Genomic DNA, 60,122 nt, shown 5'->3' on the forward strand with positions numbered 1-60,122 from the left:
ATCGTAATTGGAGCACTACTAAAATTGGAGTCTTATATTTTAAAATGACAATGCTAGAAATATGCACACCGGATTTTTTTTTCTTTTAAATATTTTTTACACATCATTAACCATTAAAAAAATAAAATATAAATATAAATTCACTAATAGTCATTTTTTTAATTATTAAAAAAATTAATAAAATCAAATAAAATATATTAGTAGGCACATTTAATGAGTACATTCGTGTGTACTACGAGTGTACTCGCAGTAGTATCAATTTCCAATTTAAAAAGACAAGTCAATATTTCAACTAGAATAAATTATATTATAGTTCAAGAATTTATTTCAAATTCTTATTTATAATCTTTCTATAAACTCTATCGGAGACCATTACAACTGGAGCAATGCTATGTATAGTTTTTAAATGAAGATTGTATTGTAAGCTTAGTTAATTTTATCTTTAAATTTTTTTTTAAAATTATAATAATATCTTTATCAAAATGATAATTTTTTTCATTTAATAAAAGGCTTGCACATGCAGTCTCTATTTAGAGACTGCAAATAAAGTTTCTCTTACAACAAATACCGTTAAAAATTCAAACATATGAAATGGACAATCACGATCATATCTGTGCATTTGTCATCTGATCATATTTGTAATGGACGAAATATAAAACTCTATTATATGATGGTATAATTATAGAAGATAAATTTTAAAATTTAAATTTTATAAATCAAGTTATATTATGTGAATGGTGTATAATATATGATGTAGAGATCTTAAAATAACAATTTTCTTATTGACAACATGTAACAAAACATAAATTAAAAAAAAAACGAAATTCGTTAATTATATATGTATAGCATATAATTCCTTGTCAAAAGGTTGCTTGACCATAACATATTATATTTCCGATAATAATTAGTTCTATGATCTTGGCGTCCAAGAAAAAATAAATGAAGAAGAAAAGGCTGAGTGAGTGACGGCTGCATCATCAGCATGTGGTTTTATTTGTTGCCATATCATCACCTTCCACGTATTATTTCACTTGCTTGTGGATCATGTTCGACTGTACGTACATGGGGGTGCGGTGGCTTTCAAGGATGTGAAGGGGAAATTGCCTTTGTCATCATGATCATGATGCATGAGAGGCGCATATACATCATACATGATTCATGCAGATGGTAGCCGGCCGATCGATCGCGCGAGTACTGATTCTCGCCGGCCGTTAAATTAAAGTGTAATTAGCTAGCTGCTCTTTTCAAGATCATTCCCATTAATGGCTCCCGAAATTAGCTTTAGCCAAATTAAAGGGTAAATATTATATGTTGTGCATCATTCTTTTTTAACAATTTCATTATCGATCCGCTTTCAAAACACTAACACTAAATCATGATTCGGGTATAAATTTAAATTGGAAATTCGATCTAGACAGGACTACCGGAAAACGTGCCGGACCCAATCCAATTCCGATTCCATGGGGAAAAGAAATATAAATTAATATTATATATATATAAGTTTTATATATAATATATAATTATATATCATATATGAAATAATTTTATTTTATAATTTATTAAATTATAACATGAAATGTTAATCATAAATATGAACATTTGTAATTTGTTTGATCATATGTTATTAATATAATTATATATAAGATAATGTTATTATAATTTATAAAATAAAATTTTAATCTTAAAGATGAAAATTTAATTGTTAATATACTTTAAGAATAATATATATATATTAAATTATTAATAACATTTTATCATAAGAAGTAAGAATAAAAAAGAAAAAAAGAAAAAAAGAAAAAAAGAAAAATCACTCAAATATGATTACTAAATTTTGATAGCCTAATAAATTCTCAACATTATTACATTTTATGACCTAATATTAATAGTCTAATACTATATTACTATTAGTATTAGTACATAAATCACTATACTAAATAATCACATATAAAATAATGATATAGTGTAATACTAATACTAAATTACTATACTAATACTATCACTATAATAAATTACTATACTAATTCTATCACTATAATACTATCAATAATATAGTTATAACAATTAACAAATACTAATATAACAATTAACAAACTCACTATAGCTATAGTTATACTAATAGTCTAATATAGACTATAGTTATAATAATATAACTATACTAAATCACTGTAACTAATATTAATATATAGCTAATAACTATACTAATAGTCTAATATTAATACTATTATATACTCTACTACATTATATAGTTATAACTGATACTAATATATAGTTATTCTAATAATAATAGTCTAATATAAACTATAGTTATTATGACGCTCCCAGATTCTGCTTGGGATCGGACGGACATCCGAAGCGTTGGGACATGTAATACAAGGTTACCTGCTCCCGTTCATGATATGTTATATGCAATGTTCCTAACATGTATCTAGTATTATGCAATATTCGCAGTGGATAATTTTTTTTTCTTGAACAATACTATGCACTAAATTTATAATATCCCAAATAGTTAAAACATAATCCATGCATGCTTAACAAAATAAACATCCACGATTACAGCATGGGTCTCAGAAGACTGTAATCTCAAAACAACGGAGACTTGAGCTCCAAGATTACATTGTCAAAATACACTATTGGGCTAGTTCTTTGAGTAACTTGCGTAACTCGACTAACGATGCCAGAATATTATTCAAAGACCTAACTATGGAGGTTGCACGCTCCGTGTTGCGTCTACGGCATCTAGTCAACCTCCTCCAATATGCCAGTGTCTGCTCCTTGCTCTAATCCTGACATATCGCCTACCTTTCGGGAGAATGATAATTAGGACTACCACGGTGAGATTTGATACAAATATCAGCAAGTTAATAGAAAACTTCCACGCAGGTTAATGATGCATGCATGGTAGTAAAAGCATGAATGCACAATCAAAGTCATAAGTAAGTATAGCATAACTTGACATATACCATGGCATAAATGACATAATTTGAACTGAAATTGAAACTTAGTTTGACGTGACATGACATGCACGTGAACTTAAAACATAACATGAACTAGCAACATAACATGGACGTGAACTTGAGATATAACATGGACTTAAAACAAAGCATGAACGTGAATATACATAATTTGAATATGAACTTGAACATAACATGAACCTGAACATAACATAACATAACATAAATGTGAACTTGAAATATAACGTGAACGTGAACATGACATAACATGAACGTGAACTTGAATATAACATGAACGTGAACATAACCTGACATGAACGTGAACTTGAAACATAATATGGCTTGAAACATAGTATGAACGTGAACATACATAACATGAATGTGAACATAACTTGACATGATCGTGAACTTGAAACATAATATAGACTTGAAACATAGTATGAACGTGAACATACATGACATGAACATGAACTTGAATATAACCTGACATAAACATGAACTTGAATATAACCTGACATAAACATGAACTTGAAACATATTTTTGTCTCATGGAGTCTCAATGATAGAGTAGTCTTATCTCATGATGTTACTATGATTGCGTAATCTTATCTCATAGGGTTACTATGATTGAGTATTCTTATCTCATGGGGTTACCATGATAGCATATTCTTATCTCATGTGGTTACTATGATTGTGTATTCTTATCTCATAGGGTTACCATGATTGCATATTTTTATTTCATGGGGTTATTATGATTGAGTATTCTTATCTCATGGAGTTAGCATGATTTAACAATAACTATGAACTGAACAATAACTTAACTATACGAAGACATACATGAACATAAGTCGAAAGACATGACATACTTGACAGAAAATATTTTAGAGCTGGACATAACATGTAATAGACAACATTTCATAACTTGCCAAAACATGTAATAGTGAATATTACATGACATGGCATATATGTAACAGTAAACATCATGTGACATGACATACATGTAATAGATAGCATAATGTAACATGACATACTTACAACTTATAGCAATACGTGACATAATAGATGGTGTAACAAATAAACATGTACTGACATGGCATGATATGACATCTATAACAATATACGAACATTAATTGTAATTTCCTTATCCGTCACACATACATAGTAAACTGATATTAAGTTAAGACCTAACTTATCACTATCGTCGCGTTCTACGAGAATAAAGTACAAAATACGAGGAGTTGAAAATAGTGATTCTAAAAATTAGAAATTTAATCACTAACAATTAGAAGCATGAAAACAAGCTAACTTAGAGTATAATTATTATTTAACCCTCTACATGTGGGAAAATGATTATTTTACCATGAACTTAAGGATTTCACATCCTCTAACTCCAAAAATTTTTAAAATTTACATTCCTCATGTAAACTTTGTCCTAAACTCAAATATTAACTCAAAAAAATTTAAAACAAATGACAACTATGGAAAACATACTATGGCCGAAACATCCATAAAATTTTTCCATTGATTTTTGTCGCACTTCTTCTAATTTCAAAACTCATGATCAAACCAATTTTTTGCAACAAAAATCTTCCTATCCTAAGTTTAAAAACATACTTAAAAACATCCAACAAGAACTTACTAATCATAAACCCAAAACTTTTTAGTACAAAGATCCAAACTTTTTAACTAAAAATAAACCCTTGAATCACAAGTTTTGATCTTATTCAAAACATCTCCAAGAATTTCAAAAAAATCAAATCTTAATTCTAACATATTCATAACATCATCCTAAGATCAACCATGCTTTAAATGATCAAATAAAAGTCACCAAAAATCACAAAATAACACTTGAAGTTTTTGGTTTACACTTAGTCCAAAAATAGAAAATTTTCTCTCAACTAACTTTGATCAATCTCTTGATCTATGGCTTAAAGACATACGATCTTCAAACTATAATATCACATGGTTTAAAAATGTGTTCTAAAGAGGATTCAACCATCAAACTTAAAATCACATGGCTAAAATTCAATAATACATGGATCTAACCCAAAAAATCAAATTTTAGGCCTAACCGAAATCCTCTTACATAGAAAAATCATATCTTTAAAACTAATGCTAAATATCTTTAAAATAACATCCTAACATGTATATAAGAGGATTAGGACCATCACATAAAAATATCAAAGTGTTTGGAGTAAGATTAAACCACGAAATATTCAAATTTTCTCAAAACAAAATCTGTTTTTCCACTTCCAATTTTCAAGTTTCTAGATCTAAGAAAATCTGTCATAAAAAATTTTAGTCATGCAATAAAATCTCAATGAACATATATAAACACATGCTAAAAAATAAATTTTCGGACCAAGATATGTCTATTAACTTGGTAAAAAATTTCAAAACATAACATGCTCTTCAGTTTCACCCTTAGAATGACATTCTCATGGTTAAAAATACTTTTAACCAATCAAATGAGCTTGGAATGAGACTAAACGGAAACTAAACTCAAAGAAGAAAAACTTTTATGAAGGAGTCATCGTGCGAAAAAACTTACAAAGGGTCAAAAATCTCCACTCAAAAAGACCCAGAAATCTGTCAGAGATAACTCTTTTGTGTTTCTCTCTAAGAATGGGGTGAAGAAGTGATGAAAGAGAGTGAAATGTGTCTTGCCGACTTTAGACTTTTGGAGAGGGAAGTTATGGGATTAAATGACCCTTAATTGGAGGTGGCTATGTGACATAAAGTGAATAATAGTGAGGGGCAAAGACTGTCTGCAGCAGCTGTGAGGTATGGAGGTTAATGAGGTAGATTTCTCCTTCATATCAAGGCACTATTGGGTGCAACCAAGGGCAGTAGATGACCTGCCATGTGGGGGAGGAAAATTCTTCAAGAACCTTTGCCAAGGTGGCCAAATTCGTGGGACTTGATGGGCTTCAACCAATGGGCTTCAATTTGGTGTTTAAATGAGGTTTGGTTAGGGTTTGGGATGCTATCAAGCCCAAATATAATTTTTTTTGACCTAATCAAATTTTTAAGGTTTAAAAGGTTGGATAATGATATCATAATAAGGATTTGATTAATTAATAACATGTGGAAGTGATTTAGTCAAGTGATTAAACACAATGCTAGAAATCAGATTAAAAAGGGTTTGGAGGCAAACTTTAGGGTTTGGGAAACTGTTTAGGGTTTCAGTTTCAACCAAGCTTTTGGGGTTTCAATTGGATCCCAACCATTTAGGATTTCGCTAGGATTGAAACCCTCTTTGATCTGACACAATTTGGTTGATCATATGAAACAAAGTTTTACTTAGGTAGCATGATCTCACACCTTGATTTCTTTCATAAATCCATCTAATGGTGCTAAGTGTCTAATACTATACACTATGTGTGGCTAAGGTCTTGTCAAGTGTCCAAATAAAACTTCTCTAACCTAATTTGGACATTCCACACTGTGATTTTGAAAACACTACACGTGGTGCGCTTATTGAGGTTACTATTTACTCCAAGAAAAAGCATAATAAACTTAATATTGAAAAAATCCTAAATATTCATATTAACCTACAGTGAAAATCATTTGTTGAAATTCAACCCCGAAGTGCCCCTAAAAATAATTTCGCACTTTCAAATAAGCATTACGTCTGAAATTATAAAAATAAGTTATTACGCCATAAAATCCTAAATAATCAACTGAGTCTAATGACGTAGACTATAACACATTCTGACACTTCTAACTATCTCAAATAATTAAACTCATATTTCTAGCGTCATAGTGAATGATAACATTGACTATGTTGAAAAACTAAAACTTGTGCTATTGGTCTATTTGTAAAAACTTATGGGATTTGCACAAGATTTCTAAAGTCAATAGAAATTTCACCAGTAAATTTTTAGCAGGCTGTTACAGTTATAACTTTTACTTATACTAATATAGTTATATTAAATCACTATAACTAATACTAATATGTAGTTATTCTAATACTAATAGTCTAATATAGACTATAGTTATACTTATAATAATATAGTTATACTAAATCACTATAATTAACACTAATATATAGCTAATAGCTATACTAATAGTTTAATATTAATACTATTATCTAGTCTACTATATTATATAGCTATAACTAATACTAATATGTAGTTATTCTAATAATAATAGTCTAATATAGACTATAGTTATACTTATAATAATATAGTTATACTAAATCACTATAACTAACACTAATATATAGCTAATAGCTATACTAATAGTTTAATATTAATACTATTATCTAGTCTACTATATTATATAGCTATAACTAATACTAATATGTAGTTATTCTAATAATAATAGTCTAATATAGACTATAGTTATAACTTATACTTATACTAATATAGTTATATTAAATCACTATAACTAATACTAATATATAGTTATTCTGATACTAATAGTCTAATATAGACTATAGTTATAATAATATAGCTATACTAAATCACTATAACTAACACTAATATATAGCTAATAGCTATACTAATAGTCTAATATTAATACTATTATCTAGTCTACTATATTATATAGCTATAACTAATACTAATATGTAGTTATTCTTATAATAATAGTCTAATATAGACTATAGTTATAACTTATACTTATACTAATATAGTTATACTAAATCATTATAACTAATACTAATATATGGTTATTCTAATACTAACAGTCTAATATATTATATAGATATAATTAATATTAATATTTATTCTAATACTAATAGTCTAATATAGACTATAGTTATACTTATACTAAATTACTAATATAGTTATAGACTTATAGAATAAGAGTTTAGTCTAATTAGGCTATTAGTAATTTAGGAATAATTTTGATATGTTTTCCACACAAAAAAGTTAATAATTTTGATATTATAATTTATTGTTAAACGACGCCGTCGTAAACTTGCACCTCCAACCACCAGGCTCTAAGTCTCCCAAACCCTAAGACGATAAGACAATAACCTGACCCTCTCTTTCCTCACTCTCTCACTCTGCCTCTCACTCATTCACGGCTCCATCTCCCAAGTCTCACTCTCACTGTCTCTACATCACAACCTCCATCTCAGCCGCCTCTATCCTCTCACGGCCTCTTTGCATCTCTACTTTCACTCGCACCGACTCACGCAACTGGCAGCTCCTCTCTCACGTCGATGATAATTTTTCTTGAGGATCTTTATTTGTCTAACATCAATACTCAATAGTGAAGCTCTGTTTGTTTAATCTGCAAATTGCAATGATATGTTTTTTTTTTTTTTTTTTTCCTAATAACCATGTTAGCCTAAAGCTCAGTTTGTTTTGTTTGATTTAGCATATGAAGACTGAGATTCTGAGTTGAATGAAAGCTTTTTCAAGTGGCATTGCTCCATTGCATGTCATCCGTTTTAAATAGATTTATCATCTGCATATCATCTACTAAGTCAAAAATCCCATTATACTCTTGTATGTTCCAAAATGATTTTATCATCTGTATCTGCATATTGCAACATCTCATATTGTTTTAAAGTTTAAACTGTGCAGACTTAACAAAAATAAATAAAAATAAGGAATAATAACATGTAAGAAATTAATATTAATTAGTTAGTTGGACTCTTTTAGTATATGTAATAATGACATGTAAGAAATTAATTTGAGCCTATGCATGCAGATATGATCGGGTATATATGCTAACATTAATTAGTTAGTTGGACTGTTTTAGTATATGGTATCTATGGATCGGGTGAAGAAATTAATTGGAGCTTATAATACATATATATATATATATATATATTCTAGCATATATAAACCCACTATAGCAGATGAATGTTTATAGTTAACAGAATGGTTGCACTTGGTCTTTGGTTTAGTTATTAATTATATAGTTATATACTTGGTCTTTGTTTTTTGTTTTTTTGTTTTTTTTTAATAAACAAATTTTTAATAACAAAATTACCTTAAAAAAACTCGAAAAAGGAGATCAGATTGGACCAGAAAACGGTAAAATTGGAAGCACCGATTTAGAAGAATAACTAGTGCGTAATTGGTTTTGAAAAATATAAAACCGGTACATACCATTTCGATCCTAAATTTTGTCTAAAATTAGACCGGACCGGACCGGTTACACCCCTAATCATAATCATCTTCTTTTCATGATAAGTTTTGTCGATCTGGGAATTAGAGTCTCATCATTCAATTAAGGAAGAATATTCTATTTGCGAATCCAACCATCTGATGATCATGCGGAGGAAGAAGATCATGACATGATCATATTAATTAGATGGCCTACAACATGCATGGTTACTGTATCAAACTTCATCAACATTGTGATACCCAGTATTTTAGTGTATTTTTTTAATTGAATAGTTATTTTAATTAATTTAAATAATGGTTCTCTAATTTTTAAGTTGTGAAATTTATTTTTATGTTCTTTCTTGATATTAATTATTTTTTACATTTAAATTGCTCTTTGCTTTAATGAATAATTTTATTGTTGGACTTTAATTATTTTATTTTATTAATATTGAGTTGTAGTGTTTTTATTTGGCTCTTATTTATTTTTATTGTGCCTTTTTCTTTTGTTGGACTCTTTTATTTTTGGACTGGGTCTGTTTGAGTGTGTATTATTTTCTTTTGGGCCCAACCCATTTGGTCCCCAGCCCAACCCGTGAGCCTTCAACCCAGCCACTAAACCCCCTCCCCCCAAACGGCGTCGTTTGGTCCCCAACCCTTAGGGCTTCTTCATCTATCTTTTCTTCTCCTGCACCGTTGCTTCTCCACCTTCCCATTTCAGTTTTCATTCCCCTTTCTTCAATCTGTGCGGCTGCTGCTTCTCCTCTTCTCCTTCTTTTTATGTCATTTCTTTCCTCTGTTTTTCATTGGGATGCCGTCTGCTACGTTCCTTCTTCCTCTCCATCTTATTTTCGGTTCTTCCCCTCTGCAAGTCAACAAACGCCACCACTCGTTCCTCCATCTTCGACTGGTAATGCTTCCATTTCCATCTCTTTAATTTTTGGTTTCTCTTTTGCTGTAAAACCGTGCAAATCTCTTCTATTTTAGCATATATTTTTCATCTATTTTTCTCTCCATTTGCAAGTCTGTCCGTGAGCCTCCATTGTTGTACTTTCTCTTAAATTTTCCTTACTAATTTTGTGGCTCATGCTTGTGATTTATTCCCATTGCATTCATTTTTTGTTTGGTCTTTCATTGCTTTATTTTGCCCTTTTTGCCGTACCCTGTTTTGCCCATAAAAGCCGTGAGCTTCACTCGGTTTCTTGGTATTTTGGTGCTTGCCATGAGTGCATCTTCCAGCCATCGCATGTTGCCTCTCAATTTCCCTTGGGTAAGTCTCTGCTGCTACTCACATCTTGGTCTGTTTTTGTTTTGTGGTAGTTTTCTTAAGAAGGGAATATATATATATATATATATATGTGTGTGTGTGTGTGTGTGCGCGCGCGCGCGCGTGTGTATATATATATATTTGTGTATCTCTATTACCCTAATCATATGAGGTGTTATTATCCTTTTGCCTTCTTTGAAACGCATGAGTTGATATCATGTATATTGAATCTGAAAGCATGAGTTTTGTATTACGTGGGCTACAGTATATTTTGGGCGTAAACGTATGGGCTTAGACACTAAGTCAGCATACTGATGCTTTTAACAGATTAATTATAACTTGATCATGTTTTAGTTTTTCTATGTTAAATTCACTTTGTATAAGTTTTGTTTTAAATACAAATGAAATAAATATTTGAAATACATTATTAGTATTAATATTTTTTTAGAAGTACATAGCAGTGCAAGATTTTTTATTTTCAACTATTTAAAGAGAAACTAATTAGTCTATTTTTATTACATGAAATATTTGCTCTCCTACTTTAATCAGTTTTGTTTTAATGAGCCTTTAAACCAGAAATGTATTATTTATGGCATAATTGTTTGTACTACTAATATTATTATGCAATATTAGAAATATTATGAGTTTAATAGTTATGTAGATATTGATTGATGAATTTAGAAAGTGTTGATAATTAGAGTTAAGAGAATTTTAAGTATTTAGGAATTAAAATAGGTAATTTAGGTATAAATATAAGGTATCTGTTCATAAAAGATATATTTAAATTACATAAATTTTCCATAGGTGATGATTGATATGCGTTTGGCATTGTTGTGAGGAAATTGAGAGAAGCTAAGAAATACAGGTAAGCGGGGCTCCTATGCTAGACTTTACATAAAAATAAAATGGACTAAAGTCAATTTTGAAAATGTGCTAATGTGTTATGAAAAGAAATATTAAACGACCTCAGCTATTTGTTCTGCATTGCTCATGAGATTCTGTATAAGAATAAAAGATTTTCTAGCATGACTGATGTAGACATGAACTTATTTCGGCATCTGTTATTGAACTCAGAAAAAATATGAGCGAATATGAAAATTGATAATTTTTGCATGTGACGTGAAGATATTCTGAATCTGTTTTGGAAAATGTGAAATGATCTGAATTTCAATAATCTGTTTTGATATAATGTGGTATCTGAAAAACCTTTGGCATGACATTCTAATTATGTTTCGACTCTAATTCTGATTCTGATGTGTTTTTTATTCTGATTCTATTTTGACTCTGATTCTAATTCTGCTCTGTGTTTCTGATTCTGATTCTGTTCTAAGTCTGATTCTGATATGGTGATTCTGATTTTGTTTTGCTCTGATATGTGTTCCTGTCACTGGATATAATAGTGACCTCTGGCCCTGTCATGGAATACAATAGTGACCTCTGGCTCTATCGCGGGATACAATAGTGACCTCTGGCCCTGTCACAGGATACAATAGTGACCTCTGACCCACCACGGGATATAATAGTAGTTTTCTATTCTGTGTTCAATCGCCTTGATATTCTTGGTGATTTATGTTCTACTTGGCTCTCTGCAGAATGCACAACCCTACCACGAGAGTTAAATATGAAATTTTGTTATGATGTGATGTTTTAGTTGTGCTATGCCAAGGAAATTTTGAATAAGAATGTTTTTTGAAAGTTCGCTTTTATATTTTTTGTAACATATTTCGATTTTGCATTCTAAAAACAAGTTTTCTGATTCTGTATTCTGAGAGAAAATATTTTGTTCAGCACCTCAAAGTTTGATAAATGCTCATGTTTATATACTAGTATATGTTCTCTGCTTATTGAGTTGTTGATAGCTCACCTCCTTATCTCTAATATTTTCAGATGATTTTAGACATTTCAGCTGAGGATCAAGACTGTGAAGTATTGGGTGAGATGACTTAAGAACAATGAATTAAGAATAGAAAGTTTCGATTAGTATTGGCGATTATTGTTAAGAAATTTTATTATGTTTGATAACGTGGTATTTTGAAGAATTGATTATATTAAGGAAATTAGTTTGAATCAAAATTTCTTTATAATGTTGGAAATTTAGTTGAAATGTGAGTTTAAGTGACTTGTAGAAAAGTTGATATATTTTTTGCGTTACTGTATCGAGGATTTGATAAATGAGTTTGTGTGATTATTTAAATTGGAAGTGTTTACATTTGATTTAGAGCTTCTGGAAGTATATTAGCAGTGTTGGAGTTAGTTATCAAGTAACATGAGTTAACTTTCCGGACCCTCGGGGACGGGGCATTACAGACATCCATTGAGTACGTGCATTTAACTGCTCATCTATCTTGTGCCATCTCAAAGTTTAAGAAGATTTAAACATGAATCTGCTCTAGCTTAATGCCTTGAAAGATTACTCAATCGCTAACATTTTAAGCATGTTATTTTATAGGCCAGACAACGTAATGAAAGTTTAAACTCTAATAACTAGGATGATTTTATTGAAATGAAAGTTAGCGACTAGTAACTGGCATGCAGGAGATATGTGTTTCCTACTGGGTCAAATACCGGCTATTTCGATGCATTTCGATCAATACTGGCCAGTTTTTGGTGTAGTGGCCGGTTTTCAGTATACATGCCAAAATTTTGTATTATTATATTTTTAGTATATTTTCATAATTTTCACTTCAATTCTCACATTTGAAGACTATTATCTTAACTTTGTTTAATCTCATTTTCTCGAGAACTGAAAATCAAATCCCTACTCCACTTTTCGTGATGAAGATGATTAATTATTTTTTTTAATAGCTGACTTGAGAACTTAGAAGTATTATTGAGTTTTATAAATATGTATTTTAACTTTTTAAAACTTGCATTGATGTTATTTTGAAATTTAATTTATACATATATAATTAATTTATCTATATATATATTATCTCGTACGGTATTCGAAATGGTACCGGTATCGAAATATTTCGTTCCAGTACCTTAATTGAAACGATCACTGAAACGGTATTAAAAAATTTGATTGAAATTTTGAAACTTTTGGCTTCTCATGATAATTAAGATGTTGGCCTTAGAATCTCATCATGATCGGTACATTTAAAAGATATATACTTTATATATTGTTGCAAGAAATGATTGAAAGGCAAGTCGAAATACATTTTGGGATGTGAAGTTTTGTACAATTATGGACGATCAATCAATAGTGGAGTCCGAGAGAAATCTAGAACAAATCATGTGTTATTCAAGTGTTTCACTGCTACCGCCTCACGATCACCTTCAACCAAAGAGTAAGATGACTTGGGGGTTCGAGAGAACGTCTCCGATGCCTAAATCAGTGATCAAATAAACTCCTTAATACCAATGAATCAGATGCCTTTTACATACCTGGATTCTTCCCTTATATAGAGCCTTTGAACTGTTTTGTTATTAAGTGATAATGGACACATCTGTTATTTTAAATTCAAACCTGGAGATTAGGGGTTCATCTCATAGTAAATTTAAACATAATTGTTTTGATCCCATGCCACCTTCAGATGGTTATCCAATCGGTATTGGCGATGGGCTGGATCCTCTTAATACTGAGTTGGGCTTCAGGTAGTGAGGTAGGCTACGGGCTTGACTAATGGCCCAAGCCCATCTGGGATTAATCGATTAGAATATCCTCTCCAGTTACCCCGCGAAGTCTCATCATGTGTGGTGTGATGGGACTTAAAACCATATCGTTTTTCATCTACCCAAATCCAACTGTCAGGGTGTTGTTTCACTTTTTGAGACTTACTTGTCAATGCATCGTTTCGCATTCGTGCCTTTTTATACTTCAGCTGTTATCCTATTTAAGGCTCTCGGACTCTTACTTTTCCCTTCTCTCCCGAGTTCTTTTCCTTTTCGCATTTCATGCCATTCTTGGGTTCTTGTCATCCTTCTGGGTAGTCTCCTATTTTCTTGCGATCTCTTACTTCCTCTCCATGGCGTCTTCTTCCAAGGGCAAAGCCACGGCTTCTACTCACGGTCTTTCACCACCCTGCGATTCCTCCCCTCACGTCATTGTTGGTTCTGCAAACCCTAGTGGAGAAGGGGGCAAGAGAGACGTATTCTGGCATCCATATTCGTGGGCCATTGATGGTTCTCGAATGTTTCTTCTCGTGAACTTGAGATTTCAACATTCTTGATTATATTCATCTGAGGGCACCTACCCCAAACCAGAGGGCTCTTGATGTAAGAGGTATGGTTGTTTCCGTTTCCCTTTATCTTGCAATGTTTACATTGGGGCTTCGATTGCTTTTTGTGTGGCTAGTATGCAATGTGTTAGATGTCCTAGTGCTTGCTCCAGCCCAAGTGGTGCTCAATGCATGGAGAATCTTGATGGCTTGTTGTGTGTTGTGGCGAAGGATACTGGAACCCATGGGCGATGAGTATCCTGACTTAACAACTCGCGAATTCTTGTCGCTTCATGGGTTCAGGCGTTTGGAGGGGAACCTTTGTAGTTTTAGGTCTCGTAGTAAATTGGTCGAATTAGAGTGCAACTATTCCCATGCTAAACAATGGGGAAATAATTTTTTCTTCCTTTTTGGTACAGGTTGGAAATTTCCTACAGATGAAATTTCTAGTCGGGAATTTCCCCTTAAGGCTTGATGGTCCCCTGTTCCCGACGAGTATGATTTCGAGGTCCTTCTTTCCCCTCTTGAAAAGGCTCGTGTGCAGTTAGTAAAGGCTTGGGTTTGAAATCATCCCAAGTCGTGTTTTTCAGATGTAATTTTAACTCCTAATAACATCGAAAGGTTTCTGTTGGTGCCTAGTCGAGCCCATGTATTGGGCCATGAGTTTTTGGGTGCCCCCTCGTCGGCGGGTGATTTGAAGAGGAAGTCTTGACCTGGTGCTGGTGGGAACAAGGAGAGGAAATCCAAGAAAGCTCGAATTTCACCTCGTTCGGATGAGTCCATTTCCTCGAGACACGATTCCTCGCCTCCTCCTCAGGCGATTGATAGGGCCAAGTTAGTTGTTCCTCAAGAGCAACCGAGTAAACTGACCACCTTTGTGGCTCCACCAACGCTTTCTCTTGATGATGTGATGGCTTTGGCAATTGAAGATCTTGAAGCTGTGATTGCCGCTGAAGTTGTTGCTGCTGCTGTGACCGTCTCTGGGGGGTAATGGTGGAAACGTTGCTTAGTCCTCGGTTGTACAGACCAGTACTGTGCATCAGGAAGGCAGCAACATCCACTTGGAGGAGGTTGATGAGGTTGTCCTTTTGAATCTTGACTTGCTTATAGTGCCTTCATTCACGTCTGCAACTTTTCAATCCTTTAATGTCCCGGTGGGGTCTCCTTGGGTCGAACATGTTGAGGGTTTAACAACAGTATCTGGTTCGCCTCTTGCTTCCATAATTTCTAGTGGAGTTACTCCTGATTTGCCCTTCGTTTTTCTAGCAATCTCTCTTACCAGTGGGAGCAGGGTGTTGATTCCTTCTCCGCCATTTAGTATTTCTCCTATAGGTGATGGCGAACCATCTTTCATTTTTCCTGAGGAGAATCTTCTAATTAATCGTGCGTCTTCTTCCTGGGATGTTGATGCTGAAGTGTGTTCGGGTCTGCATGCTGGCGTACCTACCAGTATTCCTTATTTTGTTCCTCCCAAACCGACTGAGAGGGCTTCTACCCGAGGGGTTTTTGCTAATGTCTCTTGCTGAATTCCAGATCCAAAATGTTCTTCTGGCTCTCGCCCATCAAGCTCCTCACCATCCCTACGTGCTCGTCGTGAAGAGGCTTTTGATGCCGTTGTTCAACATCTCAGAAAAGTTTTTTCACCGATAATACCTTTGTGTTTATTCATCCCTTTTGTACGTATGATTATTATTCTAACATTTTTTTTTACAAGGAGTTGACTGCCTTGCTACCGACTTGGTGGAGGATCGATTACAACTAGAAGAGGAAAATAAATCTAAGCACTCTTTCATTGGTCAGGCTTATAGTGCTGTCCACACGGCTCATGCCGAAAAGATCAAATGGCCAACGAGTTGTCTCAACTCGAAGCTTGTTCCTGCATGGCTGATGATGATTTGGTTGTTCTCTGCGCCCAAGTTGATTTGCTTTGGAAAGAATTGGAGAGTTTTGCGGCGAACGCCAATCATTATCGTCAAAAACTGGTAGTGATTGGAAGGGAGCGAGATGATCTTGTTGTTTGCCTAAACCAGGCAAAGGTGATAGAGTAGGAGTGAGATGACTTGGCTGCTCGTCATAGCCAGGTAGAAGTGGTTGTGAAAGAGCAGAAGCAAGATGACTTGGCTTCTCACCTTAGCCAGGTAGAAGTGGATGAGAGCGGGATGATTTGGCCACCCAAATGGAAGCCTTCATCAAAGAACGAGATGAACTGGTTACTCGGGTGGAAATTGCCTTAAAAGAGTGAGATGACTTGGCTACCAGTCTTGATCAGGTAAAGGCAGAGCTTGAAGAGTTAACAAAAACCAAGTCCTATTATGCTCCTCGCCTGGTTTCTCTTGAAGATGAGTGGCGAGAGCTAAACATGAAGCTGAGCATAGCGGAAGGGGAAAAAGTCAAGGTCGAGAAGAAACTGACCGAGGTGAAGAGCCATTTTAAAGATAGCGACCGTCAGTACCTTCAATTGAACGTTGCTTTGGAGAACTCCCAATGACCTTACTCGGGTTCTTCCTCAACTGGTGGGGGCTCCCAATGGTTACGAGCTTGGGGTATAGGTTTCAAGCTCGGTATTAAGCAACTTCGTGAGCTTCTCCTCCCTAAACCAGAGATAAACGTGCGTACCTTGGACTGGAGATCCATTCGTGCTAGCAATGTTGCTCTCCATGTTTGCGACTCCATTGGTCAGTCTGAAGTGTCGGATGCTTTTCCTCCTCCTCGCCCATCCTAAGAATGATGTTTATACGCTTTTGATGTTTTGTAACCTGCAAGGGAACAATTTAGCTTTTATAACATTTTGTAGCCCATGAGGGAATGATTTGCTTTTTTGTGATATGTTTGGTTGGCATAATGTTACTTCTCTTCTTTTCTTCTTCTTGCTAGTAGTCTGTTCATGTCTCACATTTCAATCACCTTAGTCTTGGGCGAGGGATGTAATGGTTGCTACACGTTAACCGTGTAGCTTTAGATTTCAAGTTAGTGGGAAAGTTCCAACTCTCCCACCAATTTGTTATTGAAGAAACAAATCAACAAACTGCAAAAATTTACATATCTCTTCTTTAAATGTAGTACTTCCTTAGATGTTCTGCATTCCGAGGATGAGGTAGCTCACACCCTGTGGTGTCCTTGAGATGGTAAGCTCCTGGTCTGTGACTTGCTGCTACCACGTAAGGGTCTTCTCATCATAAGCCCAATTTCCCTTCCTTTCATGTGGTGACACCTGTTTCCTTCAAAATCATGTCGCCAATGTTGAAGGATTTAGGCCTTACTCTTTTATTGAAATATTGTTCTGCTTTCCTTTTAGAAGTTGCTACTCTAGCTTCGGCATCCATCCCTGTTTCCTCTAGCAAGTCCAAGTTTTCTTCTAATCTTGCCCCATTTGTTTCTGGGTCAAAACTTTCTCTCATGTGGCTCGGAAATCCAACTTCTACTGGTACTATGGCTTCACTTCCGTATGCCAAAGTGAAAGGTGTTTTGCCTGTTGAAGTTTTTGGTGTCATTTTGTAAGCCAGCATAATCTCCAGGAGTTCATCAGCCCACAATCCCTTCTTCTTGCCTTTCTTCTTTTTTAATATCCCAACAATGGTTTTGCTAGTTGCCTCAGCCTGTCCGTTCACCTAGGGGTGTCCTGGGAAGAATATTTGACTTTGATTCTTAACTCTGCACACCATTGGCGATAATGTTCAGAATCGAATTGCCTGCCGTTAACGGAGATGATGCACTGAGGTATTCCAAATCTACATACTACGACCTTCCACAGAAATTTTGTTACACTTTGGGCCCTTTTTGTTTCCATCACCTCAGCCCCCACCCACTTTGTAAAGTCATCGATAGCTACAATGATGAATTTGGTTCCCCCTTTGCTTGGGGCATAGGTCCTACCAGATTTATTCTCCATTGGACGAAAGGCCATGGTGAAGTTATAGATCTTAACTCCTCGGGAGGTGCACTTGGGACTGATGCGTGCAACTGGCATTGGACCTTTGCATCTTTAAGTGCATTTGGCCAATAATATCCCACCCTCACAATCTTCACAGCAAGCGACCGTCCTCCTAAATGATTCCAGCTTATTTCCTCATGTATTTCTCTCCTCACATATTTTGCCTCATTTCCTATTACACATCTCAGTAATGAGTTTGAAAAACCTCGTTTGTATAGTATCCCATCTATTATGGTAAACCTCCTTTCCTACTACACATTTCACTGGCTTCTGTTCCTTCTTCTCTTCTCTTATTAATGTTGCTGATATGGCATCCGGGGTTACTGCCAGATACAACGACAGAGGTTCCCCTTGTTTGGCGTAGCTGAGTAACGACGGGTGAGTCAGGTACTCTTTTAGCTCTATAAATGCCTTTTCGCACTTGGTATCCTAGCCTTGATCTTTTCTAAGCACCTGAAAGAAAGGAAGACATTTATCTGTTGATCAGTACACAAACCTGTTGAGGCTGCTATTCTTCTCGCCAATTTCTGTATTTTGTTTAAATTTGTAGGCAACTTTATCTCTATTATCTCTCTTAGCTTTTCAAGATTGGCCTCAATACCTTTTTCTGACACCATAAACTCAAGGAATTTTCCTGATTGTACTCCGAAAGCACACTTGGTCGGGTTGAGTTTCATTCGGTATTGTCGCAAAACTTGGAAGGCTTTCCTAAGGTCTTCTATGCAGAGTTTTGAATTTCATATCGTACCGGTAGGTATAGCTGAAATATATTGTTTTTGTGACTAGCTAGTACAGAGAAGGGTTGAGTTTTAAACCGATTAGAATTTTGGCCTTTTCTGCCTGTATCGGCCAATATATCAGTCTGTACTTGCCGATATTTTATATTCCAGCCCTTTGCTTCATTTTTTTCATTTTTTCTCATTTTTAGACCCTCGATTCAGACCAAATTATTTATAATTTATATATAATTTATTCATAGATAGACTATTCTGAACTGATATCTGAAACGGTACCGGTACCAAAATATCTCGTTTCAATACCTTGACCGAAACAGTCATCGGTACGGTATTCAAAACATTACTTCTATGTACGTGGCAAACTCCATGCTCTTCACCAACAGATCATCGACGTACACTTCCATGTTCCTCCAAGTCTAATTCTTAAATATCTTGTTTACTAACATCTGATATGTTGCCCCAACATTCTTTAAGCCAAAGGGCATCACTTTATAGCAATACAGTTCTCGGTCAGTTATGAAAGCGGTCTTCTTCTGGTCAGGTTCATTTATCCTGATCTGGTTGTATCTTGAATAGGCGTCCATAAAACTCAACATTTTATGTCTTGCTATTGCATCTACTATAAAATCTATCTGTAGGTGTGAAAAACCGTCCTTCAAGCAAGCTTTGTTGAGATTCCTTAAATCTACGCACATTCGTCATTTTCCGTTAGATTTCTTCAACAATACTACATTCAACAACCATCTGGATATTGTGCTTCTCTAATGAACCCAACTGCCAACAACCTATCCACCTCATCTGCGATTGCTACGTACTTCTCGGTGCTAAAATTTCTCTTTTTTTATTTTACTTGCGCGCCTTCGGGTCTACACTCAATTTGTGCTCGATGATCTCGTCACCTATTCCGGACATATTCTTGTGACTCCATGCTAACACGTCTTTATGCTCTAGGAGGAAGTCGGTCAATTGTTGCCTTTCCTCTTTCGTCAGTCCGGTTCTTATCTTCACATAACTCTCTGATTGACCAGACTCGAGAGTGATTAGCTCCAAAGGTTCATATGCTTCTCCCTGCGTCAAGGTGCCTTCATCCCTTGTTTCTGCTTCGGTCATCAATATTTGGGACGACGGTGGAAAGATCACACCCGCCTCCTCTCCTGATTCTACGACATTCACTTCTCCTTGTCTTTACCTGAGTTTTTATACGAAACATTCTCTAGTTAGGATCTGCTCGCCATGTACCTTATCCACTCCAGCCATTGTTAGAACTTCATTTTCAAATGATGTGTCGAGGTAATTGCCTTTAATGCATTCAATGACTGATAATTGCATTGTATGTTGATCGAGTTTTTACTATTAAGAACTTAGTCATAGTAGTGGTGTAATTTTTCACCCGCATTGTTACCACCAAAGCATCGTCGTGTGGATATACAACTCCTCTAGAATCCTCACCGCCAAACGATATTTTGGGAGATACTTGTACCCTGGGTTGTTTGATAGGTCTCTCTATATTGTAAACTTCTTCATACCTAACCCACCTTGTATATGCTTTTCTCCCCGAGGAGATTGGAACACCTCCAACATATCCACCGACGATTGTGTGTATCTCACCTAAAGGTGGGTTCCTTCAGTTCGTATCCACCCTCGATCTTCGATCACAAGGTTACTACGACCTCCTTCTTCTTCTTGGAGATTCTCATCGCCTAGGGCTCTCACTCTGCCAAGTTTTGTGCTTGGGTTTTTGGTCACTTGCACACCATGAGGGGGGTAGCGTTCTGGGCAACCAAGCACTCCAACTCGCCATTGTATCATCACCTAGGGCTATCACTTGTTTTATGATAGGTACAATACTTCCCAATTTGTCGCCCGTTGCCGTCATTATGCCTTTCCTCTTTTGCCTTATCTTGATTTTTGCACACTAGATTAGTGTACGTAACCGCCATTATGTCTTCTTAAATTACTATTGCGCCTCAGGTCTCATTGGTCCCTCCTCCCCTTTTGACCTCTCTCTCGGTTTTTCTTCTGACTTCCTCTCGGTTTGCATTCTCTCTTCCTTCTGATCGAGCAGTTAGGGCGATAAATGTATCTTTAGCATTGACGAAGTCGTCGACTCTGTCCATAAATTCTCATAACGTGGAAGGGGTCTTTCTAGCCAATTCGGCCATGAAATGACTCCTCGGCCAAATACCCCTGAGCAATGCTGCTAGCATAATCTTTTCATCTTGATCATCTATTGTCATTCTTTCTTTATTGAAACGCGTTAGATATGCTTTCAGGCTCTCATCTTCTTTCTACTTGACGGTCAACAAGTATGCGGCTGGTCTCCTGCGCCTTCTACTCGCCATGAACTGGGTTAAGAGTTGCCAGCCTAGTTCATCAAAGATGTCTATGGAGCTTGGCTGCAATGTCCTTAACCAACCTCTTGCTGCTCCCTTCAAGGTCAAAGGGAAGGCCCTACACAAAATTTCTCCTGGAAATCCATGGAGTGTCATATGAGCTTTAAAAGTTTTGAGAAGCTCCACAGGGTCTTTAGAACTGTCATATAGATCTATCAAGGGGACTTTGAATTTTGGAGGCAAAGGTACTGCCATGATTTCTGCAGAGAATGACAGATTTATGCTAGATAGCAACTGATCGACCGACGAAGACATCCCTATCTTCTTGGCCATTTTCTCGTATTTGTCCATCAAGCTTCGAAGGTAGTGATGTATTTTCTTCGTCTCCTCATCCTCTTGGGGGTCTTCCCTGGGCCAGTGTTGTGTGCCTCCATCTCCACTCTTTCTCCTTGGTCCTCTCCTGACAGACCGTTTTTCACTTTCAAACCTTCGTTCCCCTTTCACAATGCCTCAAACTCAGTATTGAGTTTTCTCACTACTTCTTCTATTTTTGCAAGTCTTCCTTCCATGTTTCTCGACGACACTTCTTGATCTCTAGTTGCCTGCGATCTAGTTATGGTGGGCATATGAAAAGCACGCTCGGTTGTAGGACAAAACAATTATCCCATAGACGACACCAAGTGTTATTGACGTATATCACTGTCACTGCCTCACGATCACCTGTAACCAAAGTGTAAGACGGCTTAAGGGTTTGAGAAAACGCCTCCGATGCCTAAGTCACTGATCAAATAAACTCCTTAATACCAATGAATCATATGTCTTTTACATACCTGGATTCTTCCTTTATATAGAGTCTTTGAACTGTTCTATTATTAAGTGATAATGGACACATTTGTTATTTTAAATTCAAACTTGGAGATGAGGGGTTCATCTCATCGTAAATTTAAACGATAACTGTTTTGATTCCATGCCACCTTCAGATGGTTATCCAATCGGTATTGACGATGGGGCTAGATCCTCTTAATACCGAGCTGGGCTTTAGGTAGTGAGGTAGGGTAAAAGTTTGACTAATGGCCTAGGCCCATCTGGGATTAACGGGTTAGAATATCCTCTCCATAATGTATATTGTTATAAGATGTGCGTGTTGGCCACAAAGAATGATCTATACGTTCAATTATGTTGCACCAACTCTCAAGAAGGCTAGAGATATGACAAGTTTTATCTCATCACAATCTTAATATTCAAAACATCCAAGACCGATTAAGGATGAATACTAATAATATGCGAAATGAGATGAATGCTCTACATGTAAAAGTTTTATTTAAGCTCAATGTCTCACACACCAATATCCTAATGGGTTTAAGATAGTTCAATTGTTATCACTTAATTGATGAGTCATAGTGAGATAAGAACAACTCTTTTTCTAATCACAGTGGGACATAAAGTCTCTAGATTTCTTGATGACCAGAAGTCTATAAATAGTATTGAGGGGTTAATGGCTCTTACCTACAACATCATTGTGCCTCTCATCAGGAGATATTTGTGAGGCTAAGTTGCCTGACGATCATTCTCTCATAGTCAGGTCAGATTCTTCATCGATCTGTAATGGACAAATGTACGTATTTTAACTGTTATTGTTTTATGATAGTGGATTATAGAATATCGAAGATCCGATTATTAATGTTCATGTTAGAATATTTAACACTGCAAACTTTAACAATCGTTAGCTCTGATTGCAATACGTAATTCCTATATATCTACCAACTTTTCTCCAAGTTAACTGTTTGTTTTTTATATCAGCTTGAATTCTTGTAAACTTAAGGACAACTTATGTGTTCATGTTCAAGCAATAAAAACTCCAATTTGATTGCAAGTGATAAACTTGATATCAATACAGGACTCAATCAAATGAGAAACTACAATAAGTTGGAGATACACGGTCGAGTTCTAATTTTCTTTTTGTCAATTTATAGCTTAATAAAAATGTTTACTAGTCCTGCTTGCTCAATTCATAAAAGTATTATTGGTAATAGAAACCCATATAATCAACGTGGGGATGCTTCATCAATAACTAATAATGCAATAGCATCATATGTGTAAGGGGATTCCTCCCCCCCTCCCCTAACCCCACCCCTTTAGACTCAACGGGCCTGAGAATAACAACTAAGAGAACTAGAACCGAAGGCCCAACCCAGAATGAATAAAGTCTTCAACCCAACCCATAGGAAGGCTCCTTTAGACGCAACCTGCATGAGGGAATGTGCTGCAGGGGATGAGACTCATTGACTTGGAAACCCCTGGAGTAGTGTCCAACTCTTGAGTGTTTGCCCGTATGGTGGGCGTAATGTACAGGAAACCCTCGATCCTCTGACAGGAGAGGCATCAACGGACCACCAAGGATACTAGCTGAGAGAGGAAAATTGAAAAATCATGCTGCATTAATAGCACCACTACCCGAGCTACAAGCCACATTAATGATGTCGTCGCATAGTTACGCCGCATTAAAGAACTCTGACAAAGGGAATAGTACAAAAGACACTGACTTCATGGGGGCAAAAACGATCTATCCCCCCAAACTTATAGTATAAATAGCAAGTTTCAGGTAAGAGAAAGTCTATCTGATTCATAGACTTTTTCACTTATTTACAAACTTCCAAGAGAATTTACTAACTTTGACATCAGAGACTCCCCAGCCCTAAGGCCGCCCTATCCTAGTTGTCTTCCCCTCATATCTTTTGTAGGCCCATTCATGAAGACCTGAGTTGTCGAAACCTGACCCAAAGGTATGCGAAACACGATGTTAAAAATGGCGCTATCTATGGGATCCTTGTAGATCTTACGTGTATTTCACATGCCTGTGACAATTCATTCCGGACAGCTCAGAAGAGATGCAGGAGAAGCCATGGAAGTAAGATTGAAAAACATGGAGGAATGGGTGACGAAATTAACCGACGAGGTGCAAACGCTTCGTAAAGAAAATGAGGAACTCAGAAAATCTCAATAGGCACAGGATGAGGAAGTAGAATCTAGCGATAGTGAGCATATGGGGTCCCGAAACACACGAGCTGGACCAAATAGGGAGGTGGAGCAGAAGAACATGTAGGACGAACTCCGTAGTCAGAAAAATATGGGGAGATAGTAAGGAAGGTGGGTACGTCACCATCAGTGGACCAACTACTCACAAACACTGGTCTACCCTACACGGAGGACGTGATGGTTGTGCCCTTACCACCAAAGTTCAGGGTCCAAGCCATGGAAATGTATGACGGAGGAAGGGACCATCTTGAGCACCTAGAAACTTTCAGGACTCATATGACACTGCATGGCTTCCCAAGCAAGGTGTCATTTAGAGCATTCCCGTTGACCCTAAAAGGACTGGCACGCATGGTTTGGGTCTCTGGCTCTTAGATTCGTAGACAATTTTGACAAACTAGCCAGATTGTTTCTGACTCAGTTCATGTTGAGTCGGAGGAGGCAGCGCCTAGCGGTGTACCTTCTCACCATCACATAGGGGAGGATGAAAGCCTAAAGTCCTACCTAGCCAGGTTTAACAAGGAGCACATGACCACTGATGACCAAAACGAAAAGATAACCTTGGCAGCTCTTCTAAGAGGGGTTTTATCGCTATCCCAACTTATGGTCAAACTGGCAAGGGTGACTCCCAGGACATTGGGGGAGTTCATGGATTAGACTGACAACTTCAAAAATGCCGAGAACACTCTCCGGGCCTTGATGGAGCCAAGAAGGAAAGAGTTGAAGTGAGCAAAGAAGAGGGTGAAAGCCCCGACTAAGACTAAAGCCCACGAGAAGTTGAAGAAGAGTTCACAAGATAAGAGGCGGGCGAAAGTCCTGACAAGGGGACTGGGACCTCGGTTCAACCAGCCTACATTCACCTTCTATGAGGCCGACACTTCCATCGCCCGAGGAAAGGATCACTGCTGTACAGCACGCCGCTACTACATGTACTACAGGTCCACCTCGCATAACACCGAGGATTGCTTCTCCCATCAAGGGATGAGGGAACATGTGGAGCAGACAAGGCAGCACTACCCCCTGGCACTGAAATTGCAGCAAGAAAGAAGGGGAATGTTGAGGGAAATGAGTAGAGACCAGGTTGACCGGCGCAGGAGGGAAGACAACCCCCAGCAGTGACCACCGGCGAGGGGCCGCATCAAGATTGTCCTAGCTCACCACCACGGGGGGACTTCCACTCAAAGAGATTCGAACCATAGCAAGAGGATTTGCGGGTGGGGGTGTTTCCTCCTCAAGCAAAAAAGCCCACGCCATGCGGGCTCGGTACCACGAGGTGTACTCGGCTGAGTACCATCCTGCCAAGCATCAAATGGGTGAGCCTACCCCGGTCATCTCCTTCACGGAGGCTGACAAGGAGGGGGTCTTGTACCCCCACGAAGACGCCCTAGTACTGACTATGTTGGTCGCCAACTTCACCACCCGTAGAATACTCATTGGCAATGGTAGTTCTACAAACATCCTGTTCTGGGAGGCCTTCACCAGAATGGGAATAGATGTTGTTTGGTTGTACATGGCCCCCATTCCATTGAAAAGCTTCTTCGGGAGAATGGTTCAACTCGTGGGAACCATCATGCTGTCAGTCCTCGTCGGCAGCAACCCCTGCACGACCATTGTCGTGGTCGACTTCCTAGTGGTGAGGACCTCGTCATCGTACAATGCCATCATTGGAAGGCCTACCCTCAACAACTTGCAGGCCGTCACATCAACCTACCAACTTAAGATGAAGTTCTTATCTCCCTAAAGAGTGGAAGAAATCTGAGACGAACAGGTCTTGGAGAGAATGCTACGTCTAACAGCCGAAGCAGAAGGATGGTGGGGTTATCTCAAATGGCACCTTTGGGAAAGAATAGGCCATGCGCCGCTTGGAGAGCCTTGGCAGGCCTTCGTTTGCAACTTGTCCTGCCGGGCTCGAGGGGGAGTGAGAGGGTGCATGGCCCCAAAAGACAGATCAAATAAAGCTCCCCGGCCGAAAACTCTATTTCTCCTTATTTGCAGTATGTCATTTCAAATTTGTAAATTCTTATTATTTAATGAAAAAATGAAAATTTCCAAGATAGTACAACATGCCTACTTCAAACTTTCATATTATCAACAAAATGCCGACAAGACAATCTATGATTAACAAAATCTACAACGACAAAGTCATCAACGAATTAATGTTTACCTTTCTTGGGATATCAGCGGGCAGGAGCGGGTCCAGTCCTAAACTATCTTAACAACGTACCTCTCGCGGGGTCAAAGGGAAGGGCTAGGCTGAAGGCCATTCTATCCCTTCCATGATGGAGAGTGGGTCTTGTCCCTTGACAACCCGAATAACTTATCCCGACCCCTATCGCAGTGAAGAACGGACTAGCCACATCATTGTCTAAATAAATTACCTCCCACACGGGAGGCCAAAGGGTTGCTTTGTACCTCTAGCAGCGGAGTGCAAGTCAGCCCTCGGTGACCCAAAGATAAAGGCTTACCTTCCTCGCGAGAGTCAACAGGCTGGTTCACGTCCAGTCACAAATTGTCCAAAAGACGTACCTCTCGTAGGACCAAAGGGGAGAACTAGGCCTAAGGTTGTTCTACCCCTCCCGCAATGGAGAGCGGGTCATACCCCCCGACGGCCTGAACAACTTACTCCAACCTCCGCTGCATCAAAGAGTGGGATCAGGGCCAGCCTGACCCAATACTTACCTTCCCTGCAATGGAGAGTGGGTCATGCCCCATGGCAGCCCAAACTGTTCACCGTAACAAAAAGTAGAATCAGCGCCAGCCTGACCCAACACTTACATTCATTGCGATATTAATGAGCGGGTATGGGTCCAGTCTCAAACTGCTTGAACAACGTACCCCCCGTGAAACCAAAAGGGAAAACTAGGTCAAAGACTATTCTACTGCTCCAGCGATGGAGAGCGAGTCATGCCCCCAGCGGCCCAAACAACTTACCCTGACTCCTATCCCAGTGAAGAGCGGACCAACTATATTGTTGTTTGAACTCACCACCCCTGCGGGATACCATAGGAAAAATTAGGCCTAGAGGTTGCCTTATCCCTCATGTGGTGGAGTGCGGGTTAGTCCTCAATTACCTAAAAGCAAAAGACTTTGTCTTCCTCGTAAGCATCAACAGGTGAGAGCGGGTCCAGTTGTAAACTGCCCTAAAAAATTACTTCCCTGCCTAAGGAGAGCGGGCCCTGCCTTTGGGCAGCCCTAATGCTTATCCTGACATCCGTTTCGAAAGAAGAGTGGGTTCAGCGTCAGTCTGTCCCAAAACCTTACATTTCCTTGTGATGTCAATGAGCGGGAGTGGGTTCAGCCTCAAACTACTCGAAAAAATTACCTCCCCGTAGGATAATAAGGGCGAGTCGAGCCAAAAGCTGCTTGAACCCTCTCGTAATGGAAAGCAGGCTCGGCCTTAGGCTACCCGAATACTTACCCTGACTCCCATCATAGTGAAAGAGCGGACCGGCCCCGCACATCTGAAGAACTTACCTCCTTGGGGAACCAAAGAGGCAGGTTTAACTTGAGGCATCCCGACCTCTCCCACATATAGTGCATGCCTAGTCTTTTGACTACCCGACATAAACAAAGTCTCCAAGGAGGAAAAGCACCACACAGAGAGCTACATGCTGTCAACGAGCAGGAGCGGGTCTAGTTGTAGATTGCTCCTAAACTTACCTCCCTGCAGGGTAACAAGGATGAGTCGAGCCATAGGCCACTCAGACCCTCCTGCGGAGTAGATCGGGCACGACCTTTAGGCTGCCTGAATATTTACCCTGACTCCCACTACAATAAAGAACAAATTGGCTCACAGCTGCTTGAAGAAATTACCTCCTCAGAGGTTAAAGAGGTAGGACGGCCTAAGGCGTCCTAACCCCTCCCTAGCGGAAAACAGTGCGAGTATATGGACCTCCTGAATAATGGAGTGAAAAGCACGGACATTAGCAACACGGATGTCGACAACAAGGGCAGCAATGACATGGCAAAAAACAACAAGCATAGTACGACGTAGGCTAGGGGCCCAGGTTTACGAGTTTAACTCCTGCCCTTTAGAGCAAAATAGTGATTAATGTCTTTATCTTCCGACCAGGAATCAAATACAGAATGCTAATGGAGAAAGACAAATACAATTCCACACTGCCCAGACAGCTTACCTTCCCGTAGACTAAGGAGGCAAGTCGAGCCCGTGGCCGTCTTGTTTTGATAAATATAGTCAATACAGCTACCAAAGTAGTACTTGAGAGTACACAATTGTTTTTCAGGAAAACAAAACATAATTAATTATTGTCGATCCCATGTAATTTGTCTTAATATCCTTTCAAGTTTCAATGGGAAAGAATTAACTTCAATGCATACATACATGCATGCAAGCGAGTCTCCAATTCCATACCATTTTTTTTCCTGATCTGTAAGTAATTAATGATCTCGATCGGTTTTACTTTTCCAATGAATTGGCAGTAGTACTGAGAGCAATAACAATATGAGAGGCTGGAGGCAGCTGGGTTTCAGTAATTTTAAGAATTTGATTAATATTGGTGGTGTTGTTGTTATGAAGATGATGATCAGCTGGAGAGGTGATAACAATATCAGTCAATGCAGACTGATCTAATTCTGGGGAGCTGCAGCAGCTTGCTACTTGTGTTTTCTTCCTGGTCTCTTCCCTTTTTCCCCACAAAACCGCGTATAACCCGCACACAATCAGCACAGATCCTAATATTCTGTCATTTTTTATAAAAAAAAAAAAAAATGCAAAATCAGACTAATTGAAAAAAAAAAGATATATGTCAAAGTAGTGAATAGAATTTAGCTAGGAATCTCTGTGCATGCAGATATATAGTAATATTAGGTTAAGATTCATTATATATATATATATATAAACTTACGTTCCAAGGTGCAACTTCTCGTCCAGGAGTAAAGACCCCATGATGGCAACTGCAACAAGCATCACAGGGTAGAAGATGGAGACATATAAAGGACCTCTCATGTTCACGCACCACGCAATCAAAGTCGCCACAAGTCCTGTTCCTACGATTCCCTGCACACCCAATTAAGTCAGAGTTTGTGCGTGCAAGCCTTGCACACACAGACAGCAGCTTGTATCTGCTAGCTAGCCTGGTATTCTCTTCTGTTTTTTCTTTTTGAATTCATAAGGATATATAGTACCGAGTAAGAGACTGTAAGAAGCCTGATATCCCAGCCCAACTTCCATTGGCTCCAATCACTCTCCGTGCATAAGGCAAAGACAGCAGATTGAATAGCTCCCATCACACACATCAGAGCTGCGGACGAGTAGGGACATGGATATCTCTCACTCATTTTAGTCTGTTTAAGAGAAATTTATCATCAGTAATTTATACTAAGTGGGAATGAGCAAAAGAGTCCTGAAATTTTTTTTGATAAAAAAAAAAAACAGCAATATTTTTTATATAGTCACCTGAATTATTAACCAGGAGGCAAACAAGAAACAACTTCCTAGAGCCAATATAGAACCCAAAAGAAGATTTTCGGATTCTGGGGATGCTGCCGAGTGTCCTCCGGTTTGATGTTGGCCGTGATGCAATAGATCAACATGAGTAGACCATATGTTAATTTCTGCCCCTCTGTAGAAGGTGAGGAGCATAGCCCCACCTATTCCCATTAATGTTCCCAACACTTTAGCCTTCCCTGCAATTGTCCCTAGACTCAGCCTCTCCAACCTATTCAAAAGTAAAGAATTATACCAAGTACAAGCTCTAATTAATCACCGGATTTTTTAGCAAGCTGCAAGTTAACATATTGACAAAAACTAATGCTTAAATTTGTTGTAGAAAACAAAAACCAAAGAGCTATTTAATTTATCTACCTACATTAAAGTTATTAAATTTTTGACAAGTTTACTCATGAGGTGCATGGATTTACTACAGACTGCAGAGAGAGAGAGAGAGAGAGAGAGAGGTATCCTACCCGAAAGAGACGGCCAGGATGAAGGTAACGGCAGGAACTAAGTTCATCATGGCTGATGCGAATGTTGCTGATGTCAAGGCTAAGCTTTCAATATATAAATTTTGAAATAATGATCCCCTGCAATTAGGGAACAAAATCGATCCCTTTATATGTATATGCATGCAGCTGAAAATCAAATAGATCCGAACCAATTGGTAAAATAAAATGCATGCAACTTACCCTAATAGCCCGCAAAGAAATGCTTGGAAGAGTACTATCCATGTCAACTTTGGCCTACTATTCCTGCCAATGGCATGTGTAAATTTAGATGTAAATTTAGATGCATACGCAGGTGGAATAATTAATTACTCAGATTTTGTACTATCTTCCTTTTTTTCTGTTTATATATGTGTGTGTGTGTGTGTGTGTGTGTGTGTGTTTGTGTTTGCATGTCTAATGGAATATCAAGTACTTCTGGATTTTTTTTTCTAAAACTTCCTGCATCGCCCTGCATTAATCTACGAGCTAGGATGGAATTTTATTATCACGTCGATGGATTGCAACAGAAAAGAACATTAATTAAAGAGAGTCAATTTATTCATACATGCATACATATATATATATATATATATAATATATACACATACCTTTCAAAAACGAAAGCGAGAGGGACAACAACAGCAGCAGCGAAAATGAGGCGATAGGTAACGATAACCCTCAAGCTCATTCCATCATTTGCGGCCAGTTTGTAGAACACATTCACCCCAGCAAAGCTAAGCTGAACCACGACCATTAACATGGCCGGCTTCAGCCCATGCAGTGCCTTACAAGCGCGTTCCACTGCCATAATTGACGTGCAGTTTTTCCAAACGAGCAACTAGCTGAGTCCTAGCAGAAGATCACGAATCTTTCTTCACCTGCTTTGTCGCTTGTTTATTAGTTTGGAGTTGGAAACTCGATCGGGCAGTTGAGTTTTAAGTAGAGAGAGAGAGAGAGAGAGAGAGAGAGAGAGAGAGAGAGAGCGGAAAGGGGAGGCAGGCCGGAGTTGAAGGGTGAGTTAAAGCTTCGTTCGGAAGTGCATGGGTATTTATATTTCGCTGTATCCAACGTTTCGCGTTGGTTCTATTTCCCATCGTCATCAACTACGTATACATAATAAGCTTTCAATTTTCCACTGACTCGTGCGGCGTGTAGTGCACATGATGAGAGACAGAGGCCTCGCGGGTCCAGTACAGCGACGTACATATTCATACAATTGACATGAATAATATTATATGTACTGGTGCGTTAGTGATCAGATCACTGAGATATATTTACTTGATGATCACTGAGCTTGCTGGGTTATTCATTGAATCTAGATCGTCTTTCTCTAAATGGTTCATTAAATTATTCTGAGGTAGTAAAAGAAAAGGCTCATTCTTCCACTGGATCCGAGGTCTGTGATCTGTGGGTGATCATGAAGCTGAATCAGATTCTAAAAATCGTAATTGGAGCACTACTGACATTGGAGTCTTCTATTTTAACATGATAGGTCAATATTTACACCAAATATGCGCATGAATGCAAATGGAATGTTTTATTTTTTTATTTTTTATTTTTTGCTTTTTTTTTAAATATCTTTAACCATTAAAAAAAATAAAATATAAATACAAATTCACTAATAATCACTTTCTTAACCATTAATAAAATAAAAAAAATAAAATAAAACATATGAGTGAACAATGCATTTAGAGTCATACTATCATTTTCTACTTTAAAAAGACAGGTCAATATTTCAACAGAAGTCCAATAAATTATATTAAAGCTTAAGAATTTATTCCAAATTCTCATTTATAATATTCTTTCTATATACTCAGCTCAGAGCATTTACAACAAAAACACCGTTAAAAATTCAAACATATGAAAATTTCATCTGTGCGTTTGTCATCTCATATTTGTAATTGACAGAATAACTCTATTATATGACGGCCTAATTTTATTTTATTTTAGAAAATAAATCTTAAAATTTAAATTTTACAAATCAAATTATTACTACAACAAATAGTAATTTTTAGGATAGAATTTTGTCTCACGAGTTATATTTGGTAGCAAATAGTGACATTTTGAGACAAATTATTTACACCGAAAGAAATTTTGTCGCAAAAAGTTAATTTTTATTATTCATTTACTTTTGCGACGAAAATGATATCGCCGCAAATAGTTTTCGCCAACAAACCTATCTTTCACAACGACATTAAGTTGTCGCTAAATATTTTGAGGATATCTAATTATTTGCGGTGACTACTAAATTATTAGCAACGAGATTCCATTGCCACAGAAGGCCATTGAAACAAAAATAGGGGGAAAATTCAAAACGTACTAAATAATTTCCCCTTTTTACTTTCTTCTCCCCTCGATACCTATATGCTATGAACCCCCCCCCCCCCACCCACCTCTCTCTCTCTCTCTCTCTCTCTCTCTCTCTCTCTCTCTCTCTCCAGCTCTTTTCTTTGTTCTCTCGCTACGCCTTTGCATCGTCGTAGTCCCTGTTGTTGTCAATAGCAGTTTCATCATGCCGGTAAGTCTCTGATCACCCATCGCACGGTAGTGGACTCTCTCTCTCTCTCTCTCTCTCTTTCTCTCTATCTCTCTATCTCTCTCTCTCTCAATCTCTCCCTCTGTTTTTCCCTTCTCTCAGCTGCCACCCACGCCATCAACCACCACGAACACGCCAGCCACAACCAACCACCACCATCACACAACACCACAACCAGACCCCTTTGCATTGAACACCACCCACAAGCCACAATCGCACGCCCCTTTCCTCACCAAAGATTCCATCTCCATCGTACTCAACCGCTGTCTGTCGCACAGAACCACCTAGTTGCGCCCAGCCCCAACGTCTCCTTCATCCACAAACCACGAAGCTGTGATCCCTCATGGAGATGCCCTTCTGTAACTCGGACCCACTAGTGGAAGCCACCACCAACCGATGTGTGCCACGCCATTTCAACCCCTCTCTTCCACTGATGAGAGGCACTTTGTTTCAATAGCAATATTTTCTCTCCTCGCCCACGCAGCCTCTGGTTCCACCTATAGCCAACCCCTAAATTTTGGTATAATTCCCATTTCCCTATCTCTTAGATTAATAATTACACTTGATTAAATGATATTGTATTTGAATGCTTGGACATAGGCAAGTTGTGTTATACTTGGTTGGAACTATATTGAGCCATGAATAAAGCTTATAAATTTTTCTGATTGTGTTTAGGATTGGTGTATAAATGATATGAACAAATTTATATATTGAATGTATTAGTTTCAATGAACTAAGAATAGTGATGTGAAGGTTGGAATATTTTCGAGCTATATGATTGTGTTGGTTTAGCTTATGTCAAGTGATAAAGGGGTATGGTGTGTATGTATGCTTGGTTGTGATTGTGGAGGTTTAGAAATTGTGAATCATGATTATAGTATCGATTTGAAATTTGTGAAGCTATTGATTATTTGGCTTTGTTGTACATTGAGTTTAAATGGATGATAAATTGAATATGCGTGTTGTAAAGATTTGAAATGGGCCTATTGATTGAATATAGTGAGTGTGAGGGTTGGGAAATAGAGTTGTAGGTAGAGCATGGAGATTTTGAGATATGGAGTTGTGTTAGTTTTTTGTGTGTGGAGTTTAAATGGACTATGGATTTAGTATGTGTATTTTGTGTTGTGTTACATATTGAATTTAATTGGATGATGGATTGAATATGTGTGTTCTATTCATTTTTTATAGGATTATTGATTGTTAATAGTATTTGTAAAGTGATGGGATTAAGTGTGTAGTTGTGTTGTGGTGTTGGATTTCATGGATCAAGGGAGGCCATGGTTGAGATTGTGAAGCTATGGGATTGTGTTAGTTTGTTGTATGTTGAGTTTAAGTGGTCTATAGATTTAGTAATAGTATGTTCATGGGTTTCAAGAGTAATTTCATATTTGTATCATAGTTATGTAATGGACAGATTCAATATTTACTCCTTGGTTACACTAGTTTTTGTTCAATGAGCATAGAAATATTTGTAATTACATAATTATGCTTGACTTTGTTAAATGCTACATAAATGCATTGTATTGAGATGTTTGGTGTTAATGTATGATGTTTGGATGGAGATGGATTGTGTTGAAGTGTTGGGATTAAATGATGGAGTTGTAGTGGAGTTAAAAAGCATGATAATGATGTTGGGTCTTAATTGGACAGATTTTGTACATATGTTTGCTTTTCCCATTCCTTTATCTTGAATGAATCCCGTCTACTTGAGTTATCTACCTGAGTTATGTTCCTATGGGCTTTCTAATAGGATCTTAGTACTTATGAAAATATAAGTGCAATTTGTTTTTTCCTATGAAGTGCATTTATGACAAGGGTTGTTTTTATTTTGATTTTGTATCAGTTATTGATTTTTTATTAAATTAGATATTTTTATTATCATGGGATTGCTTTGATTGGCTAGTAGTCTTGTGTTTCTTGACCAACTGACTATTGGGTTCTTAATGGTTTTTGTCATTTGGTTTCAAGCACATGATTTTCTAGTTAGAAGACTTTTTCAAAATACTTGCTGAAATGCCCTGGAATTCATTATTTATTGAGGCTAGAAATAAAGACATATACATAAAATTTGGTCGGGGATGTGGGAATCAAAAGGAAAGTACAGGAAAACCCAGAATTGGATTTTGAGGAGTTTGAGACTAGTAAAATATTTCCCATGCTACACAGGTCTTTTTTTGAGATAATACATGTATGATTAATGGAACTACCATGACTGCAGTAGGTATTTGGAGTTTGGGGAGTTCCAAACTATCCTTTGGCTTCATTTGGTTTGGTTGTTTTATTTTTAAGTCCTATGTTATTTGTAATTTGGTGCTGTTGGGTTGGCTTCTAATATTATTTTTGTCAATTTATAGCTTAATAAAAATGTTTGGTCCCGCTTGCTCAATTCATAAAAGTATTATTGGTAATAGAAACTCATGATATAATCAACGTGGCCCGGATGCTTCATCAACTAATAATGAGATATATAGTATCATATCATATGAATTAATACTTACTTTAAATTTATAAATGAAGTTATGGAAATTGTTGATATTCTTCTTTGCCAATGTTTACAACAAAATTTCAACACGTTTTGAATGTTAGGAATTTAATCAAGTTATTCAAAGGTTGAGAAAAAGTTGTTGGGATATTATATATATACATATATATATATAAAAAAGAGTGATGCCAATTTGTAAAAGTTATGACAGTGAAATCCATTATCAATAAGAAGTGATAATATATAGTAGTGCACCATTATAGGCTGGACATATTCAATGCCAAGGTGAACTCTTAATTGTTTTTATTCTTAAAGACTTACTAGTTATTTAAAATTGATAAGAATATGTAATGTTGCGGATAAATTTTATACACTACAAGAAATTTGGGTTTTTGAAGCCAAAATATTTTCTGGCGACTAATATTTAGCTACAAAAACTCATATATTAATTGTAGCCACGTTTTCATTCTGGAGAGAATGAAAAATCGCCATAATTTAAAGTTTTTGCAACGACATTTTTGTTGCCGCAAATAAATCTGATGCAAATGCAATCGGCTTGCAATGTTATTTTGTTACGTGGCGACATGGTGGTTGTCGAAAAATGAATTAAGAGTTTTTACGGTGACTAAAATTGCCGCAAATAATGCAGAACAAAACTGAGATGCTGACTGATATATTATATTTCTTTCGCGGCAAAAATAAAGTCTCCGCAAAAAGTCTTAGGTTAAATCTCGACGAGGAAACCCCAAAATCACTTGGCTTGTTGGCCATCTCCAGTACCCTCTCTCTCTCTCTCTCTCTCTCTCTCTCTCTATGAAATTATAAACTTGCCTCTTCTCACATCAACCAACGACCGCCTGCTGCCGCGCCGTAGTCTCCTTGCCTCTAAGGTGACTCTCTCTCTCTCTCTCTCTCTCTCTCTCACACACTCTCTCTATATCTATAACTGATCTCACTCAATCCCTCTCTCTTCCACCGTGGTGCCGCCGCAGACAAAAGTTTTCTGCCACCTCCTCTACTTGGTCTCCATCTAAGTAAGCTCTCTCCCTCTCTCTTTTCCCTCTTTGCCTATCTTTATTAATATATCCTTGATTACTTATAAAAAAAAATTATTATTTTTTCATGATGAAGTTCTAGGTGGTTAAAAATTAGGGTTTATGGGTTCTGTTACAAGAAGATGATAGCTTGATTAGAGTCCAAATTTGTCTCATACTCTCACACGAAGAGGATCCTCTGATTTTGGTTCTAAAATGGGTCTTGATCCTCTCTATATTGTAAATATGGTTCCCAATGGCTTGGAGATATCTCGATTAGTGTGGTTATAATGATGCTGAAGTAATTTTTTTAGTTGTTCTTATCTTAAAAGAAATCTTGCTCTTGCGTCATAATTATTGGAACTTTAGTTTTTCTTGGTGAACTGAATGATAGATATATATATATATATATATATATCTTGATGGTAGTAGAAGCTCAATATTTTGAAGATGCCATCAGTGATGTTAGTATAACCTTTCCTCACTTGGTCTTCTTAATGGTGAAGAAGGTTAAGTAAGGTGTACACTTTATACACACCCAAATAGACTGAAATTTGATGTTTTGCCTCCTGTAACTTTTGATGAACATTAGGGAGATAGATGTTTTGTCTCATGTGCTTCACATATCATTACTGATTAAGCCTCTGTGATATTACCTCTGTGACATTAGAATCATGAATGCCATGTAGACTAAGCCTGTGTGATATTGGAGAATCATAATTTCCAATCTTGCATTTTTTTAAAATTAAGGTTACTCACTAATCAATGCTCTTTCTACTTTTATGTTGACTTCTATATTTAATTTTGCTAGGAGTTCTTTTAAGATCAGCTTATCCATAGATCAATGCCCCTCCTCACACTGTTCGTCCATCTACTGCCGCCTTCTCGCCTCCTCTCCACGCCAATGAGTCTCTCTCTTTCTCTTAATCTCCATTCGCCTTTCCAAGCTCAGTTTGGATATAAATTATTGGAGAAAAGTGTTCAAGTTTCAGGGCTAAAGTCATATTTTTTTCTTACTTGTTTGTAATCCACGTTCTTTTATTGGCTATGATAATTGTGTTCGCTATGATAATTGAGTTGATAAAACCGTCTAGTAAACATGTTACTTTTAACTTTTTGCAGTCTGTAATTATGTTGCATCATTGGTATTCCTCATTACTTATCAAAAAATTCTTAAGAATATAATTTTTTAGTACTTATAAAAAAAAATATTAAAGGATTTAACATCGTGCCTATAAAAAACAAAAAAATAATAAAAAAAAAGAATTTTGCTTAATTCTTATGAATCCATTCTAGTTTTAGGTATCATGTTTAGTGCATTTTTTTTTTTTATCTTGTTATGGACCTTTTTCCGGCGAGAAAAACTTGTCGGAAATAATTTTTTGTGACCCAGTCTTTTCCTGACAATCAACTTTCACGGCAGACAATTATTTCCCGCGGGTATAAATCGCCACAAATACTTATTCCCCGCGACGATTAATCATGGTTAACATTCTTGTGGATGAGATTTTGGGACTTTTGGGTGAAATAAATCACCTCAAAATTAGATTATTTGTGGCTTGTTTTTTTTTTTCTCGCGGCAAATTCTCAATTAAGACTGATCTTTCGCTGATGTAAAAAAAAAAATACTGATCTTTCGCCTCGACTCAGGGGCGATGGAAAATTACAGGAAGAAGTCAATTCCAGTGATTTTTAGCCTTTTTCTGGCGATTAAGTGTCGCAGTGAAAATCATTTTCCTTGTAGTGATAGTAGAAATTTTAATCAGTAGAAAAAAACTAATTAAGATTTTAGTTGAAACACTATAAATATAATGTTCCTCATGACCCAAATCTACAAAACATGTACACAATTTGTGACTTATATCCCCTTCAAAACTCACTTGGCTCAATCCTAACTCGATACAAAGTTCCATAGCTCTGTGAAGAGCCGCACTTTCTGCTTGAAAAACTAAGGAAATATGATCCTTAAAAGCTATCAAACAAGCTTGCAAACTGCCTTCAGAGTCCCTGATGATTATCCCCAATCCCATTCTACCATTATCCTTGTCAAAAGTTGCATCAAAATTCACTTTAAAATAAGGCCAATTAAGTGGCTTCCATGTCTGTTGATCCTTTCCCATGACACCCTTCAGCTTTGTTAATACTAATATGGTTTGTCTCTTTAAACAAAGAGAGATCAGCCTGAGCCCTTACAGCAACTGTACCAAGTTGCATGAACTAGTTTTAAAAAATAAAAGCATTCCTCCTAGCCCATAGGTGATAGAACATAACTGAGGCCAATTCAAGGCTTTCCTGATTCAATTTAACAATCATCTCTAACTATAGCAGCTGAAAATCAGAGAAGTGCCTTTTCCATTTACTGAAGATACAGATCTCTCCTCCGCAAACGTCTACTGCTGCAGAAAAATCCCATAAAACATGCACTGATGTCTCTATCGCTCTTGTACATATTGGACAAAGATTGCTCTCAATAATGTTCTTCCTGAAAAGATTATCTTTAGTAGGAAGAATATTATTGAGACATTTCCAAATAAGCAATTTAATCTTTCTTGATACTTCTAAGTGTCATAAATCTTTCCACATCGCATTAATACTCCCCTGTTGAGACTTCACCTGAGTTTCTACTCAACAACATAGTTTCCAAAAAATAAGCATTTTTAACAAAGAAGCTTCCTTTTTTCTGAGCCTTCCCATATTAGCTTATCACAGGATCCTCTACTACTAAGTGGTATAGAACAGATGAGCTTGGCTTCATCCTCATTGAACACTATTGCCACCAAGTTTTTTTTTCAGGATCTGCTGCCTTCCTCTATCAATGCCTCCCCTCTAGTCTCGGGATCAAGAGTATTAATAGGAGTTTGAATCTAGTAAGTCACAGGACTAGGTAACCACTTGTCCTTCCATATTTTTATGTTATTTCCATTACCTACCCTCCATACAGTCCCCTCCTTTAACAGACCCAAGCTGGACCAAAGGCTTCTCCAAATAAAAGAGGGAGAACCTCTCAGTTTAGCCTTCATTATATCACAGTTATGGAAATAATTTTGTTTGAACACACGAGAAACCAATGAATTAGGTTCCTTGATTAACCTCCAAACTTACTTAGCAAGAAAGGATCTATTGAAGCTACTGAGATCCCTGAAGCCCAAGCCACCTTGATTCTTAACCAAACCCAGTGACCTCCATGATTTCTAGTGAATACCTCTCCCATCTCCTTTATGACACCACCGAAATCTAGCCAATAGAGATTCAATTTCTTTGAGGAGCAAAACTGGCAGTTGGAACACACTCATTGTGTAAGCTAGAATAGCTTGCAAAACACTCTTTATAAGAATCTCTTTCCCTGTTGAGGACAAGAGCTTGGTCTTCCAACTGTTGATCCTTTTTTCCAAATCTTCTCCTTCAAACTTTTGAATGTATTATACTTTGATCTCCCTACCACTGTTGGGAGACCAAGATATCTATTATAATTATTACACCTTGAGCCATTCACTTGCTGCAGGATGAAGTCCTTTGTCTCCACCTTAGTATTCGAACTGAAGAAAACACTAGTCTTCTTTTTGTTTAAAGTTTGGCCTATGCTTTCTCGTATTGAAGCAAATGGATTAGATGCCACTCAACCAGCTTTGCTCTACAGAAGATTATGCAGTTATCAGCAAAAAGGATGTGGTTTATCCTTAGCCCACCCCTTATCACTGCTACTCCCTTGATAAGGCCCTTGGATTCAGCTTTGTATATGAGAGAACTGAGGCTTTCAGCACAAATTAAAAACAAGTAAGGTGACAACGGGTCACCTTGTCGCAAACCTCTTGAAGGAAATATGGCCTCACCTGGTTCCCCATTAATGACAATAGAGTAAGAAACTGACTTTACACACTCCATCACTAGATTAGTCAATTTCTTGCCAAAACCAAGCTTGAGCATCAAAGCCTCTAGAAAGTCCAACTCTACCCTATCATAGGCTTTTGACATATCTAACTTAATGGCCATAGAGTCTTCCCTTCCTTTCTGTTTAGACTGCATAATGTGAAGTAAGTCATAGGCCACCATGATGTTATCAGTAATCAACCTATTGGGGATAAAAGCACTTTGGTTCCAAGAAATCACCTTATCCAACACACATTTCATTCTATTGGCCAAAACTTTGGAAATCAGTTTGTAAACTACATTACAAAGAGAGATAGTCCTATATTCATGTACTGAATTAAGGGAATTTACCTTGGGAATTAAAACTAGATGAGTATGGTTTAAGTCTTTTGGTAACTTCCCTTTTTTGAAAAATTCTAAAACAGCTTGAGTTACATCTTGACCCACTATCTTCCAATGTTCTTGATAGAATCCTGCACTAAAGCCGTCAAGTCCAGAAGACTTAAAAGGGGACATTTGCATGAGGACCACCTCCACGTCTTTCTCTGTAAAGGCCCTCTCCAACTGTTGTTGCATCTCAGCTATCAGCCTTGATTCTATCCTATGAATACACTGATCAATACAAACTGAATTGGGCTGTGAAGACTGGAACACTGCAGAAAAATGTCTCTTGAAGCCTTCTACTATGACAATCTTCCCTTTCAATTATGTACCATCCATATCGATAACTCTATTGATAGTGTTTTTTTTTTCCTTCTCTAATTCACACATGCATGATAGAACTTTGTGTTTTGTCACCACCTATCAACCAATGTCTCTTTGCTCTTTGGCTCCACCATGTGTCTTCTTTGTCCAATAGGAAATCGAGCTCCTGCTGTAACCTTTTCTATTCTAGCATGTTGCTAGGTCGTTCTCCTCTCTGCATAATACTTATTGGCTGAGTCTTGTCCCTAATAGCTTTGGTTCTGTCCCTAGCCAAATTCCTGCTCCATTATTTAAGCCCATTTTTGGTTGTTTCCAGCTTACTTATCACTCTATCCATCCCATTTCTGTATTGCCAAGCTTCAAAAACTACAGCACTGCATCCATCCTCCTTATTCCAACTTGCCTCATACTTGAAGAAAGTATGAAAGTGATGAATTAAGGGCAATTTGAACTGCATTGTAGCAGTATTGGACTGTGATCTGAACAAACGGCTAGTAAGGTCGCCACTGAAACCTTACGATACTTTGCTTTCCAAATACAGTTAGCAATGGCTCTATCAAGTCTCTATTTAGTAAAAGACTCATCTTCATGTCAGTTACACCAAGTAAACTTATTACTTCTCCATCCCAAGTCAAAGAGGTTCCCCTCCTCCATGAAATTCCTAAACATGCCCATTAGTTTTTCACTTCTATGATCCCCCCCCCCTCCCCACATTTCCTTGTACAACACCTCATTAAAATCTCCTATAACTCCCCAACCCCCATCCTCAGGCTTGAAAGAAGATAGCAACTCCCAAGTCTAACTCTTTAAATTCGATTTTGGATGCCCATAAAAGCAATGACATTAATGTGATGTTGTGAGTAATTAACCAACTCTAAAAGATCCTCTTGTCTCCATAAAAGCATGAGTCCTCCACTCCTCCCTATGGCCTCGGCTACAATACAACCATCAAACCTGAACCTCTTAGCAACCCTATGAGCTTTAGCATATGACAGTTTGGTCTCCATCAAGAAGACCACATCGGACAACTTATCTTTCACTATCAAGCAAAGGCTTTGAATTGTTTGGGAGTTCCCAAGCTCCCGACAGTTCCAATTTAAAAACCTCATTGTGCCCTGAGGGACAGACTCGTAGCTGCCGCCGAATCCATAAGATGATCACTATAATTCAGCTTATCATCAACACGAGTTTTGCTAAGTTTTTTTAAGGGAACAGGGCTAACCTTGCTTACATCTGTCTCTCCTGGAGACAGACGGGGTAAGAGGAATCCCTTGAACATGAGCACAGTGTTTCCATCTATGACCTTCCCCTACCTCAATGGTTTAATAGCAGAAACATAATTCTTCCCCACTCTAGGTTTTAGAGTACTATCCGTTGAAGCCTTAGAGACCAATGCTTTGAAGCCCATTTGTTCAAAAGCCAGCTCTGATGCGTGTTTAGGCCAATTTCCTATCCCTGGCCAATCAGGATTTTGTGTCTCAAAAACAATTTCCCGCCCATCTGTCGTATCCGCCAAAAAATCAACACTTTGCTGAATTTCCTGTGAACATTTCTCCCTCGCCACTAAGAGAGGGTCAATTTCCAACACAATGTCTCTTCCCTCTAAATCTGCTGAAGACTGCTTTGTGCTTCCCGCTGCTGAGTTACCTCCCCTTTTCATGGACCGAGGGTTCTGTGAATGAGAAAAGGAAAGACCAGACTGTCCATTCTCCAACCCCTTCTCCGGTATCCCTTTTGCTTAACTGCTCGTGGAGGCCTCTGCCTCCATCATACCACTGTCTTTCCCAGAGTCCTTCCCGCCATGTCCTCTTGGGAAGCCTTCAACATGTAGCCAGGGCCCAAACTGTAAACCTGAAGCTGCTTCTTCTCCTTGACCAAAACGGAATGACAGACACCCCTGCTCTCCATGAAGAATCCAACCACACTGAAAACAAATCTTGGGTAATTTCTGATAACGAAAATGAACTCAATGCTTTGATCCCTGAGAATTTATAAGTTGCAAAATAGATGATAACTTCTTTATAGATTATCCAGTAATTTAAATTGAGAAATAATTACTGGAATATTTAGTACGATAATTTACAAATTTTATTTCTTCAAAGAGCATCAAGTCAAATTAGCATAATTAAACTTGTATGTATTTTTTATATGCATTTTTAAGTTATCTTTTTTTTTCATTCTATATTAATATTTATATTTAGTTTGACCTCTCATGTTTTGACTTTGTCTCTCGACTTCACTTATTTAAAATCTATCAAACATCAACGAACGGCAAGTTGCAACTTATGTAGAGTGGCATAGTGTGATCTTTCAAACGAGGTAGAGTTAAGTCTTACAAGTCGGTATGTAAATAAATTTTTTTATCAGTAAATAAGAATTTTATTAAAATAGATGATGTTAAGTACATAGGATATATATAAGAGTAACACCTATACATGAGTATTGTCTAAAGATACAATGAAATCACGAAGGCTCATGCATGCCATTAAAGTCTATTACAATATATCAATGGAATAAATTAGTATTAAAAAATTATAATGTCATCCATTGTCTATTTACCATCCTCAAAACTCCGACCATTTCTCTTCATCCATATGCACCATCACAAACACGTCGGTATCACCTTTCAAATAGCTGCAATTTGAGAGTTATCTGGCATGCCTTGCCAACTAGATAAAAGGTCAATGACCCTTCGTGAAATCACCCAATAAGCCACACTCTAGCAAAAATATCATTCCACAAGCTTACATCTATACCCAATAAGTGATCCACAAACTCTCCACTTTTCTTACACATATAACAACAATCCAACACAGTGATCCGACGTTTCCTTAAATTATCTAAGGTGAGAATCTTCCTTAACGAAGTTATCCATATAAAAGAATAAATGTTTAGGAGGCCTTAAGGCTAGGTTTGGAAACAAAAAGCATTTCATCTCATATAATTATTACAACTTTTTTAAATTCTCACACAAAATACAATAAATAATTCAACTTTTTCAAATCCCAAAATAATAAATTAAAAAATAATATTCTAACAATATTTTATTCAACTTTCAACTTTTTTCTCAACTCATCTCATCTCAACTCACTATCTAAACCTATTTGGATATGTTCTTCCATGTATTTATAGAATGTTTCATAAGGAATTTATAGTACAACTACAATAAATCTCCCCTTCTTGAACAATGACCATCTTATCAACTTCTCTATTCACTCTACAATCATATGCAATATTTAAGAATCTATAAATATGTCAATTTCTCCGTCTTGGCCAGCTCTTAAGAGAATGATATTGAGGAGAGTCACTAAATAGATCCATGAGCTCTGCAACCGAAGCCTCCTATCTTTGTGCAATGCTGTATATTATCGAATAGGCTTCCTTAAGTATCCGATCTCCACACTGTAGGTTATTTCAAAATTTAATTCTAGAACGATCCTTGACTGCATGGCGTGTGGAACTTATAACAATCATAAAAAAGTGCTATTTCTTGAAAAATAGAAAGAATAAGTGTTAAATTTTTAAGGTAGTAATGTGTTTGATGTATCAATATAAAAAAATTGAAAATACATTTTCTTAATAATTAAACTCTAAAGAAGGTCTGGATAGTAAATTGAGATGAAAATTTAAAATTGAAAAAAAATATTATTAAAATATTATTTTTTTAATATTATTATTATTTTATAATTTAAAAAAATTGAATTATTTATTATATTTTATGTAAAAATTTAAAAAAAATTATAATGATTAAATTATATTAATTGAATTATGATGAATTAAAAAAAATTGTAATGATTTGCCGAAAAAAGTTACAGTATCCCACAACATTCACATGCGATAGCAAGAGCACTGCCGAAGAAAGTTACAGTATCCATACTTTCTTACATTGAACTAGCTTTAGCCATACATTTTAGTTTTGAGCTACAGTAACTTTCTATATTTGGCGAGACATTATTGAATGAACAAAAGAGTTTTTTATTATTTTTCCTCAATTTCCCTCCCTTTCTGGTAATTTTTCTTGCCAAATTACTTTTCTTTTATGATGAGGTTTCCAACTGAGGGTACATTTATTTTCTATCATTATCAACTTAATACACAATATAAAAATATAAATAGAAAAATATACTTATTTTCTATCTTAATTTTCTTAGTTTTTTTTTTTTTTTTTGTTAATACTGAATAGTTGGTTTGTAATGCTATGAATGTATGTAGCAATCTGGGTGCGTAAAGTTAATGTATATCCGAGTGACTTGCCGTACTACAAATTAAAGTTAATGACTCTACTTGTTGGCAAAAGAAAAAGGGTAGGCAAAAATTAATTTATTGGTTTTAAGAATTGTTATATAGTTTTTTTTTATCAAATATTATTAAAATATATGAAGTGTATTTGTAAAATATAAAAAAAAAAATTTGTCAAATATTATTAAAATATATAATATAATATTATTATTTTAATTTTAAGATGACTAATATAATATAAACTCAAATAATTAAAAACTAATACTATAATTAAAATGTAAGATTCTAACTAAATTTTTAACTTGGCATGCCGATGCTCTAAATGGTTAACTTGAGGCTGTCCCAATTGGACCGAACGAAACCCCTCGTAATTTGTCGGTCTCTGACCCTCTCCAAAACCCCCACTCCGTTGTTCCAACTCTGCGGGGCACGGGACAGTCACTTCTCGGCTGTTCCTTCCCCCGTCTCACAGCTCACGTCACCTCCCGCCTTCTCTTGCCAGTTGCGCCCACCATCCGTCTCCATTTTACCTCCGATTGTCTCTCGATTTCCTTCGCTTTCTGGCTCCGCCATGACCAAACCTCCCTGAGTTTTAGCCTCCTCGGATCCGTGCCTTTGAATTTCGGATCTGAATCCCGAGCTCTCCATGGCGATGAGGAACCGGACTCTTATTTTCAGAAGGTACAGGGATGCGTTGAAGAGCGTCAGGCTTCCTTCCAGTTCTCCGCCTGCGTATTCGTCTACGAGCTCCGCCGCCGGTCCGGTGATCGAGTTGGTCAACACCTCGCTTCTCAATCCGAATCGTTCCTATGCTCCGCTCAGCACTGACTCTGAGGACCCCGGTAATTCGAGGTCTCTTTCTCTCTCTCTCCTTCCCATTTTGCGGCTGAGAAAATCGGTCTATGGTAGAGAAATAAAACGTCCAATCCAAAGTCCTTCTTTTTCCATTTTTTAGGAAATGATAAAAACGAAGTTCTTAGTCAGCTGAGACTGATAAGACTTCTATTTAGTGTAATTGAGATGAGCTTCAACAAAATTTGATACTAAGGTACCTCAACTCATCTCAACTCATCATTACAATTTTTTCAAATTTTAATATAAAATATAATAAACAATTCAACTTTTTCAAATTTTAAAATAATAATAATATTAAAAAATAATATTCTAACAATATTTTATCATCACAACTCAACTCAACTCAACTCACTTCAACATCGACACACACCCTAAAACACAGAATTTAAATTTTTTAAATTATTTCTATCATTCTTCGGAGTAGATACCAATTTTTCTGAAGGATTGCGATCTATGTTATAAAAAGAAAGAACTGAACTTCAAATATATTTGGTTTCAACCGTTCTCGTGGAAGAGCATTTGGAAGACAAAGGCACCTCTAAAGGCAGCTTTTTTTTAATGGACAGCCACTTTGAAAAAAAATTCTTACTATAGATAACCTAAGGAAACGTGGCATTATAGCTATGAATTGGTGTTGCATGTGTAAAAAGAGCGGTGAGTCCGTTGACCATCTATTACTACATTGTGAAATTGCCATGTCCTTGTGGACAGAAGTCTTAGCACGAGTGGGATTAGCGTGGGTGATGCCGGAAAGGGTATGTGATTTTTTAGCCTTGTGGAGAGGTATTAAGGGCAACTCTCAAATTGCATCCATATGGAAGATATTACCTATTTGTCTATGATGGTGCATTTGGAGGGAGCAGAACGCAAGATGTTTTGAAGATCAAGAGAGATCAATGGAAGAGCTTAGAATTTTGTTTTTCAATACTTTACTCTATTGGTCAATTGTAATTGATTTTCATGGCAGAATTTTTCATGATTTCCTTGTATCTCTAAACTAGACATAAACTTGCTCATGTATATGTCCTGTATAATCGGGCATTTTTTGTCTCTCTTTTGATCAATAAAAATTTATTTACTGATAAAATATATATATATATATATATTTGGTTTCAAGGGTGTGGCTTGCCTCAATCGTAATGATTAGTTCTTTAAATTGGTATTCACACTCTCCATGTGAAATTCTCATAAACTGCTGAATCTCGTTAACTTTAGGCAGAATCTAATACACTATTGGAGGAAGAGAGACTAGGGGAGCAACATTATCCCTAGACACAGTGTCGAGCTGCACTCCCGACTCTAGACATTCCTTGACACAAGACACCAACCCCAAACCCATATTCAAATCCCGTGCCTACTCAGCAACTCCATTGGTTCTCTTTAATGGTATGACATCAAGTCCCTTTACCTCTAGTAACCCTTTATGTGCAACTTCAACGGATCCTACATCTCCTTCAGACCTCGACAGTACACCATTTTCCTTCAACTCCAACGATGGAGCCATAGTTTCTTCGAGGACCAATGGTGTAATACCGACTATCAGTCTATCATGTGTTACCTGAGGCGAATGGCATTCCATTACTGATGTCTCTATGCCGATACCCGACGTAGAACCCACTTCAAATAACTCAGATTTCCTTTTGACCCGCCATACTCTCCTAGATCTGGTTATAGGGACAGGGCCGAATCCGATTTTCCATCTTCCTTTATATGAGTTTAAAGGATTTGGGTCTATCTTAGTCATGTTTTTTACAACCCTGTTGCCTTCAACTGAAAGCAGGTCTATTTTCGTAGACAAGAAAGCTATCGCTACCTTCAACTCGACAAATTGAGTTTCCATCTCCTTTAAAGAATTGTGCATCACGACAAGCTGGTTCTGAGGCATAATCTACAAACCACTTTCTCCGTTCCCCTCACTTTGAACCCCCAAAGCATGACCCGTCTTCAGAGCTACCACATATGATCGCCTCGCCACTATGGATGTACTTGGGTCTTTATGATTCACCTCCAAGTTGATGTTCTCATTCTTCTTTTGGTTTTCCTTCCTTGACCTTTCAGCAGCTCTGCGTAATTCCGCAGCAAACTTCTCCCAACCCAGACCTTTCATACCCTTCAAGAATGACTACAACACTCTGCCGGCCTCCTCCACCATATTCGGTGAAAGTTAGATACCTACCATGCTCATTGGAGCATCACTGAGCCATGAATATTTGTTTCCTTCACACAAGTATTTTGTGAAATCCTAATTTCTCCCTGCCTGTTATACTACTTCCACTGTAGCCATTAGCCATTCTATACCACTAAGACCCATCACTACAAATCTCCAAACCCTTCTGCCCCTCTCCACAATTTTTAATGAAGACCTCCATGTTTCTGGCAAAAGCTCAATAGCCTTCAATTCCACCCAAAAGCACACCAGCTGACCCGTAATGATGTCAAACCTTCGACTTCAGATGCAGGGGCTTCGCAAGCTGAAGGGCTTCATTCTGTCAAGTATTTATGCAAAAAGCTTCGAGAGGCTGAGTTGCGATCAAGTTTGTCAATCAAGTCTGTGGAGGTGGCGGAGGCAAAGGCTCAGATCACAATGCCCCTTAACTGTGTTAACGGAAAAAACATAAGAAAACTCTCAGTCGCCGAAGGAGGCCCCACAATGGGGTCGCCGGGAGTCCATCGATCAAGTCTGTGGAGGTGGCGGAGGCAAAGGCTAAGGGTGGTAGCTCAACTAGAGGAAAGTCTAAAGGGAGGGCATTGCGAAGACAGGAAACAAGGGGTTGGGGTGGGGTTTTTGGGTAGAGTTTTAGTTCTACGGGAAACAAGGGGTTGGGGTCGGACTTGGTGTATTTTGGGTTGCTTTTCACGGACTTTTTGGGTCATTTGGGGCTTTCTATTATGGGCAATGTGTTTTCTTGTATACATTCAATGTACTTGGTTACTCCTGTTAATAAATATATATATATATATTTATTTTTTACTTATCAAAAAAAAAATATTATGGAATATCATTTGAAAATCTTTTGGAGTTCATAATTTTTGGTTTACAGCCCATTGCAGACTTCCAGTCTTTGCCTTGATGTCAAATGTACCTTTTGAAACTCTTACATCTTCGTAATATAAGCTAAAATTTTGTAATAAGTGATGAATGCGACTAAACCGCTTATTGAATGAAAAGAAGATTGCTAGCCTTGAAGCCAGTTAAGAGTAGGCTGTGCACAGAATGTGCACTGGGTGGTCCTGGACCGGTCTTCTCTGTACTATCTAGTTTCACTTGCATTTTCTGGAAATAGAAAATAACACAATTTGAAGCTTTTGGAAATGAGTTGGAATGTGTTCGTAGAGTTGCAAGCTTTTGGGTCTATGTAGATGGCTGTAAGGGAGAGGGCAGTGGATACAGTTTCTCCATCTTTGGTTTTGGTCCGAATTATGTCTGTGATGGGACCTTATTTGGGTGGGGTTCTTGAAGGTTTTCGGTAGATTTTGTAGTGGCCGCAAGTAGATTAGGCTTGCTTCTCAATATTGTGATGGGAAAAATAGACTTGATTCATACAGAAATTGAAGCTTAATTATGCGAAATGAAAGGCGAAGGATAGTTCAAGTAAGCAATCAGATTGGTCATCTGGAGGGTGGTGTTAGACCAAGGGAATGCTGTGGTAGATCCAAAGGCTGTCTAAAGTGATGTGATAGTGTTATTACAGTGCAACTATTGGTTCCTGTTTAGTTTTTCTTCATTTTTGGCCTTTTTATTTTTGTCAAAGCTTTTACTGCTTTACATCTTCCTTTTTCTGGCGTGTAGTCGTGCTGTGAAATTTACTAGACAAGTTATTATGTTTTGGCTGCAGTAAGGGCGCTCTTACGGTGGGTCTACCTCCAGCTTGGGTGGATGTTTCTGAAGAAATAGCAGCAAATGTACAGCGTGCACGAACTAAAATGGTTGAGTTAGCCAAGGCTCATGCAAAGGCTTTAATGCCTTCATTTGGAGATGGTAAAGAAGATCAACATTTGATTGAAGCTCTTTCACAAGAGATCACTGGTCTGATAAAGAGATCAGAGAAGAAACTACAGAGACTTTCAGCTGCTGGGCCTTCTGAAGATTCAAATGTTAGAAAGAACGTGCAGGTATGATCTGCAGGAGTGCTTTACTTATGACTGCTTGCATAACTTTGTTAATTTACTCTTAATATCTTGGTTTTTGAGCAAGAGGGTTTGCCCAGTTGTTTTATTTCTAACGCTAGAATGCACCATGGATCTTGATTTGATTGCATGTCTCATCAATTTGGTGCTGCACCAATTCACTACAATCTCTCTCTCTCTCTCTCTCTCTCTCATCCTTCCTGTGGTTCGTTAGCCTCAAAGGCTACACATTCATTAATATTTTCAATTCTTTTGTTTTAATCTTAAGGATCTCTAGTACCTTGAACTCTCCCACATCTCTTTATCATACGGCAAGGTTGAGTGGTTTTGGCAATCATCATTGCAGGGATAAGGCATCTGTTTTTTCTTCCCCTTCTCTTCCTAGTCCATAGTAAGAAATAACTAGAATGCCATCTTTTGAATTCTACCTGGAGTCCACCCAGGCAGGGAAAGTCCCTGCAACAATGGTGGTCATTTGTTTCTGGACTCCTGCCTATACCAGATTCCCCGCTCCCTGAGAAAGGGAGGGGCTGAGAGAGAGAGAAAGAGAGGTAATTCCTGCAATGCTAGTGGTCAGTTGTTCTGGACTCCAATCCATGCCTGCATCGCGTATGGCTTGGAAATCAATGTAAACGCGTGTGTGTGTGTGTGTGTGTGTGTGTGTGTGTGTGTGTGTGTGTGTCAGCTTTTATCCTCTCAAATTGTTGGCTATTCTGGTGAACTGTGCTGATTTTTGCAGTTTTCTGCCACAGCGCTCTCTTGCCACTGATCTTCAAAACCTTTCAATGGAGCTTCGCAAGAAACAGTCATCTTATTTGAAGCGCCTCAGGCAGCAAAAAGAGGTTCTGAACAAATTTTTCTTTTCTATCATTCAATTGGCACTATGTTAAGACTTTGTCAAAATTGCAGTTTCAGATTGATGTAGTTCATTGCCTCATAATTTGGAATGTGGAAGTGTTGCGTCATGCTGTTACATTTCTTTTAATAATATCTGTAACTGATATCTTTTTTTTTTCAACACCCCAAGAATACTGTATGCCTTTAACACATATCTTTTAAAAATATATTTTGTGTAGGGTCAAGATGGGGATGATTTAGAGATGAATCTAAATGGAAGTAGATCTAAAATTGAAGATGACGATATGGACAACATGGTATGTTTTTCTTTGCTCAGCATACAATTTTCTCTGTAAATCATCTCTATGTTTGTTGTGCCGAAACACCTTCACCCCCTCCCCTCTCCAAAAAAAAACTCCTGTTAAAAAAGAAATTTGATAGCAGTCGATTGGGTTTTCTGTGAATTGTTATGTCAGATGAACACTGATATAGTTGCTTAATATCAGGTGTTTAATGAGCATCAGATGGCCAAGCTCAAAAAAAGTGAGGCGTTCACAGCAGAAAGAGAAAGAGAGATCCAACAGGCAAGTGAAAGCTTTTTCTGCACTATTATCAGTATAACTTGACATTGACCTGATTCTAATTTTCTTATTTAATTTGAACTCTTTTTGTTCTTCCGTTTTTCTTTATTTTTTTGTGTAGGTTATGGAATCTGTCAATGAGCTTGCTCAGATCATGAAGGATTTGTCAGTACTTGTGATAGACCAGGTTGGGAGATGCCTTTTCTCTGGTACAAGTCCATAACTATCTCACATATCTGGAGTCTTTAATCTTGCTTCTCTCTTCAAACAGGGCACTATTGTTGACAGAATAGACTACAACATTCAAAATGTGGCAACCACTGTGGAGGAGGGGTTAAAGCAGCTGCAGAAGGTCCACTCTTCCTTCCTTGTTTTTCCCTTTTTATGGAATTTGTTCTGAGCCTCTTGTTTTGTATATCAATTCATTTTGGATGCATTGGGCTTGCAGGCAGAGAGAACACAGAAACATGGGGGGATGGTGAGGTGTGCTCATTATCATGTGCCTTATCATGTTGGTTCTACTAATCCTAAAGGAAATATTCTTGTGATCTTTGGGCACCGGTATCTCCAGATTTTGCTTACTAATTTGACCCTTCCCCAGTATACATGTTTAGAGAATACCTACTTATTTGTTCGTTTCATTTTCCTTATTTTTTTGGGGAGGGGAAAAGTGGAGTTTGGGTGGGGAGGGGGCTATGTAGGGGCCATATGCCCGGGAAATGTATAGAGCTGTTACTAAAAAAATCTATTCCTTTTGCAAGGGTGTTTGATTACCTGGAGAGTGGTTCCATTAACAGGGAGATGAAACTGTTTATTTGTTTGTATTGAATTTTTATCCTCTCATGCAATGAAGTGGAATACAGCCAATTGGATACATCAACTTTCTTACTGAACGAACGAGTTTGAGTTTGTGGGGTCTTGATGTATAACACTTCTTAACTTGTGCTTCCCTCCAGATCAGAATACACTTGAAATCCTGCAATTTAAATCTCTCTTTCAATTGTAATTATTAAAAAGCCTAACTGCATATATATATATATATATATATATATATATATATAGGTGTGTTAAATCCGGTTACTCTTTTAGAGAATGTTGTGTAATTTAAGGAGAAGCATTGAGGGAAATACCAAAAATCTTGCAACTTTTGACTCTTTGGATGCAGGCGACCGGTACCAATGGTTTGGACGGATTACTGTAATTTGGTTTTTTTATTTCTTCACATTTTTTAAACATCTTTAAACATTTTTTTTTAAAAAAAATATACAAATTCATTAATAATCACTTCACTAACCAATAAGTAAAAATAAAAAAAGATAATCGGTCAACTTTTTCGGTCATGCTTATCGGTCTAAATAGCATTTTCCGATTCAGAAATTTTACCAATGGATTGCACAAGAGCTTTTGAACGATCAGAACAAAGAAAGAAAATAAGTGAGAAATTAACAACAAAATTGCTTTCGTAGCTCAGTTTGTCAGAGCACCTGTTTAGTAAGCCGGAGAGTCTTGAGGTCGACTCTCAACTAAAGCAGAGAAAGATGTAAATGTAAATAATGTATATGTAATATATGTATATATCTCTGTAACCCAGCAGTTACAGGCTCGGATAATTGCATTCCCCACTAAAAAGCTTCAAGGCATAAATCATCAGTTTGCCATGGTTCAATACAACCTTAATGGAAACTTCTTGTTCCTGCCATTTTGTCAGTAACTGAAAGTATCATGTCTCTGTCACTTTTCCCTCTCATACTCAGCCTTCAATTTTTTTAGTCCTTCTCTGTTGGTGAAGGTGCCTTTAACAAAAAGCAAAATCACTTCACGTGATTGCAAAATTAGGCTTGGGCAAGGGAAAAAATAAACAGGCAATACCAAGTTTGAATCCGAAACCTTAAACTTTCACTGTAACGAGTCTGTGAGACTGACTGCATGAATCATATGATAGAACATATAGTAATGAATTGAGTTGAAATTACAACAAATGGTTTCCTTCTTTTTGAAGTTACAATATCCGACACCCCAACGATTGCTTGCAATTGCATGCCACCCCTAGATCTAGAGTCACCCAGGGGTTAATCCCTGATGCATGCCAAAGAATTTCAAACTCCCGCCCCCTCAAGTGGAAGTCCTTGGCATGCCAAACCCAGTAATATCGGGCCAATCAGTTATTGGTAAACTAAATAGTTAGTAAAGAACCAACAGCAACGCTAAAAACTAGCTCAAATTCTTGTTCTTAGGGTTGGTCATATCTGAAAGATCTTTCAAGGAGACCAGAGAGATTCATTTTTAGGTCAAAAGTCAGCCTCTGAAGGATCAAAGACAACATCTTCACGTCTGACATGGCTCTATGAGCGGAACCAACCAACGGAATTTTATACGACTCTCGAAGGGCTTGCAATGAAACTCCAGAAACTTTCAAACCTGTAAACAAAATCATTATCAAGTCTTTAATACCTCCACAACAGCATGTCATGGGACATAAACACGTTTCTAGAGAGGAGAAAGATTGACCTTTGGACTTCATCATCTCACGTGCCAAAGGAAGCGTATCCACAAATAGCCAATCCAGAGGAACCTCTGTGGAACAGCGACTAAATTCTTTAAACAAAAAGGGTACATCAAAACAGCGAGCATTGTGAGCAACCCACAATACATATCCCCCGGGTTGTTGTCGGCTTCTGACATACTGCAGTAAGACTGGTATCAGGTCCTCCATCCTGCACAAAATTCACAACAGCACTTTAACTGACTTTACACAAGCCTGAACTTTACTAAACAACAATAAGTAAAATAATGACATGATTTTGATAGATGGCCAATCACCTAACATGTATAAACAAGCAGTTCTCCAGTCTAAGTCGAAAATAAGATGAAAATAAATAACCATGCAAGTCCATAGTGACAGGCGATGGCAGCTAGCCTAAGTGGTAAACCCTCATTGGCAAAGGCCCAGAACCCTGAGTTCAAATCCTCTCCTCAAGGTAACTCACTAACATCAAACCTCAGAGCCTTATAAAAGAGATTTAGCAACTTGAGAGACGTAAAATGACAACTTACAGAGGCGATCTGAAAAAAATTAGATCAAACATTCGAATAAACTGCACATCATTTAGAACTATTAACCAACATCATGTCCTGAAATGTGGCTGCTAGGTTGGGGAAGGACCAGAGAAAATTGCTTAAGATAATACGAAGACAGACTAGGGCTGTTCTTACTACACTGAGTAATCATCACAGCATTGAAGTGCCTGGTTTCACCTTGCTGATTCCAAGCAACAAAATTTCCCTACCAGTAGACCAATAAAAACATGAAAAATCTACATTAAAGAACCATATGCAAATAAGTTAAGAATAATGAAGCAAATCAAGAAAGAATTGATAAAACAAGTCAAACTATTATTTTCTCTTCTTTTTTGGTCAGTAAGTTGGCACACACACCCAATGGGTCTTGAACCCACAACATCACCCAATAGGGGAAGAAAGAGTCATTCGAGGTAGAGCTCATCAGCTAAACTGGAGACTCTACCCGTCAAAGTCGCAGCTTTACTGCATTCACCAGAACATTACAAAGGAAATAGAGATGGAAAACAATCAATTTCTAGCTAAACTAGACCTTCATATTCATGTTTTTTTGTCACATATATCATATAGGCATAACATTATTTTGGATTCTGGAATTTGAAGGCACCTTTCAATATTTTTAGTTTAGCATACCAACTTAGGATTTAGTATCAACTGGCTACTCTGGTTATCATTCAAAACATCCTTCACGGTTCGTGAAAGATATAAAGGCTAGTTCAGTCACACTTTACAGTCCACGCCTATGCATGTCCAGACACATACATAAACCAAGGTTCTTTCAAAGACTTGGCAGCCAAGCAAGAATTCCTAAAGAGGTTTTTTCTCCCCATGATGCAAAAACAAATTCATGACGTGCACCAAAAAAATTAAAAGAAAAAAGAAAACAGGTTTAGAGACAATTAAATAAAGAAAAAAAATCTTAGTTGCAAAAGTCTTCACATAAACAGATAATAAGTGAAATTCCACAATCATGCAAAGAAATGGTCTCAGACACAGACAAGTAGAGAAGAGTTATCACCATATTTCATTTGATTGCATATACCAAGACACGCCATAAAAGCTGTGACATTTAATTCCTTTTTTCCAGAGTAGTCTTCAAATAACTATATCATATAAACATATATGTCAATGATGCTGCATATCAAACAAATGGAATCCTTCGCCTCATAAGCAGAGACTTTTACTGGACAAACAACCCAAGGAAATAGAAAGCAAATAGATATAGAATACCTAGGAACATCAGGCCTGTTGACCATACGGGTTGTAATGTGATGTATATGTGAATTTGGCACATAGCGTTGAGGGTTTACAAGTGTCTGGAAAGTGCTGTTTTCACCTCCCTGAAGATCTTGAAGTGCAATCTCAATGATCCGTTCCTTCTCTCTGCTTAAACCAGTAGTCTCAATATCGAAGACAATAACTGTCACAAGGCCAGCCAGGTCTTTATTTTCAGCAATCTTTTGTTGAATGTCAGAGTATTGAATTTTTTGGAATTGACTTGTCTCGTTTTTATTTACATTGAACGTAGCAATGTTTGGAACCATTCCATCTAAAATTTCATTTCCAATGTTGCTTGGTTTGCTATGCTGGAAAGTTCTGTTTTTTCCTGCATTTGAAGATACAGGTCTTCGTGACCATTTTTTATCTTGAGCTCTCTCAAGCCCATAGATTTTGGGACCAATCAGCTTAAAGCTAGTACTGTTACCATCATTCCTACTCAAGCTGTGAAAGCTTTCCCTCCACACATTAGCTAAGGTGGGGATTCTGCATCTAGGAACTTGCAAGATGGAAAAGCACATGGAAGCTGTCCTCATCTGAATTCAAGAACTACAGCAAAGCAAGATTCGTATACAGGTGAAGAATTCCACGTAACATAAAAAATTGGTTTTGACCTGTGGATGGAAAATAAAAGAAACAGACACAAGAATGAATGAATCTGGTTCAACCTCAAGCATTAGAGGAGCATAAAATAATATAGTTCAATCAAGGAGGAGTGAGATACGTAAATGATAAACTCTGTAATTTAAATTTAAAAGTCCAAGATTTCAAATCCCACACCACTTGATTTTCAAAGTATGACATTCTTTCTAAACTGGGGATTATCATCAAGAAAAAAAAAACTATCATCCAGAATAAATAGCCATTTGAACTCTAAAATGGATATCATACACCAATTACAGTGTGAATGCTACAGGATCGTTCCACCACTCAAGTCCCACAAAAACCAGAATGAAAAGGCCTTTCAATCAGACAAAGAAAGGGTACCTACAAAAATCATGAGCATACTTCCATAACGTACAACTTCACTAAATTCCATCACAAATTTCAGCACAGTTAAATATTATATCCACTTCTACCTTAAACAACAATCCTCCAATGCTAAATGAGAAAATGATACCCAAAAGCAAAACTCCATCTTATTGCTCATTTTGATATCTAAAGGCTTAAGAAAAAGGGAAGATATTTGGGCCCAAAGAAAATTAGCCCCATTGCATTTTAGTCGAAACCAACCTGGATTAAAATGAAAGATTTAATTTTGTTATCATTCCATGAGTATTCTTAGCAAACAGGCAAGGGCAAAGGAGTGATCTAAACTCTAATATCTCAAATAAAAATTAGAGAAACAGTCTGTAGTTACGAAACAGAAAATCAATGAATACTATTGATCAAATTTTGAAACCTTGTTCCCAACTACCACAAACCCGTTATTAATGACATGTTTAAACCAACCCTTGTCACAAAAGGTGACCCATTATCATAGAAATTAAAATGAAAACCAATCTATCCTCTGAAGTACAGTTAAATACTTAAAAACTACGAGAAATAAAACACCCCATTTTATTAAAATGAATCAAACTCAATGGCCCACGTATAATTGGCATATGAAGTGATCAAATTTAACAGAGCTAACTAATTTTTTAAAAGAAAACCAGTATTTCTTTTCTTTCTAAAACGCACGTCGCATACAATCTGACACAGGCACATACAGAGAAGATGAGATTCCACCAAATTTATATTGTTCGGTTCAAGTTGGTTTATTTGCCTTTTCATAGAACAAAAACAGATATCGAAATCACTTTCATTTCTAAGAGACCAAATATTGAAAAACATGTTCATAAAAATACGAAATGAAGATTAGAGAGAGAGAGAGAAAGAGAGAGAGATGGACATGCCTGGTAACTGTTTAAGATTGGAACATACAAAAAAGTGCATAAGCGCAAGATTCAAATGCGGTATTTATAGAAGTAGAGAGATAGAGAGAGCTTATTTCGGAAGACGTATGGTATGGAGATTTTCAGATTGATAATTTTTGTGAGAGAGAAGAAAGTGTGACTCTTAGAAAATAAGAGAAGGAAAAATGGTAAAGAACCTTTTTTTATTTTTATTTTTTGTGTTCCAGCCGAAACTGTCGGGTCGCATGCCCCGGTCCAGATTCATCTCCTCTCCGGTTTTTACTACTTGCCTGTCTCTTCGGTCTGTCCAATTAACATTCCCAATTATTCCAAAAGGCTAAAATCTCATCATTCCCGTGGCAGTATATAATAAATTTTTTTTTAATTTTCAAATTTTTAATTATAATAATTTAAAAATTATTAGATCATGTCGCCTTAATAGATTGAAATAATAATAAATTTAATAAGTTCGTTCAATCACATACTAGAAGATAGCATGCATCTTGTAAAATATTATTTAAATTAATTAAATTTACTTCTTTTAATATGTTTAAACTCATATATTTATAATAAAAATATATAAAAATTATCCGAAGAAAAAAATATATATTATAGTAATATGTAATAAAGATGAAAATGGTTGCTTGTATATTAGGATACCATGATGATTTTGTCTTGAAATGATCAACACCATTGATTATGCAGATCTCTAGGCCACAAAACTTGGTGCTCCACTACTTGACTGGATATAGTCAATAGGTATTTATCTGTAACGTGATGTTTTGCATCTCTCTCTCTGCTCCAAAAGAATTAAAGAATATATATATATATATATATATATATATATATATATTTCTTTGCTTGAGATAGAAGGGTACGCGAGAAATTGGATTATGTGTTGATGGGGTAAAGGTATTGGGGAGAACAAGTATTTCAACTTTGTGTTTTGAATCTTTGATCTAACAGAAGATGAAGAAGGTGGTGAAGAGATAACTGTATCCTAAGTGATGGCTAGGATCTAGTAGCCATTATTTAGAGAGCTATAAAAGTGTTTTTAGGTCCTGATGAGATGAGATGATTTTAAATAAAAGTTGAAAGTTAAATAAAATATTGTTAGAATATTAATTTTTTTATATTATTATTATTTTATAATTTAAAAAAATTGAATTATTTATTATATTTTGTATAAAATTTTAAAAAAATTATAATAATAAAATGATATGAGATGAATCAATTTATATATCCAAACGGAACCTTAGAAGGAAATTTGTTGCATTCTTTCATTTTCACATGCTGTTGTTTCCCCCACTCAATAACATTCCAAGACATTGCGTGTAACTATTAAAGGAATCTTGCAAAAGATACTTTTGTCCCATTTTGTTCTGTTTTAGGCCACACAACTCAAGGTTGAGATTTTATTGATTCTACCAAAAAAACAAAAATGAGAGTTCTTTTCCGATATAATTCCTTTCAATTATTTGAATGTCATTAACGAGTTTCAAGCGAGTTTTACACTCTTCTTACTCTCATATTCTTTTAAGAGTTTTTTTAAGTTATGTTATATACGACACTCTCGTCTTATTTTCATAATTTTATACGGGATGTGAAATTATTATAATTTTTAATTTTTAATTTTTAAAATAACAAATTCGAAGAATGGTAGACGATGCCATATCAAAACAGCAATGGTAAATGGTACAAGACATTTTCATTTCATAAAGAGAAAAACTCCTAACTGGACAAGTGAAAAATTATTTTTAACACTGGCCAATAAAAGTCTGCCACATAAGACATCTAATAAATTTCTATCTACACTCAGGCATACCAAATTTACTTGCTTCTCTTCCCTCTCGTCCCTCTTCTCTCTTTCTCCCTCTCCACCCAACTGCAACTTCCCCTCTCTCTCTCTCTCTAAAATACGTTCTCTCTCTACAATACACTATTCTCTCTCTCTAAATTAAACAAATTAAGCACAAAATTCATTCTAAACTCATTTTTGATGCGTTCTTTCTCCCTCCCCACCCAATTGCAACCTCCCCCTCTCTTGCTTTAAAATACAGCTGCCTGTCCGAATTGCAGCTTGTCACGCCATCGAATAGAGTTCATGCGCATATTTTGCTTTGAAGCTTTGCCTCACAAATCAAATGAACGGGATGGAGTTGAATCTCGAAGGAGTTAAAAGTA

General features: G+C 37.0%; 3 protein-coding genes and 1 long non-coding RNA gene across 5 annotated transcripts; 1 reads left to right on the plus strand and 3 right to left on the minus strand.

The window, feature by feature from the left end:
- Window positions 1-22,669: 22,669 nt before the first annotated feature.
- LOC121259214 lies at window positions 22,670-45,789 on the minus strand. Its single transcript, XR_005939535.1, has 5 exons — window positions 45,674-45,789; window positions 44,252-44,255; window positions 42,636-42,642; window positions 25,804-25,812; window positions 22,670-22,680 (listed from the first exon to the last, which is right to left on the minus strand). It is a non-coding gene; the product is annotated as an uncharacterized LOC121259214 (long non-coding RNA).
- LOC121259210 (WAT1-related protein At1g68170-like) lies at window positions 28,695-31,378 on the minus strand. Its single transcript, XM_041160717.1, has 7 exons — window positions 31,032-31,378; window positions 30,625-30,687; window positions 30,406-30,522; window positions 29,897-30,158; window positions 29,626-29,784; window positions 29,346-29,497; window positions 28,695-29,180 (listed from the first exon to the last, which is right to left on the minus strand). Exons 1-7 carry the CDS (start codon window positions 31,229-31,231, stop codon window positions 28,898-28,900), a joined length of 1,236 nt encoding a protein of 411 aa, XP_041016651.1. The 5' UTR covers window positions 31,232-31,378; the 3' UTR covers window positions 28,695-28,897.
- On the plus strand, window positions 45,688-52,406 carry LOC121259212 (syntaxin-41-like). Its single transcript, XM_041160719.1, is given in 9 exon segments — window positions 45,688-46,138; window positions 49,978-50,254; window positions 51,022-51,111; window positions 51,346-51,423; window positions 51,613-51,690; window positions 51,809-51,874; window positions 51,959-52,039; window positions 52,136-52,173; window positions 52,175-52,406. Coding segments are annotated over 9 exon segments (975 nt in total). The 5' UTR covers window positions 45,688-45,932; the 3' UTR covers window positions 52,236-52,406.
- Window positions 52,407-53,560: 1,154 nt separating this feature from the next.
- On the minus strand, window positions 53,561-58,117 carry LOC121259215 (exonuclease DPD1, chloroplastic/mitochondrial). 2 transcript variants are annotated; one of them, XM_041160720.1, is made up of 4 exons: window positions 57,939-58,117; window positions 55,996-56,657; window positions 54,196-54,401; window positions 53,561-54,105 (listed from the first exon to the last, which is right to left on the minus strand). In XM_041160720.1, exons 2-4 carry the CDS (start codon window positions 56,577-56,579, stop codon window positions 53,918-53,920), a joined length of 978 nt encoding a protein of 325 aa, XP_041016654.1. In that variant the 5' UTR covers window positions 56,580-56,657; window positions 57,939-58,117; the 3' UTR covers window positions 53,561-53,917. The 2 variants fall into 2 exon arrangements, with proteins under 2 accessions (XP_041016654.1, XP_041016655.1); XM_041160721.1 differs by lacking the exon at window positions 57,939-58,117 and adding an exon at window positions 56,935-57,906.
- Between the last annotated feature and the right edge of the window lie 2,005 nt (window positions 58,118-60,122).

Source organism: Juglans microcarpa x Juglans regia, chromosome 4D (assembly GCF_004785595.1).
Source record: "Juglans microcarpa x Juglans regia isolate MS1-56 chromosome 4D, Jm3101_v1.0, whole genome shotgun sequence".
Taxonomy (NCBI): Eukaryota; Viridiplantae; Streptophyta; class Magnoliopsida; order Fagales; family Juglandaceae; genus Juglans; species Juglans microcarpa x Juglans regia.

What these genes read in the sequence shown, in the direction of transcription:
- LOC121259210 (XM_041160717.1), bottom strand. Translation starts at nt 31,231, where the DNA reads ATGGCAGTGGAACGCGCTTGTAAGGCACTGCATGGGCTGAAGCCGGCC. An exon ending in CCTCCTGGTTAATAATTCAG is followed by an intron (nt 29,785 to 29,896) that starts GTGACTATATAA and finishes TCTCTTAAACAG; the next exon opens with ACTAAAATGAGTGAGAGATA. An exon ending in TTCTTACAGTCTCTTACTCG is followed by an intron (nt 29,498 to 29,625) that starts GTACTATATATC and finishes TTGGGTGTGCAG; the next exon opens with GGAATCGTAGGAACAGGACT.
- LOC121259215 (XM_041160720.1), bottom strand. Translation starts at nt 56,579, where the DNA reads ATGAGGACAGCTTCCATGTGCTTTTCCATCTTGCAAGTTCCTAGATGC. An exon ending in AACAGGCCTGATGTTCCTAG is followed by an intron (nt 54,402 to 55,995) that starts GTATTCTATATC and finishes AATTTTGTGCAG; the next exon opens with GATGGAGGACCTGATACCAG. An exon ending in TGAGATGATGAAGTCCAAAG is followed by an intron (nt 54,106 to 54,195) that starts GTCAATCTTTCT and finishes TTTTGTTTACAG; the next exon opens with GTTTGAAAGTTTCTGGAGTT.